Raw genomic sequence first — 63,793 nt, forward strand, 5'->3', positions numbered from 1 at the left:
AACTATGATAGTGCATGGCAAGTAATAAAATGAAACACAGAAAAGAAAAATTAGACCAAGACCTTAATTTGGCCACTTTTGATCTTTGAGAAAGTACCAACATCCAGAACCGGGGTCTTCCCGGTGGTGATCTTTAGTTGGAGGGGCCCCATCTTGGGTCGAGCGAGCCCATATTTCTTTGTATCCCCAAGAATCAGCCATGAGCATAAAAGGAGGAACTCATCAACCAATTTCATAGGAAACCATTTGAGCAGCCGCATTGACAGCCCAAAGGTTGAAATCCCCAGTATTTCCCTTGGCAAGATGTGCAACTGCAAGATTCATGGAGAAAGCAATGCCATGGTTACTGTTGTAAGAAGAATGGTTGTACATAGGCATATAGAAAGTCAAAAACAAAGAGAACTCTTATTTGAAATGAATAAAACGCTGTTAAGAACATGCAGAATGAATTCAGAATACGAAAACCATGTTAAAGAGGTTTTCAAACAAGATAAGGAAAGAAAAATCTTAGGGAAACAAAACACCACATCATTGCATTAGTGCTATATAAAAGAAGAAAATGATAAATGAAACAAAATATAAAAAACATCATGGTAAAAAAGGTAAATTTCTTAAGTGAGAGTGACAGTATATCAGTGATAGAAAATGATAAAAATTATAAGGAGTGGAATGAAAAAGGCAACTGCTCAGATGAATTCAACCTCAATAATAACTAATGATGTGAAAAATCAAAAAAAAAAAAGTTAAGATAAACGTAGAGTAGGATGGGAATGGAGTCAAAGGATAGAGGAGGCCATAAAAAGAAAGGAGAGGGAAAACAACAGAGACAAAAAATAAAAAAATAAACAAAAGAAAAGAACAAATCAGAATCTCACCTTATCTCTAACAACCATGGAGACTTGAACTCCATTGTTACACAGGTCCAAGCAAACCTCCATGCCTGAATTCCCACAACCCACCACCAGAACCTTCTTCCCTTTGAAATCATCTCCATTCTTGTAGAAACTTGTGTGCAGGACCTGTCCTTGAAATTGTGATATTCCGGTGATCTTTGGCAATATGGCCTCAGCATTCTCCCCCGTTGCGACGATAAGCCATCGACATATGAATTCCAAGTCATTGGCCTCCACCCGCCAAAAGCCAATGCTTGGATCATATTCGGCACATCGTACCTTCATTCCGAACAAAGGCTTTACTGAGAAATGCTCAGCATAGGCTTCCAAGTAGCCTATGAACTGCTGTTTTGTCGGGTATGTTGGGAAGGCTGGTGGGAAAGGCATGAGAGGTAGTTCACAAAATTGCTTGGGGAGATGAAGCTTTAGGCGGTCGTAAGTCCTAAGCTTCCATGACGAGGCAATGCAGTTTTCCTTCTCAAGTATCAATGGAGGGATACCTTTCTCTTTGAGGCATGCTGCAGTAGCCAGGCCCGAAGGTCCAGCTCCTACGATTATTGGCCCGGGCACCCATACCTGCTTTGGATTCGATTTCATCAGGGGCCCATACAATTTGATTTCCAGGATGGGAGATGAGTTTTGTTTCGCTGAAGTGACTTTGCACTGTACCTGGGCTCTTCTTAGTATAATGGTCATGAAGAGAGTAGCAGAGCTAGCTTGACGAAGGGGTAGAAAACATGCTGGCAAATATCTCAACCTATATTCTTCAAGTCATTCGGGTATTGTTCGGTATTGCAAAAGGTGGCAAAAGGTCTTCGATATCCATTGCTTTCACTCCATGAATAAGCAAAATAGAGCACAAGATATGGCATAAGAAGTTCCAAACGACAAACTTGAGATCCTGGAGGGAACCTTGACCACTATGAAACTTAGAAACTACAGTGAAGCTTCGAATCTAGTAGTTGGTAATATGGAGATTAGAGCAAAGTAGAGCTGGGAGTATCAGGTTTGGTTGAATAAACACCGGAATCCTTCGAGATAAGAAATGGCTTTTATGTGGTTTATTTAGCTGTGGCAGTAGAGGAGCATCCATATAAATAGCAGAAGTTTGATGCAGAGTTTAAGTGCAACGGGGTTCTTTAAATGTGGTGAAGAAGACTTGTTGAAAAGGACAAGCCGAGCTGTGATAGGAATTTGGCTCTCCATGGGAATACGGAGGGAAAAACAAGCAAGAGGAATGAAAGAAGAGATGGAGAGGATGGAGTTCGGGCAGTTGGATTTTTGTGCAGCGTAGGTGAGATGAGAACAACTGGCTATGAATCAGATAAAGCTCGTGCTATGTTGCTGACGAGGATATATGCTGAATACCTATATGGAGACAACCAAATTAAGAGAAGAATACAAATAGAAACAAGTTGGATGTCACAGTAGCCAATCTGCCACTGGATGGTGAATGGCAGTTCAGAGAAGAAGAGACTGGCTTAAACTTAAACAAGGTTTCTACTTGGAATCTTATGGCTGTTTTCCTTTTTTATGCGCATAACATTTTTTCCCCACCTATTCCTAGGGTACTTTTTGGCCTTGTTTGCTTAGGAGAATAAGTATAGAGCATATGCGATGATGAATAAATATCTAGTATCTAATCATTTGTTTCTCTTTTGGATTAGATAGTTGAATTTTTCTAACATATATCTATATGTCATGGTCCATGTTTGGATGAGAAATGTGGGGTTTCACTTCCCATGCTACTAAAATTCCACGCAGATTAGGTATAAGCTGGAATCTTGCAGGATAATGACATTCTTGTCACTGGGTGGGGTTGGGGGAAAGGGAGGTGGGGTGTGGACAGGTGGGCAATATCACGTCCAAGTGTAGATTCGATCAAAATCAAGAGCTACATTTGATAAACAATTTATTCATAGTAGCTAGTGGGTTCTGGTAGAAATATTGACATTCATCAAATCGCATTCTGCACAAATCTCAAATCACTCCAAACATATCTGTACATATCCCAAAGCAATTATTACACGACCCGGCGGCGGGCTCATGCAAAGGAAAGTGAATCCTTTGCTAAACCGTAAATAATATGTGTAGTAGCTAATTCTTCTTAGTTTAGAAGATCAATCACTTCCAATCCTGATGTATGTTACTTCTCCGAGAATCATGGGAGAGCAGAAAAGTTTCATGGAATAATCCATATTAGATTTCCAATCAAGAAGTGGCATGGAGATAAGGTTAGAGTCCTAGCTTGGTAGAATAGCATGGCCTCTCTGTCCAATACTTTCAATCCAAATATACGCAAGTAGATAAAGTTGCTACCTAGCCATATCACTTTGTGTGCCTGCACGCACCTTGGAAATGTTTCGTCACACTCTCTTGTTTTAAAATGGAAATTTCAAGCCAGGGTCCTACCACCGGGAGCCCAATTCACGTGATTTCGTACTTGTGGCTGCTGAATTCCAAATCTGATAGCTAAGATCCAATATTGAAAAGCCGAAGGACCCTGTACTTGCTTTTGTACTTTGGCAGCTTGCTTGGCTCCATAATTTCTTATCCCTGGCCAAATCTCCATGCCTCATTGCTTCTGGCCATGGAGCTTGAGCACCGCACCATATGGGAGCCCATATGGTATCATTAAAGTTCACCATATGGTTGGACTTCTCTTGCCTTGGACTTACCTTGCGTTGGTGCTAGCTAGGCTGCGCACTTGTGGTCTTATCTTGCCATATCATTAGGTTTCTCTCATGCGTTGTGAATGGTGGGCATCATCTAACATTCAAATATCAGAGGAAATAATTAGACGAAGAAAAAAAAATACCGAATGGTTTCTCTTTTTCCTTTTTTTTTATCATAAGATTTACTTAACTCAATTTTCAAAAAGAGAAACATGAAGAAAGAACTCTCTTTTATCTTATTCTTGTACCAAAAATATTTGAACTGTGGAAAAATATGTTGTTCAACCTATCAGATTCTAGAAGTGTTATGTTTACATCTTTTCGAGATAACTCATAAAATTCAAAATTTTATTTGGTATTCTTTATTTATCCTTGGGAAGCAAAAGTGGGTACTAATATGTTACAAAATCAAGTTTGGAAGTGATGGGCCAAAGTAGTCTAGACTTCCTAACGTCACAAGGCATCTTTGCAAGATTTTGCAGCAGTTATCAGAACCTGTTAGAAGAAAAGGGCCATCTTTTCTTCTACCATGCCATAAGGATATTTCAACTACAGTCTCTTGCCGCGATGTTGAAAATAGCTAGTCAACTCCGTCTTTTATTTGAGCATGGAGAAAAGCGCAGCAGAGCTCAATAACCAATGGTACAAGATATCAAAATGAACCACTAATCGTTCCAAGCTCCGAGCTTCATCCATTTTCCTCCCCATCGTGTGCACTAGACGTGCCGAAAATATCGCCAAACACCATGTACATTCGACCCTGGATCGGGTCCATTTATCCCTGCCAGTGGTACTTGGTTTGGCTAAAAAATCAAATAGGGCATGAATTAACCCAAAGAGGGTTAGGTTGGAGTATCAATCCGCCTGCTGTCTTGGCCATCGTAGCATTCCACAGCATTCCCAGATTTGGAATTCCCAGTCCACCTCACATTCTTGGTAGATGGATTCCAAGGCACAAGATGAAGCCCTCGGTCGGCGCATATCCCGATGGAAAGGATCTAAGAGCTCATTTGGTTAGAGGCAATCTAGCATGTAAATCCCATACCAAATTATCATATTTAGTATGAAGAGAGGATGGAAGAGAGAGTAAAATAAACAAGGGTTCCCATGGTTGTTTTAATGATAGAAAAAACAAAACAAATACTATTGGGAAGGTGGTTTATTTTTTTCTCATGTCAGATTACTGAGCAGAGGTAATCTAAAATTGTCATTGTTTGATAGAAATGCCTCCATTGTTTTTCGTTGAAACCAATAAATGCCCCCCTTGTAATATTGTCAATCTCCTTTTGGTTGTGTCTAAATATATTTACTTAATAAGACATTAAAAATACTAAAATTTATTTATAATAAAAATATATATTTTTAATATATAATTAATTTAAAAATATTTATTAAATTATATAAATATATTTCAATATTTGAAATGGACTGTATTGACAGTCTTCATACAAGTGGGCTAAAAATGGTCAATAAATGGACTAAAAATAAATAAATATCATCAGTTGAATTATTTATTCAAGATCATTGTTAAAAATTTGGCAATATTTCCCTATAATGTTACCTCCAAACAAATGGTCATCTTTTTTAAGTACCATTTTCTAGAATAATTTTTCCACCAACCAAATATGGTAAAATTTAGTTTCCTCCATAATCATTTTTCTAGATAAATTATTTTTAGAATTATTATATTACCTTGTAATATGATGTACCCCAATCAAAGGAACTCTAATAGACTTATTAAGGCATTGAAGAAAATTGCTAGGAATGGCAGACCTTAAATGGATGTGAGAACTGCAAAAATAAATATTATTTAAAGTAACCCTACCAATAAAGGAAAGATATCTCAATTAGAGCGGTGATCCTTAATGATCTTGATGTCCCCATTTCACAATCTGCTATCTCAAAAAGGAATACTCTTATATTTTGTAATATCCTGTGTGTGTTTAGAGCTGACCTCAATCTGATTGATGTGGACTAGGAGACACTGCAGCACGAGCTCTTTTAGAGCTGACCTCAACCAGATCATTGTGTTTGTGATTTGATTTGATTGGATTTGGATACTTAGCCTAAGGAGGGGGCTAAGGCTTAAACGAGAGAGTATGTGAGAGGCCATGATGGTATATATTTAGTATCAAATAAAGTGTGCTTTAGAATAATCTTGGATACTTATACACCACTAAAAAATCCAAATAATATACTTTAGCTATCAAGGTTTGATGCTTTTTTTGATACCAAGGCTCTTCAAGCATAGAATGAAGAGGCAGGAGGAAAAAAGCCAACATTGCCTTAGACTAACATTTGAGGTAAAGAATTGGGTAGGGCTGTTGTTCACCAAGATTGCATGGTTAGGATTTCTTATACGATCATTGATCTAATTAATCCATTGATCAGGAAAGGCAAAGTAGTGAAGAATCCTCCAAGAAATTAATTAATCAACTCGATCGTATGCCTTCTCCATTTCTAGTTTTATAGCCTTCAAGGAGGTATTACCTCTAGCCCTCTAAAAAGAACATGTTATCTCCTGAGCTATTAAGTATTATTGTATCATCAGATGTATTCCTTTCTGCAATGAAAGCCCCTTACTTTAAATAAACTGACCGCCCAATGAACCTATGTAGTGTTAATGCCAAAATTTTAGTAATGATGTTGTACGTTGAATTACATAAGCTTGTTGTATCAAAAAAAAAAAAAAAATTACATAAGCTTATAGGTGAAAACTATGATGGTTCACCGAGATTCCTCGCTTTAGGGATCAGAACTATAAAATTATGCTTCTAAGTTAGACCATATTCTGAATTGCTATTGATAGTGGAGCTTTTATCAGTAAATTTTTTTGAAAGTAGAGCTTTTGCTACTAAAGCTACATTTCTACACATATTTGTTTAGTAACCAACCTAAAAAAATACTTTTATTATGAATAAATAATAATAAAGAATATATAATATAATAATGATAGTAATATAGTATTGTCATAATATTAGTATAACATAATGTAATGTATTATAACATAATATGATATAATATTGTAATAATATAATATAATATAATATAACATTATAAGAATGTATTATATTATTATATTACTATATTATTGTAATATATTATGATAATATCATATATTATTATATTTTTAATATAATATAATGGAACAATATTATTTTATTATAATATTATAATATAATTTTTTATTAATATAATATAATATTAAATATTGTTAATTTATAATTTATATATTCTATTTTTTATCTAAATATTATAATAATATAATAACTATAAAGTTTGAGGATATCTTAATCACACAAATAGCTTTCCGTGGACTTTAAAAAATGTTTTTGAGGAGAAGTTCCAAAATAGAGCTTTTGTCGAGTAAAATTTTGTTAGCTTCTGGAAAGACTAGAAAGTTGTTTTTATCTAGCATTCATATGTCGCCTAGGGGTATTTTTTTGGGCTCCAAAAGGTGCTTTTGGTTGGTCACTCCCAAAAGCAATCCTAAACGACGCCTTAAGCATAGTTGAGGCCTTGCTTTAGCAAAAAAAGTATAGCTGTGGCACAAAAAAAACTCGTATAACACATTAACATTTTTGCTCATATTTGATCAATAAGCTTCCAAAAATCTGGGTGGAAATCTGTCAAGGCCTAATGCTTTGTCGGAATTCAAAGATCTTAAAGCTGCTTCAATCTCATTGTGTCACATGGCACACAAACTTGCTAAACATTGATAGCCAGATGAGCCAGGTGGAGGCAAGTTAGGGAGACGGGGTTGGAATCATCGACTAGTCCTTGCAATGATCGAAAGCTCATTTATGATTTCTGAGTTATGATTTCTGAGTTACTATCTAATGTTTCACCATTAGAATTTTTGAGGAATGAGATTTGGTTTTGACACATCCGATGATTGTAGATTTGTGGAAATATCTTGTATGATGGTCTTCTTTGTGAAGCCACTATAATATTTTTGATTTCTACTTCTAAAATATCTCCTGCTTCTCAAAACTACAACACCATCAGTTTAGATGCAACTCCAAACTGCAACTCCTCTATAGCAGCACCATTGGCTTGACGCTTCAAAGCTGAAACTCCAATCTCAAAGCTGAAACTTCAGCTTGATCCAACTCCTCCAGCTCCACAGCAGTATAATGGGAACACATGAAACTTCAAAAGTTTTTTCACCATGTTTCATAACCAGAATAACAGCCATAACGTTTCATAACATTTGTCTAAAATTGTTTCGGAAACTGTAACTGTTTTCGGTTATGCTCAGCAAGATTAGTTACATTCTATTAGTTTTTAATAGTGCTTAATACTTAGATTAGTTACCCACTAATCTGCCATGGACATGTATAAATACCCCTGGGATCTGTATGAATTGAAGTGAAGAATATAGAATCTCTTCCAACTTTCTCTTCTTCCCCATTTTCTTGTTGTCTTCCTTCATCTTTCTAACATGGTATCAGAGCATAGTTTCCTAAGCTCAAATCATGGGGTTTTTATATGAACAAACCTCTCCTTCTTTTCTTCGTTGAGCCTCTCCTTCTTTCCTTCATTGAAAGTTTGTCAATTGAATCCACTATCTTTTTGATTCGAGGACATTTTTCAATAGTTGATGGTGAATCTTCAGCCCCTGTTTCTCCATCTTACTCATCAACTTACGTACCTTCTCCCTCAGAAGATCCCAACAGTCCTTTCTTCATTCATCATAGTGATAATGCTAACAATGTGGTGGTTACTCCTCCCTTGACTGGTTCTAATTACCTATCATGGAATCGATCATTCACACTAGCCATTTCCATTAAGAATAAGCTGGGATTCCTTGATGGAACCATTCCTACTCCAGATTTAACCAGCTCCCTTTACATACCCTGATTGAGATGCAACAACCTGATTCTTTCCTAGATTCTTAACTCCATTTCAAAGGAGATTGCATCAAATGTTCGCTACATCAGTTCCGCAAAAAAAGTATGGGAGAAGCTCAAGGCTCGGTTTGCTCAACCGGATAATGTTTATCATCTTCAACATCAACTCAGCTCAATTGTGCAAGGAACACAATCTGTAAGTGATTACTTCACTCAACTTAATGATGTTTAGGAAGAACTACGCAATTATAGACCATTGCCCTCCTATTCTTGTGGACATTGCATTTGCAATATGGTGGGAACCATTAGTGAAGCTCAGTAGAAAGATTATGTACTCAAGTTTTTAATGGGATTAAATGACTCGTATGATAGCATTCGAGGACAGATTATTCTCATGAGTCCCATGTCTTCTTTGGATAAAACCTTTTCACTGGTTTTACAAGAGGAAAGATAAAGGCAAACACGCACCTTAATGCTGCCCAATACTGAATCTTCTGCACTTGCTGCAATCCATACTAAAAGAAAAGATAAGGCTGAAATCATATATTATTGTGAAAAATCTGGGCACACTAAAGAAAAATGTTACAGGTTGATAGGATTCTCACCAATTTCAAATTCACCAAGACCAAACCTGGTAATTCTAATGGTGTTTTCCAGAACAAATATTCAGCAAACCAAGTGTTCTCTCAAGGCCAAGAGAAAGAATTGATAAATCCATCTAGGTTGCCTCTCACCCAAGCTCAAGTTCCACAGCTCATTGCTCTCTCAATGTTCAGACGTCTCATCAGCTCAATCCAAGTGACTCACAAACATCCAAGCCACTCACAAACATCCAAGCCACTACTTTCCAACTCGACTACACCCACCAACACAACAAGCATTCAGCATCATTCTAATATGGCAGGTATAAATCTTTCTAAAACCTCTGCTATTCACTCCATCTTTTCTGCCGATCATCAGAATTCTGCATCATCTAACATGCAACTTACTTCATGGATAATAGACACAGGGGCAACTGACTACATGGTCTGCTCCACTTCATTTCTTCCCTCCATAACATGTGAAACTCAAGCACATGTTCAGCTACCTAATGAAACCAAAGCAAGGGTGACTCACATTGGCACTATCAAAATTTTAGAATTCTTAATGCTTACTGATATCTTATGTGTGCCTTCCTTCACTTTTAACCTCCTTTCTATCAGCAAACTCACTCACAGCTCTTTTTCCTGCCTTATATTTTTGGATAAATTTTGTTTCATACAGGACCTCTCTTCATGGATGACGATTGGACTTGCTAGAGTTCATAATGTCTTCTACTTTCTTCTTCCAAGTTCGGCTGACAACCACCCTCTTCCTGCCGAGAATACTTCACCTTCCTGCCTTCCTTTGATCTTTGGCATTTTAGATTAGGACATTTATCCAACCAGAGATTGAATCTGATTCAATCTCATGATCCTGATGTAAGGTGTAACAAACAAATGCAATGCACCGTTTGCCATTTAGCTAAACAAAAAAGGAAGTCATTTCATATGAGCATGTATGTTGCTTCTTCTCCCTTTGTTTTGATATATTGTGATATATGGGGTCCCAATTCTCAAGCATCCATTCAAGGTCATCATTACTTCTTAACCATTGTTGATGATTGTAGCCGGATAACTTGGGTGTACCTCATAAAACATAAATCTGAAATAAAATCTCTCTTGCAATCTTTCATTTGTATGGTCCAAACCCAATTTAATGCCAAAGTAAAACAAGTCAGAATTGATAATAGTGTAGAATTTCAGATATCTGAATTTTATAATTTCAATGGGATTATACACCGAAAAACTTGTGTTTATACTCCACAACAAAATGAAATTATTGAAAGAAAACATCAACACCTCCTCAATGTTGCTAGAGCTCTTCTTTTTCAAGCACCTCCTCCAATCAAGTTTTGGGGAGATGCTGTCCTAACAGGCACTTATTTGATCAATAGAACACCCACTCCCATTCTCAACAAGTCACTTTATAAAGCTCTTTTTTCTTCCACTCCTTCTTACACTCATTTAAGAGTTTTTGAGTGTTTATGCTTTGTTTCCACTCTCAAGCATAATCGAACCAAGTTTGATCCTCGAGCCAGGAAATGCATTTTTCTTGGGTATCCAGCAGAGGTTAAAGGCTACAAAGTTCATGACTTGGAAAATCAGTCATGTTTCATTTCCAGGGATGTCATCTTCCATGGATCCACATTTCATTTTCAGAATTCTAACACAAAAGTCCTTGCATTTTCTCCACCTTCATCAGATCTAGTTCTACCTCCAGCTTTACCAGATACTCATTTATCAACCTATCCCACTCCTCAGACAGAAACCACCAACCCTTTACCTCACTCTCCAGCACCTAGTTCTTCCCCTGCATGTGCAGATTTAGCTGTGCCACCTTCAGCATGTACAACTCAGCTGTGTCACCTTCTGCATGTCCAGACTCAGCCGTGCCAACTGAGTTACCCTTCCTTAATGAGTCCCATAACCCTAATGTTTCTATGATCCCTCTTAGGAGGTCTAACAGGGTCAAACATCCACCAAACTATTTATAGAATTATCACTGCAAATTAGTCACTACTACACCAATTGAACAACCAAATTCTCATTCCACTATCCACCCTCTACATAAGCACTTATCCTATGACCATCTTTCTCCATCTCACAAAGCCTACACACTCTCTCTAACTTTAGCCAAAGAACCTACAACCTATAATGAAGTTGTAGTCTCTCAGCATTGGAGAGATGCAATGAGGGTTGAAATAGATGCTCTAGAGGCCAATGGAATATGGACCATCACTGCTTTACCTCCAGGAAAAACAGCAGTAGGTTGCAAATATGTCTACAAAACTAAGTTAAATTCAGATGGGACAATTGAGAGATATAAAGCAAGATTGGTAGCTAAAGGTTATACACAAAAGGAAGGCTTTGATTACCATGAAACCTTCAGCCCCATAGCCAAACTCACAACCATTAGGGTATTCCTTGCTTTAGCAGCAATATACAAATGGCATTTATGTCAATTGGATGTCCACAATGTATTTCTTTATGGTGATCTAGATGAGGAAATATATATAAAATTACCTTCGGATTTTCAAATTAAGGGGGAGTCATCCAATAGAAAATCAGTATACATATTACATAAATCTATCTATGGCCTCAAGCAAGCCTCTCAGCAATGGTATTCAAAATTCTCCTCTTCTCTCACTACCATTGGTTTTTAACAGTCCAAATCTGATTATTCTTTATTCACAAGAAGTGATGAGCATGGTTTTATAGCTCTTATAGTTTATGTATATGATATCATTGTGGGCAGCAATAACTTGACAGCTATTGACTATATCAAAGCATAGTTAAACTCTCAATTCAAGATCAAGGATTTAGGAGTTCTGAAATATTTTTTGGGACTAGAGATGGCAAGATCAGCTGCGGGTATTCATTTATACCAAAGGAAATACACTCTTGAAATCCTTGAAGAGGCTGGGCTTCTCGGCAACAAACCAGTCACAACTCCAATAGAACCCAATCACAAGTTATCACACTCATCCAAAGATTTACTAGTTGATGTTACAAACTGTTGCCCAAGGTGACAAACCAGGAGGGGGGGTGAATTGGGTTTTCTAAATTTTTAATCCCTTAATCATTTGATAGATGAATGAGTAATTTAGTTAATACTAATTAAGTACGTGTAGTGAAGTTAGTAAGACACTCAAGGCAAACACATAGAAAATATAGTGGTTCGGTACTCTCCTAAGCACCTATATCCACTCCCCAAGCGTCCCCTTGGAAATTCACTATAATTCCGCAGATTACAGTTGGATTGTTTTCCGGGCTCATAATCCAAAAATATTTACACTTTGGTTTTTCGGGATCACCAAAAACCTATGTTGGTTTTGCAGGCTCACCAACAACCTACACCGTTGGTTTTATGGGCTCACCAATCAACCTTACAAGAGATTTAAAAAAGAAAGAAGTTTGAAGCTCCTAAATGAGCAAATATAACAAATATGAACTCAAAGAAGAGATGAGAGATAGTTATCGCTTTGGGATGCTCTTCTCTTCTTTGCTCAGGTTACTTCACTTCACAATGGGTTGGTGGAGCTGTTGAATGCACTTTCAGATTGCTCAACCACCTTCTTTTGGGATTTGAATGAAGCAACTTGATGAAGAATGCTAGGGCTTGCTTTAACTTGAATGCTCTATTGATTTCTTGCAAAAGGATTTTTTTCCTCTGATGAATAGTATCTCTTAAATACCTTCCAACCTCTATTGGTCATTCCACATTCGTTAGATTTGAAATACTAGCCGTTTCTAGCCATTGGAAGCTCAAAAAGTACTTCTGCAGAACTAGCCGTTATGCTCCTTCCCGTGCTGGGGTCGACCCAATCTTTCCTGGGGTCGACTCAAGTTACTGTTCATCAGCCTTGGGGTCGACTCAACCTTCTCAGGGGTCGACTCAACCTTCTCTAGGGTCGACCCCTGCTACAGTGGGGTCGGCCTTCTCAGAAACCACAGAAACCTTATTTTTTCGGCATTTTCACTCGGGTCAACCCGTGCTACAGTGGGGTCGACTCAAGTTCTATTGGGGTCGACCTTCTCAGGGATTCCAGAGATATGGTTTTTGAACACTTATCCTAGGGTCGGCTCAAGTCTTCCTGGGGTCGGCTCCATCGGGGGTCGGCTCAAGGAAACTTGGGGTCGACCTTCTCAATAAAATCCAGAGAGTTGTTTTCTTGGACGCTTCGAGTTGGGGTCGGCTCATGGAAACTTGGGGTCGGCTCCTCTCTTGGGGTCGACTCAAGGAAACTTGGGGTCGGCTCCACTTACTGTTCATCTGAGCCATTTTTCCAAGGATGTGCCAGAGTCGACTCCACTTCTTCTGAGGTCAACTCAACTCGCAATTTCCTGCATCTTAAGGTTAGGCTGATTCATATAATTAATGGAACATATTTCAAGTAATTTTGAGTGTATGCCACGGTAGAACTCCATACCCTTAACAATGAAAATTACTATTTTAACCTTAAGAGTATATTTCATTTGAAACTTTGCTGAATTAGATTTAAAAGCTCTCTAACATTTTTATCTCGTTGTTAATCATTGGGAGTCGTCTTGATCTCATTCTTTCAATGTATCAAGAGTGTGGTATTCATTAGTGGTGTATCAAGTTAAGCTATATTATTAATTTGATATTCCCTCAATTGTTGTGTTAATCATCGAAATAACACTATCATCCTCACAAACTTTAGAAGATTGATTGGGAGACTCATCTATTTGACAATCACCAGACCAGACATAACATATGCTGTCAATATTCTGAGCCAATTCATGAACAAGCCAACACAAATTCATCTACTTGCAGCTCACAGAATTCTGAAATATCTAAAGGAATCCATAGGTCAAGGTATTTTCTTCTCTTCTCAATCTCCTCTGCACCTTAAGGCCTATAGTGATTCAAACTAAACAGCATGTCCAGAAACTAGAAGATCAGTCATTGATTTCTACATTTTTATTGGAGATTCTCTGGTTAGCTGGAAATCCAAGAAACAGGCCACTGTTTCTCGATCTTCTGCAGAAGCAGAGAATAGAGCATTAGCTCATACGAGTTGTGAGATTGTTTGGTTGATTACCTTGTTGAAAGATTTTAAAACAAACCATCCACAGCATGCACTCCTATGTTGTGATAATCTGGCAGTACTACATCTCACTAAAAATCCGATTTTTCATGAGAGGACTAAGCACATAGAGCTGGACTGTCACTTTGTCAGGAAAAAGGTGTTGGCTGGTGTCCTTAAACCAATCTACATTGCTTCAAAATTCCAATTTGCAGATATATTTACCAAAGCTTTATCTGCTACTACATTCTATTTTCTGTTATCCAAGATGGACGCATTAAACATACGTGCCCATCTTAAGGGGGAGTCTCAAATCTACAACACCATCAGTCCGGATGCAACTCCAAGCTGCAACTCCTCTATAGCAGCACCATTGGCTTGACACTTCAAAGCCGAAAATCCAATCTCAAAGCTAAAACTTCATCGACTTGATCCAACTCTTCCAGCTCCACAACATTATAACAGGAACACGTGAAACTTTTAACAGTTTTTTCACCATGTTTCATAACCAGAATAACATCCATAACATTTCATAACAGTTGTCTAAAACTTTTACTGAAACTGCAACTATTTCTGGTTATGCTCAGCAAGATTAGTTACATTCTATTAGTTTTTCATACTGCTTAATACCTAGATTAGTTACCCACTAATCTGCCATGGACATGTATAAATACTCCTGGGATATGTACGAATTGAAATGAAGAAAATAGAATCTCTTCTAACTTTCTCTTCTCCTCTGTTTTCCTACTGTCTTCCTTCATTTTTCTAACACCGATGTATAGTTAAATTATGAAATTCAGAAATTTCGCAGCGAAGACTATAAGTCTTCAGCATCGAGTTCCCCAACCACCGATTTCTTCTCTTGCACTGCAATGATTCATTCTTCAACCTGCTCCATCTTTTCAAATATATTTCTAACCACTTCCTTATTCCAGATTTACAGAGTTTCCTGTAGCATGCAACTTGTAATAGTTTCCAAAGGTAGGAAATGGCGAGACATTGCAATTCCAAGCTTCTTGAACCACTATCTCTCTTGACCCTCTTCACTTCTCCGCTTGGAATCATAACCATTCTCTCGATTCCAGTCTCCAACTTAAACAACCCTTCATTATATTAATGTACAATGAGACCTATTAACCTGTCGCCCACTTCAGAAATCAAAAGTATTTTCATAATTTTTATTAATTTTTAATTTAAATAAATATGATTTTGGATAATTACGTTGTTGAGTCACTGTGTCAAAAATATTCATACAAAAATAATATTTTGTGAGGACATACACATAAATATTAATTTGAAGAACACTCATACAAATTTCAGTATTTAAAAAGGTATTTATGCAAAAATTTAAAATTTTTATATATGAAATTACATAAATGCCCTCCAAAATTGTTATTTGCATACATACATTATAAATATTTCTTTTTGCATGTTTATCTGTTAATAGTATTTTCCATTATTTCAATTTTAAACTGTTAACTTCTTAACGAAGTCAAATGGCATGAATACATATACCAAAAAAAAAATACAAAACAAGTGATGAGGGTATATGTACAAATATCAATTTTAAAAAAAATATTCATACAAATTCTAATATTTAAGAAAAATATATGCATATATATATATATATATATATATATATATATATATATCAGTGACCCATAGCTGCTGCTTGTTTAAAGACACTACTCGCACAAATTTGCATATCACGGATGGAAAATGCCTCCTCTGTGGAGAAGGACCGAGATTAGACGAGACAATCAGTTCCAGCCATCCCACTTCCCCTCGGCATACCATATCCTTTCACATGAGCAAGATTGTTTTAAGGCAACATCTATCTAAAGCTGGTGATGCTGACGAATCTTCCACCAATCCAACATAAATGGTTCTAGGCTCAGGTCGAAATTTTTGATCCCAAACATACATGTTCATGTGCTGATTCAACAGACAGGTTGGCTAAACAAGCCAACAACCTAAATGCAAGCATGGAGATCATATATAAGGGATCTTGTATGATAGATTGTGTAAAGATACATCAAACTGATAAGAGTAATTAATCATTAAATACATTATCCAAGCAATCAAATGGTATAAATTCTTGGCGATCTATCGCATAATGAAACATTAAATCTTGATACCAAAATACATACCATCAACATGCAATATTCCAATATAATCAACTATATTTTGGGGGTCCATGGCGAACGAAAGTGTTTGAAGCAAAACAAATCCGAACCACCTCTGTACAGCTTTGGAAAAAGAAAAATCGAGAAGCAAAGAAAAACAATATTCCTCTAAAAGAGGCCACTGCACATGGATGCCTAAATGTACATATATATCAAGGACATCCATCTATCTAACCCGACAGATCCTTTAACAAAGGCAGACACTCAGATAGGAATTGATATGCCCTTACTTGCCATACCATCAAGAATATCATTCAGTGCTTGACATAGCCCCACAATCTGCAAGTTATGGAAAATTATATAAGGATAAACTTAAAGGATGATTAATTCTAATATATCAATAGCTTGTCCTCAATGACACATCACCAATTCTTTATACAGGTATAGATATGTACCTTAAGAAAGTAGTTTAGGTAGAGTAACAAAAAATCATGGGAGAAAGACAGTTCTTGATGAAAGTAGCCCAATGAGGTTACTATTACAACTAGTTATACTACCATGTGCAAATGAACTTGACCATTACTAATGATTTTAGCTATTCGATTAACTTTAAAAAAGATTTCAACATGGGTTAGCTAATATAATTTATCAAATTGTTTAATATTTATTTGACGCATCATGTTATTAGACTAGAAAAATTTAAATCATGCTATCACCAACAAATCACTATGAATTTGGATTTTGGAGGATGTGGGACTCTTATTAAGCACGGAACATGGAAATCCTTTCCCACTTTACTTCCCTTCTCAAGAGTTCAGCAATGTTAGAATCTTTTTTCAAAGACTCAGGAGAAATCTAATTAGGGATGCTTTGGGAATTGAAAAATTGGGAAATATAGCAGCTTTTATATGCATCATTAGGATAATTGTCCAAAGGTTCTTTTCCCCAACAATCTAAAGTGTGCAAATTTAAGGAATGAAAGAAAGGGTGTGTTCTGTTGAATATGCACCACAATATTGCAAAGGCATGTTACAGTTGGTAGCACCTGCAATTAACCAGACTCACCTGCTGATCCCACTGTTGTAATTCTTCAGTGTCATCTTCAAAATGTATGACAGCTTCAACCTGAAATAAGCAATATGCAACTAAATATTTGCAAGGTAGAAAAAGAAACATGGAATCACAAAATCTTAGGAAAAAAGAAACTATGATAATATACCGGTCCAGTCAAAATCCATATGAAAACAATAAGAGATCTCTTTATTTTAAACCATACCAGATTGTGGTGTAAAACACCATTTTGATATGTAAAGATTCCATCTTTGCACACTCTTGCATCATTTTCAGCCTGGTCCTCTAAACTTCCCTACTCTTTTTACACCACCTGTACCATGACATCATTCACCAGTACCAACCCCCTCAAGATATCTGCCTGATAGCACTTAGTGAAATGATACCTGTTCGATACCTGTTCGATTTGCCCTGAGGCATTTCACAAGTATTCTTCCAAGTTTCTACCACATCCAGCTTAACCTATATTTACATGTACACCTATGAATGCAAATGCAACTAGTTTATTGCTTGGTTGCCCCCCTTTTTTGTTGTTAAAGATAGATAGCCCCTCATAACATTTGTATTATTTGTCAGCAATAATCACAAAACAACTCTAGCTGGTCTTCATTGTCCAATAAAACTCTCCTGAACCAACATATGACCAAGAATTTAAGTTCTGGTCTAAACTGTAGAGTGCCACATTATGCATTACATGCCAAATGGTTGCCAGGCACTGGAAGCACATTTGTGCATCATTTGATTGTTGAAGATAAATAGCTCCCCATAAAACTTATAATGAGTATCATTTGCATGCAATAATCATAGACGATACTAGCAGGTCCTTTTTTCTAATAAAGCTCCTCTGTGCTCTAATTGATGACATATGACCAACAATTTAAGTTCATTTCCAAATTATAGTGCCATACGATGCATACCATGCCCCATGTGATGCATACCATGCCCCATGGCTGCCATACACCATGGTAAGTAAGTGTGCCGTGTGCATGCAAAGGAAAAAAAGAGGCACCATAATAGATAGTCAAAAAAAAGCATCCATAAGATATGGTGTTGCTTGGGATCCCAAAAAAATCATATATTCAAGTAATATGAAACTCAAGATGATCTAACTGATAGTTGACACCACCCCTACTAAAACTAGTTAAGCATCCATCTGCAGAATTGTTTCATCATGCAAATACTACAGGTTTGTATGCGGTTTTCCCCACAATCACCAGAAGTGAATAAACAATTGAATTAGATCACAAATGCGAGAGCACCTAAACCAATAACAAATTGACTTAAGTTCCAGCAATATCGATAAATATTTGATAAACACACTTTTTTTTTACTAAAAGACCTAAACATATCTTACAAGAGCAGCAAACATTAAAATCACGGTAGGTAGAACTATCCCGAACCGACCAGTTTGGGCATCTCGAGCCGTACCGACAGTGGACCAGAACAGTTCCGGCAAAGAAACAAAGATGCCGTCGCCGGAGAGGGAGAAGGAGAAGGAAAGAGAAGAAAAGATAGAGCGAGCGGGGGAGGGAGGGAGGCCGGCAGAGGCCAGCGCTGGTGTAGGAGGTGGAGGTCGCGGTCGGACCCCTGTTTCGGCCTCCGCATCCTGCACCAGCACCGGCTCTCCACGGCCTCCACCTTTCTCCCTCCCTCTCTCCCCCTTCTCTCTCTCTCTCTTCCTCCCTCCCGTGGTTTGCGTTCGCCCTCTCCTGTGTTGGTACAGGCCCGGCACGGCACAGTGCGGGCCCGGACCAACTCGCGCCGCCGAACAACCGGTACAGTGCCCGATACCGGCACAACAGACCATGTTTAAAATAATTGCTTTGAAAAATGATAAAGTTGCATTCATCACTATCAGTAAGTAGATTGTTGTTTAGAGTAACTATTTATAAGTAATAACGAATTTCAAATTGCCTGAAGTTCAAAGAGTATTAAGTAAATATTTGATAAGCAGACCTGAGAATGAAAGACCTAAACACAAATTTTAAGAGAGCTGCAAATTTTAACATGATTACCGTATAAAATGATAAAGTTGCATTCCTCATAATTATCGTTCAAAATGTCTATTTTAACCAATAATTAAGTGAATTAACTGTAAACATCCTAGCATGTAGTTTAGCTTATTTTTGAAGTAATGGCACCTCTCATGGGTGTGCCAGAAATAGCTCCTGGCTGTTCTGTACTGCTTACAGCATGTTGTATGGTTTACCAGTTTGTCATTTGTTTATCATTGCCAGACCAGTACGGGTAGCTACTTCCATTTGTGTCCGTATGACTACCTCTTGTGCTTACTAGTCTATTGTCATCAGGATACTTCTTGTAGTCACTGACACTGTTTTCTTCCTCTATTGCTCTTTTATGCTATTCTATTTTTATATTTGAATAAGGAAGCATCCCCAAAAGTTGATTGAACTCCAGATCTTGGGCACTCAATGGAAAAGTTGCTGCATTTCCTGTCAAATGACAGAAACATGAACGAAGAATTATACCTGATCGATTGATCCCCTCATTCTATCCTCATAGATCATCCGTGAGGCTATTTTTTCAGCCTGCCAAAATCATGAAGCTAAAGTATGTCAGAGATAATTAAAAATATTAATATATGTTCTAAATGGGTCCATAGTACAAGGAGACGATGGCAATAATTGAAACTTCAGAATATACAAAGGATCACAAGAGAAAAGCAGAGAAGCATCAGAATACGAAATTACATATCAAAATGGCATTAAATTGGCTCACTATACGATGCCAAGCAAAAAGATTTAGCATCGAAAAATTAAGCGAAAATTTCTACAGCATTACAAGAAACAATAACAGGCCTTCTTCCAAATAAACAAGCTCAAAAGAAACAATTGGCTTCATAGAAAATGTAAATGAACATCCACTTGTCCGCTCACATGCATGGATGTAAAAAAAGAGACCATATCTATTTGGTCACTCATTTCTAGCTTCCACATGCAAAAGCAAGCACTGGCTTCCTATAGGCTTTTCCAGCTTTTCTTGCTTCTAGCTTAACCATAAGGTGAGGCTGAAATTCACTCTTGGTTCAGCACCTCATTCATAGTTACATCTATAAAAAACAAACAAGGCATCTTGTTACAGGAAACAGCTTCAAATACTAGTTTCTTAACAAAAACTATCTGTGGCTACTGTAGAGGTATAAACTCTGAAATCAACTCATCAACCTAAACTTCCAAGCAGATGGAAGAGTGTGAGCCAACTAAATTTAGCCACAGAAAAACTACTTCATCTATTATGGTTTTCACAGGGCGACAGTTTAATCTGATTGGAAACAACAAAACACATAATCTGGGAACTCAGTAAAGGAGTCAGAGAGATACCTTTCTCCTTAGACTTACATTATGGATTCTTTTGTGCAGATGCATTCTTCCTAGTATATCTAGGGCAGTAGTACCCTTCAAGTACATAACTAGACATATTCAAGAATGTAGATCAGCCATTTTCAGGAATTTACAGTTGTTCTTTTCGTACTTATATAACCACATCCATCTAATAAATAAATAGTTGTTTAACTTTCAATTCAAAAGAAAAAATAGTCAGAGTCATTATTCCCCAATTACTGCATACTCGAACTAAACAGTAATCCGAATAATAATGAGCTTAGTTCCCTGACAACTTCAGAATGATGAGACATTTGAGATGCAAAATTTCCATCACCCTTCAAGGAAGGACATCCAACTATAAAATCTTGGACCTTTCCCTCCGAGTAAACCACCAAAGGAACACCATGTTTAACAATTTTCCTTGGACAAGGAAAACAAAACTATTTGTTTAAGTTATATCTGATTTTTAATTTGAGGAATGCTGTCTAGAACCAGTACCATATCTCTATGCAAAAAGTGAATCTTTCTTAATCTGTCATGGCCTTTAATAAGAAGATCATCATAGATACAAGAGAATCATCTTTTGTTTCCTGAAGACTAGAGGGGCAGACGAAGACCGACATTGTGAGTTCCACATTTGGGGTAAAGTATGTTGTTTGCTTTTTCTTTTGCTGCTTATTGAGTAAATCAGAAATAACATTAGTGGATATACCCCATCCAATCTGTCCTTTGATTGAGAAAGCTTTTCTAGCATTAAACACAGGATTCTGTGCCTATCCATGCTCTAGCCAATTGCTGACTTTCTGATAAACCATAAATCAGATTGAGATAATCATTTCCTCTGGCAGAAGAGTCAGAGAACGAACAGGAAATGTCGTGCATTACTGGCCTAAGATATTGCTTCTACACCTAAAAAAAGGCCAGCATGGTAGGGATAAGACCTCTCTAGGAAGCCCTTGTGAAAACCAAAAAATATCAGACTTGTGGAAGACAATAACAGTACTTTGGTTACCATGGCATGACAGATGAATAAGTAGTAAGGTAGCTGAGGCATTTTAAGAAAACCTACGATTTTCCCCTTTGGGAGCAGAAAAGGCTTTCTTCAAATGCATGATTTGTGCCACTATAAGGGATATGATTTCTCCCAATTTACTTCCTGTGAAAAAGTTGCCCAAAATTTTTAGTTTTTCTTTGAGAAAATAGTGGGTACACCATTAACAAAATAATTCTTCTGGCTGCAAAAAAAATGATGGAGACGATCAACCAGATTCCAACAGCATAAATGTTGGATCAACTATTCCAGGACAAAATGTCAGTCATTCCCAAAGTCAAACTTCTCATGTGGAAGGTACTTTAGGGAAGATAATCAGCCAAATACATTCACAAATACAGTGAACCCAAATGATTCCTTTAATGGTTCAAAATCACATGCTGCTAAGCCATAAGTCATTATGACTAACTCATACCGATCATTTATCAAGTAAACCCAACTTACTAGGCCGATGTCGGCCGAATTCAGTATTTGGGACTAAGAAAAGCTGAATCGAACTGAACCGGCCAGTTCAGCCCGAACCGAGCCGACCCGGTCTCCGACCGAGTCAGAGGCCGGAACCTGCCGGAATCGGACGGACGGTTCGACTCAGTTCGAACCGGTACCGACGGGTCTCGGTACCGGTTCGGCGAACATTGTTTGGGACTGACCCAACTTTAAACAATGAATCACTTGGTCAAATCTAGATTTTGTGCCATTCTTCATTGATAACCTATCTTTGCATATTTTTGCTAATTTGGTGACTTGATACCAACTATGTATTAATATGTTGCTCAATTTCATAAATTGGACAAATTTGTCAGCACACGCCCTTTATATAAGGCAGATTGCTTGGATTTCTAAACAGTTTTCATAGAAAGCTTAGAAGAATGGAGGCATATTTGAGAATTAGGATACTGATAAACTTCCCTTTCTATCACAGAATTCATAATATTTTTTCTTGGTATAAAACATGAAGAAAAAGGTGTGGAGAAACAGCAAGAAGTGATCAAAGGCATGTTTTATTAACAATTCCACATATAGTTGTGAACGGACATTAAAAAATACAAAAGTTCCTCTTATGTGATTTTTTTTTGATTAAAAATGCCAATTTGGAATTTAAATACGTATGCCCATTTCTATTTTGTTCACATAAATAAGCAATGAATCATAACTTGCTCACTATGCATATACATGACTCATAAGTGTCATCAGGATCATCAAGACAAGAACTCCTTCTCAAATCAACACGATGTGAGCTTTAGCACATCCGATCTACCTTTTCTTATTCAATACTTGGTTCCTTCATAGTTGCCACCTACATGGATGATTAAAATCACACAGTGGTTTGTCTTCCTTTTGTGGGAATTGCTTCATCATGTAAACAACATACGACTCGTATCTTGATGATCCTATATCAGCTCCCACTGTATTATGTTTTGTCCACATAACACATATTACTTCAACTCTGAATGAAAGACTGAGGAGCGCTGAATTAGGTTTCAAACCTCAAAGTGAAAAGCACGGAACCTATTTAATTTGTGCCAAAATTATATAAATATGTTTTAAGCAGTATATATGTTACTATTTTTTAATTTTGAATTCATTATTTTCCCTAACAGAAAGTAGGAAGAGAAATATTCTCTGATATCCCCATTCATGCATCACGAATTACATATTGTTATATCATGTATATTATATTTTGTCTACTTTCCATAATTTCATATTAATAAACATTCATGCATAGTCAGGTCAAAAGTTTAACATGTCCAATAAAAAAAAATAGCATTTATCTGGACAAGTATCTCAAGTGCTGGCCAAATGGGGGATAAAAAGGATAAATCTCATCTTAGTTCAATTTATATGTTTTACAAGATGTTTAGGGATTGATAACTTTTCCTTATGTAGGGATCAAAAGGTCAATACTTTATGGTTTATTTTGTTGGCTTCAGAAGGATGAGCTGGGCAAAAGCAAGTTTTTTTTCGAGCAGAAGGGTGGAATAGGCAAGAGAAAGTTGAAAACTACAAATTAGTGGTGACTCATTCAGACAACAAGAAATAGGGAAATTTTTGGAATGAATATAACGACCGAAATAGTTCAGTCAATCACACATTTTTTGGCACAAGTAGTTTTGAAACAGCAACAAAGGTTAGCATGAGATCAATGAGGCCAGTTTATAGAGCCAATTGCCCAAAACATATTATGAATTAAACATGAACTAAATCTCTAAGGGTTTGAAGAGGGCAGCATAAAAATCCATTATTTACAAGACTGTAAATGTGCTGATCAAAGTAGTTAGAGATGTTTCGATCATGAATAATTGCAGAAGGCTAAGAATATGAGTCAAGCTTTCCTCCATATTGAATTAGTCCCTTTAGTGTGATTTTCAGGTGACTCTACAATAGCCTTTAAGCTCATTACACGTCCAGAAAACTGCAAAATTCTTTGCAGTAGACTGAAGTAATTAGCTGACAGACCACAATTCAGTTAAAATTTCTCAAGTTTTCAGGTGCAAAATTTGTCTATTGATTGGTTGTACAACGAGAGAATCTCAGATGGCAACTGATCTGAAAAGCATACAACATCTAAGACCAGTTAGGTTAGACTAGAACCAGAGTACTAATCTTTTGCAGAACCACTTCACCGACTGGAAACCTAGGTGTATGTACTATAAGAATACCTTTTTATATGACTTCAGTCTCTTGGCAACTAAAAGAATATAGGAGACTATGGATTATGCTGTATCATATTTTATATGACTTCAGACCCATCAACCTCTTGGACAACTAAAAAAATATAGAAGACCCACTTGTTATGCTGTATCATATTTAGACATAGGTACAAAACTATTATAACATCAAACAAATACACAGCAATTAAAAGACAAGTTATTTACAGAAGAAGAGTAATAGCAAAAATAGGAAAAAAATGACATGTTTTGCAAAATGCATGAACAATGGCATATAATTATATGCGAAGTGGCTCACATGAAAAACTATCATATAGTCACAGTACAGACAAGAATAATCTAAAATACAAAGATGAGCATATAGTCAATCAACAGCTCTCCAATACCACTACTCTGCATGGAAAGTCATGTAATCAGGATTAAATCAGTCAAGTGTGTACCTTTTGAGGAGGAATACCCAATAAGGTTCCTAGTTCTTCAAAGCTGTTTCAGTGCGAAAAAATATCTAATTAATTATGAATTATAACTGGTTCAGTATAAGGGAAATTGGAAGTAATTTTATGTTTTCCTCCAACCTTATGTTTGTATAGAGCTTGCTTGCACTCAGGAGATTATGCTCAATCATCGCACGATCCAGCACAGTGAAATTATCTGGTAAAAGAGCTTTCTGTTTGAAAAGAAATGGATAAAAGTTAATATGGTTTAGACTTTAGACTATCAAGGATACACCAGAGAGCAAGAAATGAAAAATCAAGAAGGCAGGGCATGGTTACCTGGTGTGGTTTCAATTCCTCAGCAAATGCATCAATCTCTGGTTTTCTCAAAATTCTTTCAAGATAGACCTGAAAGCACTCATATGATCAAACCTCGTCTAAGAAACTGAAGAACTGCAAAAATGTAAGTCATCTTGCCACATGGAAGGCCTCAAATTTGAAAAAAAGGGTTTGAAATGAATACCTTCTGTAATATTGGGTAAATCTTCAACTTTGAGCACCTTTCATCCTAATAATAAAAGATAAAACACAACATCAATTTTCAGCGATCTGAATATTTTGAGAATAGAGAAAGCATATGCATGTCGGAAGCTTGCAAATAATATATGCCAGTTCATGACAACTTTCACAAGGTGAGCAGTTTCAGACACAGCATAAATACATAATACAGATTGGAGTTTAGCGCTTAAAATTCACAGGCAAGCATCGATATAAAAGGCTGCAGAATGACTTCATGTATAAATATTATTTTATGGGTTCCTAACATGCTCCAAACTTCAAAATGCATTTTGCCAGCCGTTATCCAGATGAGGCTATCTTTAATTATCATTTACTATAGTGTTAGAAGATGTAGATTGTATTCTTTTTTTCCAATAAATATTTAATAAATATAATATGCTCATATAAGAGAAGTGAACACCGCTAAAACAGGTGTTTCCTGAGTCCAAATAAGAAAGTTGAAAGTTGAAGGTTGATGACCAGGATTGAAATGTAATACTAATGAAAATGAATCATTAAGGAGGAAAAAAAAACAAAAAGTTAATTGGAAACTTTGCGTCAGTTTCAGCATCAGCAAGACTATACGAGTTTCAGTTTTGGCAGGTGGTTCAGGTTGAAAATTATTCAAAAAAATCAAAAATTTCAATTACAAGTATGAATAAAATTAAAAAAGTGAAGAAAAATAAATCAATCAAGATAGCAAATTACAAATCATGTCAAAAAGTATCATCTTGCTTAAAGTCTGTCAACGTATTTTTTCTTAGTTTTATGTTAAAAAGAGATTTTTTAAAACAAAATAATCAAAGGCCATGTTCATAGTTTGTTACATCATTCGCATTCTAACATGATAATAGAAGCCTCTAACCCTGTTAAGACTCTTTGGAGTGTAACTTTATAGTGCTACCAAATGTACTAAATTTGCAACAAAATATGTATCTAGCTGAAAGAAAGCCATGTTCATTGTATGTTACATCATTAGCATTCTAACATGATAATAGAAGCCTCTAACCCTGTTAAGACTCTCTGGGGTGTAACATTATAGTGCTACCAAATGTACTAAAAATTTGCAACAAAATATGCATTTAGCTGAAAGAAATGCTTCCCGACATTTAAAGAAATGAAGAAATGCAAAAAGATAAAATAATCAACCTACATTACATAATATTTGGCCCATAAGTTACTTTCAGCCTAAATCCCAAAACACCCACCCCAACCTTAGATCGGGTTCCAGCTAACACTCAAACATTTATTTCAGCTTCAAGTTCTGAGAAACCTCAATTCATATTCATAACCTAAATATAAAGAATATAGCATGTCAAATAATATTATAGTCATTCAACATATCAATAACTTATGCAGAATGTCATCAACCCACATACTCAAGACTGCACGGAATGGTAAAGAATAATAACAGATCAGAATTAGTCTTAAGCAAAAGCATCTGATTCCTTGAACTGTGTTACAAACTTGCCAGAGGAAAGTAAATGTCAAACAAAGGCAGTTTCAGTTGCTTAACAAAGAATTAACCCATCTGAATTTTGATATGGAACTCTTGACATGAAATACATTCAAAAAGAAGAAGACTCAAGCCTCCAGAAGAGAATGACATCAGCATTAATCGCCATAATCAAAGCCCCAGACAAAGATCAAAATTAACGATCGTCATTTCTCATGCCCACTGGCACCTTATGTACCCCATATAAAGATCAAAATTAACAACTGCCATTTCAAGTGCTTCATCACATAAAGAACTAGCCCATTTGAAATTTTGGGATCAGCCTTGATATAAAATGTATTCAAAAAGAAGAAGACTCAAGCCACCAAAAGAGAATGACAATAGCATTTATCTCGATAACCAAAACCCTGGACAAAGATCAAAATTAGCAATTGCCAGTTCTCATACCCACTGGCACCTTACAGATCCCATTAGGAAACTTAACCAGTTAACATTCAGTAATTGACCCATGTCCCATTAGTGGAGGATATGCAAACTTAAAAAAGGAAGCTTCCAAATTTTGTTGATATCTGAAGAAACAATGAACAGTGAATTGAGGAAAAAAATTTCATGCTAAAGAGTGGAAGTCTTCCATGCAGTCCAAATTGTCGAGGAATCAAATGAATACCACCCCAAATTCTATCACAAAATTCCTGTCGATGCCCTTCCCTCAACACAACAACAGCAACAACAACAAAAAATGCGAAAAACCAAAAAGAAAGGAGGAAGTGGTGAAACCAAGTCACCATGAGTGCCCATGAAGTCAAGTTCAAACATGGTGGTTCCATGTAGTGAAAAGATCTAAGCAAACTAGAGGGAAAGATGTGTTTTACATGGGTATACAGTAGTCTCTAGGTGGCAGAGACTACATATAGGCATTATGCCTCTGCAAAGATGTTCTTCTGACAGATATTTCAATCAGACATGGGTTCATCTAACTACCTAGAGTTGGTAGCAACAGCGAGCAATTGAGTCAAATGGAAATGGGAAAAGAAATCGAGAGAAGAAAAAAGAACCAGGAAATGAAAAGAGAGAAAGTAAGAAAGAGGAGAAGAGAGATGGAATAAACTAAATAAGCAGGGACAGGAGAACTGCCTAACCTGGCCACTTTCTCTTCTCTTTTTCTATGAAAAAAACCACCATATTCTCCCTACAAGCAGTTATTCCCCTTTAATAACTAAAGAAGGCCAGGTCCTGCTAAAAGTTTGAGTCCTTTGAGGATGGACTTAGTAAAAGGAAAGAAAAAATATGTAATATTTGCAACAAAATCAGTAACTCCAACATTCTGAAAGAAAGAAACAGTATATTCTTGTTTTTGTTCAGCGGTTCTCCTAAAATCTATCAAGTGAAATGAAAAAAGGAAAAAAGCCTCTTTCAATGTTCAGGAAATATGTATGTCATGACAGCATAGAATGGCCCATTATTTATCTTTTGAGGCCTTTTCTTCAGGCCCCACAAGACCAAACTAAAGGCTCCTGTCCAAGGCCAACCTCTTTCACTGCATTCATATGCTTTCCTACAGATATTGCATTGCAATATATCATTATTCTTCCACAAAAAAAATATATATGTCCTATTGGTCTCCCTCGATTTCGTTTGCCCGAAAGCTTTAAAACTTTGGCCGATATGCCGCATAACCATATATAATTGCTGCATATAGAAAATCCAACACGGTCAGGGGACCACATTCGAATACCACATTCGGAAACACCAAAAGTCAATGTGATTTGCTATAGAAAATAAGAATTTGTAGAAGTAATCTTTTAACTTCAAGCAATCGGTTTAGTCACTAAAAGCAGATTAATTTGCCACTGGTAAGATCTTTAAACTGCATGTATAAAGATCATTCTAGTCCCACATGAGGGTAGCATTAATACCTTGTACAAGGTAGCAAGAACACGAGAGCGTTGGGGACCAGCAGCAGCCAATATTGTGCAGGTCACAGCAGCACTGAGAGCTTGTTCCAGTGCATCCTCGTCAATTTCCCTGAGATTCGAAAATTTGTAACATATAAATGCATAAGCATTAATAAAATGATTTCCCTATGAGCTTATAATGCTCAGCTGCTTGAAGAAATACGAACAGAAGCATGGAAGTTACCAACAGTGAACTCTAGTACATGTGAATGAACCAAAAAAATAGGGTTAAAGATATCTACCTAGTACAGCCTTGTTCACAGAACAATTGGCCAAGGCTTAATAAAATTTAAAACATATTGATGCAAGTTCATATCAAGAAATCCATAGATATAATCTCAAACATCCGTGTAAATGTGCATGGTCATAAAGTTTGCATCTAATCTTCACAGCTTATGAAGTTTTCACAAAGTTTTCTGAAGATGATGAGAAGTATCAGAGACCTAAATAACTATAAAAAGTTTAATAGAGCAAGAGAACAGAAGCACACATATAAGATGGTGATGGTAGCTGAAATCGAAATTTTTAGAAAAAAATTGTAACAAATTCTTTTGAAAAAATAAAATAAATAGTCATTAAATTATTACATTTTAGGGAAAGAATTTAAATATTTTAATGATAAAATGAAAAATTTTCAAATTAAAAGCAGTATTTAATGGTATCTACAAGCAACATTTAATAAACTTACTCATCACCAATTTGACGCTTCTCAATCTGAGAAATCTGATAATAACGCAGTGCAGCTTCCAGAAACTTTCTCTTTAAATCTAATATCCTTGCATAACAAACCTTTTAAAAATATGACAAAATATAAACATCAAAAACTGCATGTACAATCTGGCATTTCACATAAATGGACCCTAGCTTCTCTCAGGGTAATTGTTTTCACCTTGTATTGTAAATTTAGGACCTCATGCTTACTACTGCTAACCAAAAAAGAAGCTTTATTGATAAAAGCCTCTGCATTTACGGCATCATCATCCTGACAAATCAAAGAAAATATACTGGTAGTGCAAATTTGTATTGTCCAGCAATATTCATTTAAAATCATGTAGAAGTATGTAACAGACAAACCTCAAGATAAAGACGAGCAATTTGGACACACTTGGACAGCTTGTATGTGTCATCAACCATTCTGAGAGAATAATCTCAATTAAATGAACTTCCTCACAATATATATTCCAAGTCCACATGTTACACAGGCAACAGAACTGAATAAGCAAACTACCCACCTTATTCCTGAATCTAGATCAATTCCGCTAAGCATTTGTGCTGCTTTTGACCATTGTTGTTCAGATTCATACAGTTCGGCTAGTTTCTCTCTGATGACTACCACCTGAGATTATTTCAAGTGCATAAGTTTTTGCAATTTAGGACACATGAGCAAGATTATTATAACGCATGAATTAACTCCATTATTTGCAGTTCTCCGTCACACATTCAAGCTACTTTAATTTCAATGCCATCCAGAAGACTAGAATGTTTTTGGATAGAAAAAGATGCGGGATTTTAGGGTCGATAACTATAAAGATTAACTTTATGCAAGAGAATAGTAATCCAGTGTTTATACAGCCCACTACAACCGTGTTTAAACTAAATGTTGTGGGATATTCTCCATATTTTGGTACTTCATGCAAATGCAAAATGTCATCAGTTTTCCCAAGTAATTATTGACTTATCATTCTATCTAATTTCATGATTGACATATTTCAGAGTTGTTAAATACTTAAAAGATCAAGAATAACAATTAAAGCTAGTATTAAAAAAATTCTAGACAACTCAGAAATTCACACAATGTTACATGAACACATGACATCAGTGTCAAGTGTTAGTATCCCAAATAATCCAACATGTTAACATTTAATCAAGCTGACACATAGACACATACATGTCTTACATATGCACATTTATGTATGTAAGGGTCTCAATATACAATGAATAATCAGCCAAACCAATTGTTCTTAATTTTGTAAAATAGATCACCTTTGTTAAATATTATGTTTGAATTAGTTATTTTGTTGTACAAGTGCAAACTTACACATAATGAAAATAGCATCATGATTCAATAATTTGATGTGTGGAGTATCACATAATGCTCTGAGCAACCATGTGCTCAGAGAACTGATATCACAACTTCTTTCTACATTTATTTATATAAATAAAAAATAACACACTTCTAAATTATTGTTTTCCATCATATCTGCATAACTTCCTTTTAAGAGATGAACCTCTGATCGATCATTGGCCTACTAATGGAAGATGACATCCTGCATATTGGTTCTTCCATTCCAACAAATCATATGTCGATTGGCCTGCACGATTGACAGTACATCTACTAGGCATATATGGTTGTCTTTGGCCCTAGCTAAGCACAAAATTCTAATTGTCAAAGAGTTGTCAGGAGTAGCTAATGCGCATGGTGGTGGAGTGGTCTGATATCCCTTGGAAAGGGGTGGCAACTTCAATTTCTCACCAACTAATTCAATTGACAACTGTAAGATATATAATACATTAGTTCCTCTGCAAGTGAGTTCTTGCACAAGTCATTTCTTGTAGATAGGGGTGGCAATGCTTAACCCGTTTAGCTTAATTCAACATGTTGTAGTTCAGCTAGGATTACCTGTTTAATGAAAGAGTCGGGTTTGAATCAGGATTTTTGACCCGTTTGATAAACAGGGTTCAGATTGAAAGGTTTTTGACTTATCCTCCATCCGAACTGAACCGATTGCTACCCTACTTGTAGAGGCTAGGCAAGAGAATGTGGGATCAAAAGAGAATAAGCATGCGGAGCTTGCGTAGATAACATACTTGATGGAGAGGATTGCAGTAGTTGGGGTGTCCATTTGGATTGGGTTGAGGTTCAAGGTCAGAAATTTTGACAATGTGGGTTTGGTATTTCATGGTATGGAACAGGAAAAGATTGCTATTGAGGTGCATTTGTAACAAATGGCCTAAGTTTTATTCAAGTTAGACTTGACACAAGGGAATGACTCATCACTTGTGCTGGTTCAAATGTCCTAAAAAAAATAAATGTCAACATATAAATTTCAGTCCCACATTGATGGGGACATCAGTGCCCCTCATTCAGATGATGGAGTCAATTAGTTGCTTTTTGGTCGAGTCAATTTGGTTAGTTGCTTTTGTTATTGGTCGAGTCAGTTTGGTTAGTTGCTTTTGTTTTAGTCAAGTCAATTAGGTTAGCTGTGGGGTCAAGTGATTAGATCAATTGATCAATGTAAGACCTAATTATAAAGGTCCAATTTTGGGTGTGATCAATTAGTTTAATGGTCTAATGTTAGTAAGGTTTAATTTGGTATGTAATCAATTAATTGACTTAGTCAATTAATAGAAGGGTCCAAGTTTGGTTAGTTGTTAATTGTTTGACTTGGTCAATTCATGATGTAAGACCTATATAAGGGCCACTCCACTCATGAATTAGGAATTGAATGATTGAATAAGCAAAACCCTAGCCTTCTTCTTCTTCTTCTCTTCTTCCTCCTCTTCTCTTCTTCCTGCGTCTCTATAACCTCTTCTTCCTACTCCTTCCCGTCTTCTTCCTCTTTCTCTCTTTCCCCTGCAGTGGTCCGCCATCACACATCCTAACTTCAGCAGATATTAGCTACATAATTAGCACATTTACTTGGCTATTTTTATTGTATCTCAACACATATTAGCCACATATCACACTTAAAAGAGAAGGAAAGATTCTGCAGCATAGTACAATTTGAAAACTTTGATAGTCAAGAAGTTAAGACATGGAATTCAATTTAATTTACACTTGAAATGCCTTCACGATAACAATTTGCTTCTTTTTTGTTCTTCTTCCGTCTTTATTCTCAATTTTTTGTTACAACCTCGGAAAAAACAATCAGAGCATTGGTCGAATCAAAGCGAGCTTAAATAAGTATTTCTTATTTGTTTTAAGGATTAAGCACTTGATTCTGAATTATTTTTTTATTTTCTTCTTATGACACATTGTCGATATTTGTCAGCGCAGCTCATTTGATTACCCTTTTTCCTCAAGTAGGAGGATTCAAGCTGGATCGAGAGTTCAATATATTGCCAAGAGATTTAGGATGTTCTTATGCACTTATAGACCAATGGGTTTTGCTCAAGCTTGTGCCAATAGCGAACAAGGCAATCCTGACATAAACCCACATTGGCCCAACTCATTGCCACCTCTACCGACAACCATGAAATATTCTTGGCTATGTTGCTTAACTAATTCAAACCTACTGGGGTGACTATCGACCATTTCCCAGATAAGTAAAATAAGCTCAGATATTGAATTAGTATAGTTTCAATTGAAGCAATTGTCGACAGGAACAGAAAAGATGACATGAGAAAACCCAAGAAAAAAGAGGAAAAGGGCATCTTGAAATCCCATTAGACAGCATTAAGTACCTTGAATGCAATATCAACAAATAAGTAATTGGATGAGCTGATAGATAATAATAAGAATTATACTTTGATATGATAGGAATGTGGTGAGCAACAGCCCTCTTAGGCCAAGAGTGAAGAAGAAATAGAAAAATAGAATGAATAATTAAGTCAGAAAAATATGATCAAGAAACATGGGTTCTAAATAAAAGACAAAATATAAATGGATAGAGAGGATAAGTTGCAAGGCAAAAAATCCATGTTTCACGAGAATTTCACCATGATGCCTAATACCGAACACGAGGTTACCAATCTCATTTTAGTCACCAATTTTACCCCTTCCAGAGTGCCCTGGCTTTCTAGAGCACGGAATTAACGAAAAATATCAGGGAAACGAATAATGAGATTAAAAGGAAAGACCTGTTCTTCGAAAGAGACAGCCCTGGGTTGGATCTGAGCTAGGGCATAATGTGCAATCGCCTTCTGGGTGTCGGGCTCCAGATTTCCCAGTTCCTGCGCGAAAGTCTGAAGCAACTGCCTGGATACCACCAGAGGAACGACGTCCGAGATCACTACCACGCAACAAATAAGGAAAGAAATCGATCAGAACCACGGAGAAGAAGAGAATGAGAGCAAAACCCTGATCTAGGAAGACTGAGAGAGAATGATACTGTGATCGATGAAGCGCTTGGCCTGAGAGACGTCGGTGGGAGCGGAGGAGAGGACGGAGGCGAGAATGAGCTTGTACTGTTCGATCTTTTGCTTCTGATCCGCGATGGAGGCGGCGCTCGCGAGGGCGCTATCCATGGCCGCTATCTTCCTCGAAACCCTAGCTCCGGCTGCCTCTCGCTTCTATGGAGAACGGGCGGGGAGCCTGTCGAGACCCGGCTTTGCGGCCTTCGAGTCTCCGGACGAGCGATTTTAGTGACCCAGATATCGGTCATCTCAGCGGGGATCCGAAACCGAGATATCGGCCGACATTGTTCTTTGGCTAGGCCTGCAAATGGGCCATGTCATGAACCAAGTTGGTTAGGTCTGGTCTGACTCGTTTCTTTGGACCCAAGCATCCGATCTAGCTTTGGGAAAAATGACCAGAAATCGCTCGATTTGAGTTGGGTCGGAGCAGAGGCGGCGAAGAGGGCCCTGACTTGGGCCGCCTCCACCCCATTGGGGTGAACCGATGCCCCGGCGGCGGCGACCACCGTGCAATGCAGGAGGTGGGCAGCAGTGCTACAGGAATACCACAATCTTCACAGCCATGCTCTGGTTCCAGTAGATGATAGGATTCCATAGATTGTAAGATTAGATTTCTTATTTTCAGGTTTATTAGTTTTGCTTACGTTTTTTAAATTAGTTTAGTAGTCTGCTACGATATCTATTTTGGCTAGGAGTTATGCTCTTATTCTCGTTGGACAAGTAATTGGTACATATAAATATGTATTGCACTAGGGTCAAGAATGGAAGCAATTAATTAGTAAGGGCTTTTGGAGGTTTTCAGCCTCTTCGGAGTGACCAAACTATCTCTTCTTCATTCCCTATTTCCTATCTTTTATTTTTTTTAATTTAATTATTTTTTTCTAGAATGATTGGCTCATACATATCTAGTATGGATGCATCTAAAAAAGTCAAAAAATAGTAAATTTTGGAGTGCTCTAGACAGCTCCCTTTTTCCAACCCACAAGACCCCCACAGAGTAGTCGGCCACGTATGAAGCCACCCAATCTACGGCCTTATTAACCTCTCTATAAACATACTTGGCCTGAAAAACAACATCGCCACTCACCATACCCTGAATATTCCAGAGTAAGGGGTGGCACCCACCTACACCATCGATGCCTCCTGGATCCAGCCAATCACTGTGGCCGAGTCGCCCTCAAGAAGGACCGCTCTAATCGCCTACACCAACCCATGTTGTCCTCAGCTCCACCCCCGAAATAGAAGTGTCAAAGATCTGGCACCCTCCGGCAGCAACTACCTTGAAAATTTTTTTTATATAAGGGGGGGAGGATGTAATAACTCCAAAAAAATTTTTTTTTTATAAAAAAGGGATAGAATAGTCCTTTAAAATTGATATAAGGGGTAAAATGGGAAGGAATCAAAAGATAATGGCATAATTGCAGATATATCGAAGTGGTAAGGGCAAAATGGGGATTTGGTTTTGTTTGATGTGACTTAATTGGTGGGTTGAGTGTGCTGTCGGTGGAATGAAACCGAGAAGGAGGGGAGGGGGTCTCAGGCGGTAGAAACACAGAGAAGGAAAAGGAGAGAAGAAGAGAAGGAAAAGGAGAGAAAAAAGAGAAGAAAAGAAGAAAAAGAAGAAGAAGAAAAAGAGAAGAAAAGAGAGAAGAAGAGAAGAAGAGGGAGAGTCCAAAAGAAGAAAAAGAAGAGAAGGGAAGGGGGGATCCCGGTTGTGTGCCGGCGGAAACAAAAAAAGGGAAGTGTCGGTTTCCTTTTCCTCTACGCAAGGACCCAAGTTTCACAAGAAGAAAAAGGTAAATACCCGTCCCTACCTAGTATTCTAAAGAATTTATGCTATAGAAAGGGTAGATGATAGTTGTAAAGGGTGTTAAAAGGGGAAGAATCGGATTTCGACAAATTTTTCCGGCACTACGGAAAAATCGTGTCAAAGTCCCAACTTTGGCGAATTATTTAGGAGGTCAAACGGCCTCCGATAGTGATGCATGTTACCTTTTTGGAATCCCCTATGAGTGTAGAATGTTAAGTAAAAATTTCATCAAATTTGGAGTCTGAAAAGTGGATCAAACCCGGAATGAAGTAACCGGCTGTCGGTCCGGGTTACTGTTCATCCGGGTGGAAAATAGGGGATTTCATGCTATAATAGGGTATTAAGCCTAGATCAAGCTAAAAAGGACCTTGTACTCGTGCAAGGGAGTCCCTAATACACATAAATGATGAGTTAATTAATAGAAAAAGAAAAAGAGAAAGAAAAGAAAAGATTTAGGAAACGGGGGAGTTGAATCAATTAAAGTTCCCTATATTATAATTGGCACGTAGATTATAGCCCTTGATACAAAACTAAATGTATTGTAAATGCATGTCACAGTTGGGCAAGAAGCTAGAGAACAAGAGGAAGAAGTCCCCTGCTGCCTACTGTAAAATTTTAGAGGCGTATCGAGGCCGTGCCGGATTGGCAGGTGAGTGGGAGTCATGTACTTTGCACCATGAGCTTCCTTAATTTATTTTCATGAATGTCGCCAAGTGTGAATTGATTCCACTTGAGCATATTGATTGATATTGTAGTAGATTCCTCTATAATCTTGATTCTCCATGCTTGATTATTCTGTACATGCATTTGAGGAAACATTGAGAGGAATTACGAGGGGTTGATGAGTAATCAAATTGGATCTGAATTGTGAAATGATTTCTTTTGTAAATTGATTTCATTTCCTCTATTTCAAAGACTTATAAGTGGTAACCTTGATTATACTCTTTTATGAGTAATTAAATTGGATCTGAATTGTGAAATGACTTCTTTTGTAAATTGATTTCATTTCCTCTATTTCAAAGACTTGTAAGTGGTAATCTTTATTATACTCTTTATGAGTAATTAAATTGGATCTGAATTATGAAATGACTTCTTTTGTAAATTGATTTCATTTCCTCTATTTCAAAGACTTGTAAGTGGTAGCCTTGATTATACTCTTTATGAGTAATTAAATTAGATCTGAATTGTGAAATGACTTCTTTTGTAAATTGATTTCATTTTCTCTATTTCAAAGATTTGTAGAGCCCATTTCAGTGGTATATTGAGTTGCATTGCACACCCTTGACCCCTCACTCCCAAACCTGATGTTAGTTTATGATTGGGTCGGAGTCGAGTGAGTGGTAGTCTTAATTATGCTCCTTTTAGTAGAGTATTGGGAGGGTGCATTATGGCATTCATGCATGGCTTGACAGTATCTGCAGGACACCTATAGTCGATGGGGTTGAACATCGGCCTTTGTGCACATAGTAGCCTTCTGGATGGGCGGAGCCCAGTCCCTTCCTAGGGGGGACACGACCCTAGGCGTAGGATTGGCCAGTCCTACGACTTATATTCTGCTTGCCGCCGGGCATAGTAAGACCCCGCGAGGTGCAGTATGGCTTTCCGCGGATGTAGAATTCCCGCGAGGTGCCGTTTAGTATATAGATGTGAGATGGATTTCTGTTCTGGATACTGGCTTGCATTTATATTATCAGTATGGTGTCTTATTCTGCATATGCATGTGATACTGGGGAGTTGTTGCTGGTTCGCCTGGGGCGTAAAACCCACCTCCCGATAGCTATCTAGTATTTATATTATTGGTATGGTGTTTTATCCTGCATATGCATGTGACAGTAGGGAGTTGTTGCTGGTTCGCCTGGGGCGTAAAACCCACCTCCCAATAGCTGTCTTGTTGATGATTCAGCATATTGACACCTGATTTGTATGTTCCAGCATTATGATCTGTTGAGCATATTCATGAGTAGTATATATGTTTACTCGATTATTCCATATATGCTTCAGATGAGTTGATTGTGATTGTGGTGATATTGATGATTTACTCCATATTCTTTATGTTGAGTTCATGTTCATCTTGTTATTGATCTTGAGATTTCACCTCGAGCCATGATTATATTTTGTCTCATGTGCATAGTACTCTCTACTCCACTCACTGAGTATTTATATACTCACTCCCCAGTTTGGTGTTTTTGATTGCAGGGCAGGTATTGTATAGAGAAGAGCAGGGTTAGAGATTGCCTGCTAGCTGTGCCGCTCCATAGTATAGTATAGTATAATGTAGATAGAGGTCTATACCTTTTGGTGTATTATAAACCTTCTATTGTATATAGTGCATAGTTACAGTCATAGATCCTGTTGTGGATATGGGTTGGACCATGGATGGATTGGGAAGCAGGTATATATATATATGTGTGCAAATCAGTTGTGTGCCTGTGATAATGTATTGCTATATATTGTCCAGGTTTATTATGTGACAAATTATGTAATTAATGCTCTGACAGGTAGTGTGTTGTATGTATTGAGATAATCCTGACAGGTCACTATAGGAAAAGTGATCATTTTGTGCATATATCATGCCAAATTTTTCAAGATCTATTGATGATTGATAGGTAGTAGGGTTCTACGCGGTGGCTGGTGGCCTTATGCCTACCCGCACCCTAGGACCGTCGCGGCGGCCCGCCGGAAACGGGGCGGGGGTCGTGACAAGAAGTGGTATCAGAGCAAAGGTTAAGAAGAGTCCTGTCAGAGCAATAGGGTGAGTCAGGATTAAGTATAGGATTATACTATGAAGCATAGGGTTTTTCTATATGTTATTTTATGAGTCATATACAATTCTGTAAAATATATTTGAGGATGAGACTTAAGAGTTCTTTTTGGCTCTACTTGAGACAAAATTGTATATCATTCAGTTTACAATCAAGATTTATATTTTGACAGAAAGTCAATTAATAAATTCGGAGGATATTGATCAGAGTTGTGTAGCGAAAGTATAGTGGATCGAATCAATTTAAATTGGTCAAAAATATTGACTGTGATGGGAGACTAGATTTTTCAATAATGAATATTTGTGTTAATAAGAGAAGGTGAATATTGTAGATTCTCAGATTTATTATGATATGACTATGTGATCTCTTTGATGGTTTTTGCTATTTTACTATGTTAAGAGATAATTTATGTAAACTCATCATAAATTCTTGACTGCTAGGTAGCCGTAAGCAATATGGAGGATGAAAGAGAAATAAGGGCACCTTCTCCGGACCCTGATAGCCAATCAATTTCACAAACTACTCCACACTCCATAGCAACCCAGGCAGATTTAGCAGGAGTGTACCAGTTAATAGCACAACTGCTTGAGCAACAGCAGCAGATGCAGTTAGCTGCCCAACCTGTACAGCCGATAGAATCCTATTACGAGAGGTTCCGTAGGCTGAATCCACCGATGTTTAATGGTGGGTCCGATCCCATGATAGCTGAGGCCTGGATCCAAAAACTGGAGAAGATGTATGAGTTACTCCAATTTCCCGAGGAGGTAAAAGTCAAATTAGCCATCTCTATGCTAAGGGGGAGTGCTGACTCTTGGTGGACTGCTATGGAGACAGCATATGAGGTCAACGGAACGGCCTGGGGAGACTTTAAGAGAATATTTTATGCTAAGTACTTTTCGGACTCAGTTAGGCAAATGAAGCAGAATGAGTTTTTATCGCTGACTCAGTCCGAGCATATGACTGTTTCGGATTACGTCAATAGGTTCGATGAGCTGGGTCGATTCTGCCCCCAGTTCATGGAGGATGATATGAGTAGAGCCAACCGGTTCGAACAAGGGCTTAGACATGAGATCAGATCCCGAACATCTTCACAGTTAATTACCAGCTATATGGATATTTTGGACAGAGCCTTGAGAGTAGAGGCTGAATTGAAAAGATCTGATAGAGAAAGGGCTGACCTGATGAGATCCAGATCAGACAGAAGTCAGAGTGGCAGGCCATGGGATTTTAGGGGCACTCCAATTCAAGAGAAGCCCAGGGTCCGCAATTACTCTAGCAGATCCCATAGTGGAATCATCAATATCACCATAGCAGATCCCAGAGCCCGCACTTACTCTAGCAGATCCCATAGTGGGCCCTATATGAGGAGAGCGAGGGCATGTTATAGTTGTGGGCGGACTGGACACCTGGCACGTGATTGCCCATACAAGAGGAGGAATGAACTCAGACCTCCTGTACCTGGTGACCAGAGGCCAAGAGGTAATGCTCGAGTTTTACACTGACCTACCAAGATGCTAGTGCCAATGACCGGGTGGTAACAGGTATATTACCAGTCAGCTTGATTGATCCCTCTATTTTGTTCGATTTTGGCACTATGCATTTCTTTATTTCAGTTAGTTTATCTAGATAACTACACTGCATACTTGAGGAACTAGAAGAATCACTGTGTGTTCCTACACCCCTATAGGAAACAGTAATTGTTGACATTAGTGCAAGAATTGCATAATTCAAATAGGGATAGGAGAGTTAGTGACAAATATTATATAACTTGACATGCAAGATTTTGACATCATTTTGGGAATAGCTTGGAGGTCTCAGTACCACACTCATATTGACTGCTACAGTAAAAGAGTGATATTCTAGATACCTGAAGAACCAGGGTTCTTCTTTCAAAGCGATGCACCCGTGTAATGTAATTCATCATAACATTAATTTCTGCCCTGAAAGCTAGGAAGGCATTAGAAAAGGAGTATAAGACTTATTTAGTCTGTGCAATGGATACCTGAAAGGAGACCAAATTAGAGGATATTCCAGTAATGAATGAACACCCTGATGTTTTTTTTTCAGAAGATCTTCCTGGTTTGCCACCAGAGAGAGAGATTGAATTTGCAATTGATTTGATTCCCAATACCATACCAATCTTCAAAAACCCCCTATAGAATGGCTTCAACTGAAATAAAAGAATTAAAGGAAAAGTTGCAAGAATCGCTTGATAAAGGCTTCATTCGACTTAGTGTGTCATCTTAGGGAACTCTAGTATTGTTTGTAAAGAAGGAAGATGGAAGTTTGAGGTTATGTATTGGTTATCAAGGATTGGACAAGGTAACAATACAGAACAAATATCTTCGGCCCTGTATTGATAAATCTTGTAAGGTGTATACTGATCATAAGAGTTTAAAATACCTTCTTACCTAGAAGCTACTCAATATGAGACAGGAAAGATGATTGGAATTGATAAAAATCATGCCTTATCTATACACTACTCTCCGGAAAAAGCTAATGTTGAGGTAGATACACCGAGTTGAAAAACTTCTGGTAGTATTGCTGCTCTACTCACATCCGAGAAAAGCTAATATTGTGGTAGATGCACTGATCAAAAAAAAAAGTGTTAGTGATACAAGAAAGGTTGAGGACAGTGTTTAGTAGGCAGAAGAGCTACGCAGATGTCAGAAGGAGAGATGTGCAGTTTGGCACGGGAAATCATGTGTTCCTAAAGATCTCTCCTATGAAAGGAATAATGAGGTTTGGAAAGAGAGGCAAGCTTAGTCCTAGATACATTGGCCCCTTTGAGATATTAGACAAGGTTGGCACTGTATCTTACAGATTAGCATTGCCTCCAAACCTCAGTCATGTGCATTCAATATTTCATGTATCTATGCTCCGGAAGTATGTGCCAAATCCATCCCATGTGCTGTCAGTGCAGGAAGTTACAGTAGAGGGAGACCTTTCTTATGAAGAGCTTCCTGTAGCTATCCTTGATACTCAGATCAAGAAGCTAAGAAATAAGGAAATATGTATGGTAAAGGTCCAATGGCACCGGCACAATGTTGAAGAATGCACTTGAGAGTCGGAGCAAAGTATGAAGAGCAAATACCCTCACCTCTTTGAGTAATGAGATAATTTACCCTTTTAAATTCGAGGACGAATTTTATATAAGGGGGGGAGGATGTAATAACCCCAAAAATTTTTTTTTTTTATAAAAAAGGGATAGAATAGTCCTTTAAAATTGATATAAGGGATAAAATGGGAAGGAATCAAAAGATAATGGCATAATTGCAGATATATCGAAGTGGCAAGGGCAAAATGGGGATTTGGTTTTGTTTGATGTGACTTAATTGGTGGGTTGAGTGTGCTGTCGGTGGAATGAAACCGAGAAGGAGGGGAGGGGGTCTCAGGCGGTAGAAACACAGAGAAGGAAAAGGAGAGAAGAAGAGAAGGAAAAGGAGAGAAAAAAGAGAAGAAAAGAAGAAAAAGAAGAAGAAGAAAAAGAGAAGAAAAGAGAGAAGAAGAGAAGAAGAGGGAGAGTCCAAAAGAAGAAAAAGAAGAGAAGGGAAGGGGGGATCCCGGTTGTGTGCCGGCGGAAACAAAAAAGGGGAAGTGTCGGTTTCCTTTTCCTCTACGCAAGGACCCAAGTTTCACAAGAAGAAAAAGGTAAATACCCGTCCCTACCTAGTATTCTAAATAATTTATGCTATAGAAAGGGTAGATGATAGTTGTAAAGGGTGTTAAAAGGGGAAGAATCGGATTTCGACAAATTTTTCCGGCACTACGGAAAAATCGTGTCAAAGTCCCAATTTTGGCGAATTATTTAGGGGGTCAAACGGCCTCCGATAGTGATGCATGTTACCTTTTTGGAATTTCCTATGAGTGTAGAATGTTAAGTAAAAATTTCATCAAATTTGGAGTCTGAAAAGTGGATCAAACCCGGGATGAAGTAACCGGCTGTCGGTCCGGGTTACTGTTCATCCGGGTGGAAAATAGGGGATTTCATGCTATAATAGGGTATTAAGCCTAGATCAAGCTAAAAGGGACCTTGTACTCGTGCAAGGGAGTCCCTAATACACATAAATGATGAGTTAATTAATAGAAAAAGAAAAAGAGAAAGAAAAGAAAAGATTTAGGGAACGGGGGAGTTGAATCAATTAAAGTTCCCTATATTATAATTGGCACGTAGATTATAGCCCTTGATACAAAACTAAATGTATTGTAAATGCATGTCATAGTTTGGCAAGAAGCTAGGGAACAAGAGGAATAAGTCCCCTGCTGCCTACTGTAAAATTCTAGAGGCGTATCGAGGCCGTGCCGGATTGGCAGGTGAGTGGGAGTCATGTACTTTGCACCATGAGCTTCCTTAATTCATTTTCATGAATGTCGCCAAGTGTGAATTGATTCCACTTGAGCATATTGATTGATATTGTAGTAGATTCCTCTATAATCTTGATTCTCCATGCTTGATTATTCTGTACATGCATTTGAGGAAACATTGAGAGGAATTACGAGGGGTTGATGAGTAATCAAATTGGATCTGAATTGTGAAATGATTTCTTTTGTAAATTGATTTCATTTCCTCTATTTCAAAGACTTGTAAGTGGTAACCTTGATTATACTCTTTTATGAGTAATTAAATTGGATCTGAATTGTGAAATGACTTCTTTTGTAAATTGATTTCATTTCCTCTATTTCAAAGACTTGTAAGTGGTAACCTTGATTATACTCTTTATGAGTAATTAAATTGGATCTGAATTGTGAAATGACTTCTTTTGTAAATTGATTTCATTTCCTCTATTTCAAAGACTTGTAAGTGGTAGCCTTGATTATACTCTTTATGAGTAATTAAATTGGATCTGAATTGTGAAATGACTTCTTTTGTAAATTGATTTCATTTCCTCTATTTCAAAGATTTGTAGAGCCCATTTCAGTGGTATATTGAGTTGCATTGCACACCCTTGACCCCTCACTCCCAAACCTGATGTTAGTTTATGACTGGGTCGGAGTCGAGTGAGTGGTAGTCTTAATTATGCTCCTTTTAGTAGAGTATTGGGAGGGTGCATTATGGCATTCATGCATGGCTTGACAGTATCTGCAGGACACCTATAGTCGATGGGGTTGAACATCGGCCTTTGTGCACATAGTAGCCTTCTAGGTGGGCGGAGCCCAGTCCCTTCCTAGGGGGGACACGGCCATAGGCGTAGGATTGGCCAGTCCTACGACTTATATTCTGCTTGCCGCCGGGCATAGTAAGACCCCGCGAGGTGCAGTATGGCTTTCCGCGGATGTAGAATTCCCACGAGGTGCCGTTTAGTATATAGATGTGAGATGGATTTCTGTTCTGGATACTGGCTTGTATTTATATTATCAGTATGGTGTCTTATTCTGCATATGCATGTGATACTGGGGAGTTGTTGCTGGTTCGCCTGGGGCGTAAAACCCACCTCCCGATAGCTATCTAGCATTTATATTATTGGTATGGTGTCTTATCCTGCATATGCATGTGACAGTAGGGAGTTGTTGCTGGTTCGCCTGGGGCGTAAAACCCACCTCCCAATAGCTGTCTTGTTGATGATTCAGCATATTGACACCTGATTTATATGTTCCAGCATTATGATCTGTTGAGCATATTCATGAGTAGTATATATGTTTACTCGATTATTCCATATATGCTTCAGATGAGTTGATTGTGATTGTGGTGATTTTGATGATTTACTCCATATTCTTTATGTTGAGTTCATGTTCATCTTGTTATTGATCTTGAGATTTCACCTCGAGCCATGATTATATTTTGTCTCATGTGCATAGTACTCTCTACTCCACTCACTGAGTATTTATATACTCACTTCCCAGTTTGGTGTTTTTGATTGCAGGGCAGGTATTGTATAGAGAAGAGCAGGGTTAGAGATTGCCTGCTAGCTGTGCCGCTCCATAGTATAGTATAGTATAATGTAGATAGAGGCCTATACCTTTTGTTGTATTATAAACCTTCTATTGTATATAGTGCATAGTTACAGTCATAGATCCTGTTGTGGATATGGGTTGGACCATGGATGGATTGGAAAGCAGGTATATATATATATATGTGTGCAAATCAGTTGTGTGCCTGTGATAATGTATTGCTATATATTGTCCAGGTTTATTATGTGACAGATTATGTGATTAATGCTCTGACAGGTAGTGTGTTGTATGTATTGAGATAATCCTGACAGGTCATTATAGGAAAAGTGATCATTTTGTGCATGTATCATGCCAAATTTTTCAAGATCTATTGATGATTGATAGGTAGTAGGGTTCTACGCGGTGGCTGGTGGCCTTATGCCTACCCGCACCCTAGGACCGTCGCGGCGGCCCGCCGGAAACGGGGCGGGGGTCGTGACACTCGAGCTTAGAGGCTCCTAGGTGAAGAACACCAGCCGAGACGCTACACGAGTAGAAGTAGAGGCCCAGGTGCCCCGAGCTATCAAGGACCCATTTGATAGACCTACATGGGTGATCTCCACCGCCAAAAACACGGGTCCGCTCTACAACGAATCTGGGTGTGGGGCTGCTCTCTCCAAAAATTCAGGCATTCCTGGCTAGCCAGATGTAGTAAACAGTGTAAGACGCCACTGGTCACTTGCGAAGTCTGAGGGGTAAAAGCCCATCGTCCAAGTGCCTGCAATAAGGGGCCCAAATGACTTCGACCGTTTGAGGGTGGCGGGATATCAACATGCCCCCAGACCCTCCTAACATGCTCACACTGAAACAAAGAGTGGTCCACAGTCTCATCCAACTGGCACCCAAGGCACTGAGGTTGGATGCCCAGTCTTCACCCACACAATACTACTCTTGTCGGCAACCGGCCCCAAACCACCTTTTAGTGGAATAGTGCAACCCGCAGGTGGAGACCGAATCTCCAGCTCTAAGTGCAGTCCAGCCTCAGGTGCCGCTCACTCCAAAGAAAGCGATAGACGTCTCCCACTCTGACTATAGGGTTGCTAGATGAACTCCGAACCCTAACATCTGGATAAGCACTCCTTAAAATAGGAAGCGATAGAACTCTTTTTGCGAGGTGTTCTGCAAACAGGTAGCTGATCCGGCCGGAATCCCACCCTGGACCCTCAGGGTGGAGAAAATCACAAACCCAAAGTCCGCCCACAACCTCGACATTGATCATAGTCGACTAGAGCCTCACCGAGAGAGAGTCCACTCAAGGGTCTTCCACCACATCGACACTGCACCCATCGCTGATAAGTCATCTATTGTTCACCACGGCTGTGGGCACATACCTACATATCTTCCTCAGAGGTGTTGGGAGTTATATCCTAAATGTCAATCATCAGCATATTGATGATTGAATTTTGTAAATGAATTGATAAATTAATAAAGTGTTATTTGGCATTATTCATCATTTCATCTTCAAATGAACTCTTATATGATGAAGTCCTTAGGACTTATGTTATGATAAAGGAGGATTTATCTTTGAGTCCTTAAACTTGTTCGCGACCAAATGATATGTTGTTACTAGGACGACAACATTATCGAGATTAGGTTGTTGTGTGACATATACGTTGGTTGTCCTCTTAACCAAGGAGTGTGGAGATACTAGTATGCCACACAGGTGAAGTGTAGGAGTATATTTCACCGAACGTGACCAATTTCGGAACGCTCTACTGTCAAGAGATGTTCCGAGTGGATATGGGTATAAGTTTGGCCCTCTGACCTGAGATTGCAACCTGTGACTAGCAAGCAACTCACTATACTTTGGTACCGGACTACCTAAATTTCTAATTCAGTGACGGAAGGTCACTGGGTGCAGTCAAGTACTTGCGTAGTCAGTTGTGAGTCGAGATGGAATTGACCCCTCCTGGAAACAGGAGATAATGTCTTGTGATTAATTTAGCAAAACCTTTGCCAGGGTAATCCCAGTGAGGAGTCACGAGATATCTAAAGTTAATCACATAATGGATGTACTAATTATAGGGTTGACAGTGAGCTCTAAGTCATCCTGGCATTAGGAGTCAAAAGGATTGAATTATACAGTAACCATAGTCCAGGGTTCCAGAATATTTGTTTCGCATATATTCGGCCTATCCGGACGTCGGGGTACCATTGCTAGATGGTCACATCGATTAGTATAGGAAGATGTTCCTATACTACCGGCTTAGGTTCGAACCTATGAGGTCACACGCATAGAAGTTTCTAGGTTGATCAAATGGCTGATTGATGATTAAGAATCATTCAGGGATAATTTGGTCAATTTGATTGACAAATTATCCTAAGCAAAAGTTGCATTAAAATAATTATTGAATTATTGGAGGATTAATTAGCAATTAGATTGCTAATGAACTCAATTTGATTGAGTAATTGGGCTTAGGTTGAGCCAAATTGAATAGGATTCAATTTGGGCTGCATCAGGATTTGACCTAATTGGATTGGGTTCAACCCAAGTAGATTGAGCTTGACCAAATTGATGGAACTTTACCCAATTAGATTGGGCTTGATCCAAATCAATTAGAAGACCTTATTTAATGAGGATTATGAGTCCAAATAATCAGAATTGGATAAGAAGAAGAATTCCTAAATTTTAGGAACCCATCCTTATCTTCTTGGAGAAGAATGATATCTTAATTTATCCCCAATATTTTCTATGCCTATCCTCCTTATTTTTGGCCAAAAATTGGCATGAGAAGAGAGGAGGCGTGAGGCTATATTTTCTATAAAAATGGCACCTTAAATCTTTCTAGAAAGATTTAGATGAATTTTCTAATTTGTAGGGATTGCATCGTGCATGAAATAGGGTGGTCTGTGGCCGAACTTTGGACGTATGAATTTCTATCTTTTAGGGATCCAAAATGCACAAAATTTGGATATATCTATCCTATCTTAGCTGCCAAACCACCAAAATTTTTTGGAGATTTTATCAGCTAAATTAGTTGGCTAAATTAGGTGTGAGGCGTGGGGTGGTCTTTTGGCTATAAAAGACCCCCATGCCTTGGGTTCAATATATACCATATTTAGAGGTTTCAAAAAATTCTGAAAAAATTCTCTGAGGGCCTCCATCCCTTCTTCTCCTTCTTCCTCACGTTCATCCTCCATCTTCTTGAAGAACAATCAAAGGTTGAGTGTTTAGAAGGAGAAAGCTTCAGCCATTGCAACGTTCCTACGCGAGCTAGCACTCCCGCGGAAGACGATCTACTTAGGGCTTCGTGTATACTTCTCATAGAGGCCATTCGTGTGCGTGGCTGTGAAGTCAAGGATCAGATCCACAAATTTCTTTCATCATAAAAGATATTAATTCTATATTAATCTTTTATTTTGGAGTCAGGGTATAGGTCTGATTCCTCGAGGTTTTACCCTCCTTTGTTCACGGAGTTATCTTCAGAATCCATTCGATGGATATTCGGAGATTAATCGAAGTAGAATATTTAACTTTCAGATCTGATAGTTAATCATGCATGAAAGTTTTAGCATAATTGTTTAAACGATTCCGGCACAATCCTATATGTTCTTAAGGTGCTGATTTCTAGATTTGATCTTGTAAGCATGCATGAATTAAATTGTTTGATTCGGTTTTTCCGCTGCGTTTTTGAAACTTAAAAAGAACTACGTATGGCTTGATCCTTCTTATGAAGGGGTACGTAGGCAACTCGATCAGGTTCAGCCATGGTTTTTTTTAAAAAAAAAATCAGCATGCTTAACACCGAAGAACCTAGAATTCATTTTCAAGAGAAAGGAGCACCTCCGACCCCTCTAGGCTGCCCCACTCGCCAACACCAGACCGTACCAGGCAGTCATTATCTGACTCCAAAAGCATTGCGACTCAAGAACCAGTTTTGCCGCATGCTGAGCGAGCAGCATCTCCCTCCTCAGATAGAGAGACTAGACACCCAGCCCTCCCTCATGGATCGGCTGGCAGACCATTTCCCAAGTCAGTAGATGCACTTCGAGATTGCCACCATGTGAACCATCGAGGAAGTCCCGGAGGAGTCGCTCTATCCTTATCATTATAGTCTCCGAAACGACAGTATTGGACATGAGATAAACCGGCAAGGAGCTCAAGACCGACTTGACCAATATCAGTCAACCTATCATGGATAATGAGGACGCCCTCCAGCCTCTTCTGTACGCGCTGCACCATGCAGAGGCATTTCGACACCCACAGTCGTCTCCTCGTAATGGGGATGCCCATGTAGCTCTACGGCCCCTCCTACTCCCTCATTCCAAGGAGCCTCCTGATCTCCTACTTCAGCTGCAACTTAGTCTTTGGGCTGAAGCAAATGATGGACTTGTGGAGGTTCGCCCCTCTGCCTTGATGCCTCGCAGTAGTCCTCCAAGACACCTCTGAGGGCTAGCACATCCCTGATCCTCGCCCTAGCCAGGAGGAGGCAATTGTCTGCAAACAAATAAGTTCGGTTAGGCATTGAGAGCTGGCACACAAGCATCCAGCACCCTCTCCCGACACGCAACCCACATGGTGCGAGAAAACACATCTACAGAAATAATGAACAAGTAAGGGAGCAGGAGGCAACCTTGGCAAAGCCCGATGGTGGAATGGAAGAACGACAACGACGTCTCGTTAATCAGGATGGAGAAGGACGACCTCTGAATATAGCTAAGAAGCTAGGCTTTCTAAGTCCCATGAAAGCCAAAACACTCCAACGCAAATCTAAGGAAGCCCCAACGGACTATGTCATAGGCCCTCTTCACTACCATGTAGCTCTGTCGTCTCGAGGCATGCTGCAAATTCCATGTCTTCTCCTAGGCAATCATGACATTGTCAGCGATGCTCTAGCTCCCCATGAACACCCCTTGTTCTTAGCAAATGAGGTCGGGTAGCAAAGGTTTCATCCTGCCCATCATGATCTTTGTCACTATTTTGTAAAGGGTAGTGCAAAGGTTGATGAGCCTAAAGTGACTAGGCTCCGCCGCATCTAGGCACTTTCAATCATTAGCTAGACTACCTCCACCACCGCTCTCCGGATGATACACCAATACCTCCTGTAGTTAGTATTGGCATATACACCAAACAAAATCTAAGGAGCTTCATTACAACTTGCTGGGGGCAACTATGGAACACGTCCATAATGGCAACACCCTGCTTCCACAGAACCATGATACCCTCCTACAGGCCCTAAGGCTCCACAGCACAGGATTCCCAAGCAGCTAAAAGACGATGTTGAGCTCGGCGGAGGCCATCTCCAAAAAGTTGCGTCTCACGTAAGAAGTAGATGTCCGAGTCGTTCACTAGATGAATCTTCTGAATGAAGTGTTGAAGGAGGCCGCTCCCATGCAATTCCAAACTAGGATCTCCATTCTGCACCGCACTGCAAGTTTGGCCCCTACTTATTGCCACAAACGACTCCATCGACCTTCCCTATGACCGAGCCGGCCCACCACCGCCCCCATCACCCTCAACCAAATCGAAAATCTTTCTCATCACCGCCGATCTCACCACCTTCACCATCAAACGGTGATCCAGGGGGTCCGCAGCAGCACAGGGGATCGGCCGCCCAACCATCAGCTCGCCGCCTTCGGCAGCCTTCCCAATTACCACCCGCCCATCTGGCCCGAATGTCAAGGGTCCCGCATCTACGCCACCCGGAGCAGCCTCGGGAGACCTCGCCATTGACGCCCCCAATGGAGATGGAGGGGAGCCAGGGGTTGTCGAGGTCAAGGCCGCCCTTGCTAGAGAAGACGCCAGAGAAGAGGCGGGATGAGCGACAATCTCCTGCTCCCGCACACCGAGGCCCGACCTTGGGCCTCGGTCGGGCCTGACCAGTCGCTCGGGCTCCACAGGCGTGCCCACCTCGTTTGGACTGCTGGCCCAGCCCGAGCTCCCAGGCCGGCCCCCAACGACCTTGCCCAGACCCACCCCGGCCAGATCAGACGCTGGACTCCTAGGCCACTTGTTAGACAGGCCTTGGCCATCCCTCATATGGACTTTTGGGTCGGCCTGCACCCCAGCCGACCCAACGCCATCCACGTCGACTGCTGAGTCGCCTAGGTCAGTCAACGGGTCAAAGCTCGACTCGGCCACAGCCCTGTGCCGATCTCGACCTAGAGCCCGAGTCGCCATCCCCGTTGGCCAACTGATTTTTAGGGGGGAGCGTTGCCGCGCCACCTTTGCCAGTTTTTGCCATCTGTCCGAGTCCGGCAGCGAGCTTGGGGAGCTTGAGCGGTTGGGCGGAGAGTGCGGCCTGGAGGAAGACGACTCAGGCGTAGACTCGGTTATCTTTCTCGGTCGTGGCGACCCTTCGCACCGCACGGTGGCTGGATCCTAAGGCCGACAGCCACGAGCCAAAGATCGGCCGCTGGATCTCCTAGCCAAAGTTGGAATTCGGCTCTCCGAGGTCATCATTGGTCTTCAACACCATAAGCGTCTGCTCCGACCCCTCCTCCTCCAATGCCGACACCGGAAACCTGCAGGATGCCTCCGTATGCCCAATCCACCCACAACCGTAGTAGAAGTCGGACAGTTCTCATAGACGAAGGGCTGCCATAGCACCCTCATCTTTTTCCTGATAAGAATGTCGGGCAGTAGAGGCATGGTGGTGTCGATGGCCACCTTCACTCTGGCAAATCCCATGACTTTCTGCTGTTCAATGATCTTGTCAACGACGAGCAGCCGACTAGCTACTGCTGCGATCCGAAGGATCGTCTCGCTCGACCAGTATTCCACTCAAGGCAATCGGATCCAGACCACCCCAATTTTCACAGCGTCCAGTCTCTGCACAAAGTCAGAAGCCTGAGGATCTATGGCTAGCAACTAGCTCACCACCACCCATGGCCTGTCGAACAAGACAAGATCCTGATCTGTCGTCGATTTGAACCAGAGAGCGAAGTAGTCATCGGTGAGGGGCACCGGTTCCATCTCGGCCTCCATTTTTTCTCAGAGAGCAACATCCCAGGCCACCCACTCCACCGGCACCCAGCGTCCCAGCCTGCTGACACCACCGCTTGGTCCTCCCTCCGAGAAGCCTCGATCGGCTCCTCCGGCAGCTCGAGGACTGTCGAGAAGAGTCTTTTGAGCTTCTCCACCTTTGCCTCCGAAATCGGGCCTTGCTCAGCCATCGGGCCTTGCTCGACCACCCGTCTCCTCCCTTTGGGCCAGCGAATCTCGGCTCCCACCCACGGCAGTGCTGCTCACCTTGGCCTTTTTCGCCATTGCCGATCACGTACGATTTTCAAAGCTTTTTGTCAGAGAGTGAACTAGCCATCCAAAAATATTATTGGTCGAGAGAATTAGGGACCTACCAACTTAAATATTTGCATTTTTGTATGGGAGATTAACGATGGAATTGTTGGATACTTGGCATGGTTGATCGCCATGAATTTCATAGCCATTTTGAAATAATCGAATAATGGATGCAAGTACGAAGTTTACCCATCTTGATCGATCCAAATTCAAATCCGAGCATGATTTTTCTTACCATGCTTTGATGCCGATACAGTATATATCAATTCTAATCTGAACTCGTTGTGTCCGTGGATTTTCAGTTCCGGCTGACTTGCCGGTTGACCATGAGTTACCGCTTTTCAGTGTGATCGAAGGTCCGGCTTCTGAAACAATCCAAGTTACTAAAATATCCTCCAATTTAATTTTTTTCAACACCCACCCCTTCACTTTCTCATCCGCCCTCGCCTTTGTTCGCGTCCTGTTGAAGTCGGCGAGCTCGCCCACAGTTCCATGCCCTAGAACCCTTTCCGTAAGCGAAACGAAGCAAGGACGGTTGGAGAGATAAATAGGACTCGAGGGGAAGCCTCGCCATAGAACCTGGGAGATCAGGGGGCGGAGAGAAGGGTCCAAGATGCCGGACTACGGGGAAAGATACGAAGGCAACGACGACGGGTACACCGGTTACCGAGGCGCCTCTCCTCCGCCGAAGAGCAGCGGCTTCGACGACTTCGGTGATTCCAGATCGCAGGTCTCTCTCGCCTCCGATCCCTCTATTTCTGAATTTCGCTGCTCTTCTCTTGCCTTCTGTCCATCTCTGTGAATGAAAAAGATTTGATTTGGTAGAAAAATGTGCCTTTTGTTCTAGTTGCTGTCTTGTTCGGTGTTGTACAATGGTTGCTTGAATTGAGTTGCAAACAAGGTTTTGGATGGAATTGCCTTGCGTTTAGGCGTTTTTGGACTCCTCCAGTGGATTTGTTAAAGATTTAAGGTTTTTTTTACACGAAATTCAGCAGTTGCAGTCTTTTTTTGTGTCTATGGAAGTTTTTTTTTTCTTTTTTCTTTGGATGTTTTTTCTCCCTCTGATTGCGTTAATGCTAGAGTTTTGTTTTTTTAATCGTTATGCTATGTTGCTGATTTGCAGAAGAACTAGAACAAGTTTTTTTTTTTTTTTTTTGGGGGGGGGGGGGGGGCGGTGGGGGTGGAAACTGTAGATATTCTGAATTGAAATCGAGAGAATATTGGAGCTTTTATGATTTTATGGAGATTATTTGTTTTGATTTCACCTTCTTTTTCTCGGGAAAAGAAATTGAAGCCAATTTTCTTATGTAGCAACCAGGTTTAAAATATAGGCCAGAGATCATGGTTGTTGCATTCTGTTGTATCTTTTTATTAAAAAAAAGCTGTTTAATCTTAAGTCAGCAATGATTGGTTGGTATTCATCTAGCTCGTGTTTTGATGAAGCTCGGCTAACACCATACCATGTTTGCAGAATGATTCTCATGAACATGAAAGGAGGTCCTCAAAAAGCAGAGAAAGGGACAGAAATAGGATGCACGACAGGGATAGGGATCGGGACAGAGATAGAGATAGGGACAAGGATAGAGGTCGGGAAAGAGATCGTGATCGCAGAGACCACAGAGACAGAAGTGAAAGAAGTGATCGTGGCCGGGATAGATCTGATCGCAACCGAGACTATGATAGGTACACAGCTTTACAGTTTCTCTCTTGCATGCACTGTAAACATAATGTGCCCCTTTCTTCATAAGCATAATGAGAAGAGAAAGCAATGGATTTTTAGATTGCACTGTTATGCATTGTAATGCAGTGGCCACTGTACTTAATAAAATGAAGAGAAAGCAATGGACTTTCCATCATGAGTATCTTGCTTAGGTTTAGCAGTGTATCTTATGTACTTTTTGTCGTTATTCATTTTAGTCATCTGGCTGTTTGCTCCATAAATTAATGGTTATCTTGTTCAGGAATAGATTTAAATATGTGATAATCAATATTTGTAAATGGTTTGATGTATGAGCTTCTTTTTGGGGGTTAGCTGCCATATTTGCAAACGATGCTGAATGTTCATTCTCCATTATGAAATATTTGTGAAAATTATTTGGATTAGTGCTTAGTGTATCCAGGTGTGTTGAATACCATTCATCTATGTAAAATAGCTGCTGATTGTAGTTTGATCAACTCTATATACAGCAGAAATTTACCCCCTATGAAAAATACCCATGCAAGAAGGGGGGCACACAGAGAGAGGGAGAGATCTGCAGATAAATGTGGATTGGTTTGTTTACAGTACTCTTTCCTCTAGCCACAGGAGCAAGACACTCCAATTTCAGTGTCATCATTTCCTTCCTGTAGTCTTTTTTACTCTCTGAGTTCCTTTTATAATTTTGGGACCTATGGGAAGTCATTACCTGGCTATGAAAGCCATTCAATCCTTATAATTTCTGTGAGGAATCTAGGGGGCATGTAATTCTCTGTCTTTCTGATCCTTTGTCTTAATAATCATGTATCCTTATAATGTCTTCTATGAATCTAGGAGGCATTTAATTCTCAATCTTTCTGATTCTTTTGAAATTTTGGGACCTAAAGGAAGTCTTTGCTTGGTTGTGAAAACCATTCAATCGTTATAATTTCTTCGAGGAATCTAGGAAGTGTGTAATTCTCCATCTTTCCAAATCTTTTTCCTTAACAATCATGTATCCTATGATTTTTTGTCACGCCCCTAACCCGAGATCACAAGCTAGGGATCACAATAAATGCTGCATACTCATAGGAAACTCTCTCCACAAGCATGCAAGGCATTTCAACACGATATTATAAATAAGTAGCGGAATAAATTTAGATAATAATGTTCAAACTTAATTCTAAATTACTAATTCAAAATTAAGTATCTCACAAAACCAAATAATATTCTAAAATCTTGCATCAACCCTAACAAAAAAATTTATTCTAAATAAAGGTATCAAAATCTTGTCTCTAGTCGCACTCTCATGATAAATTCCTGAGTCAAGCTAGTTCTTCGAATCTGTAAAAATAGTAGAATATATAATAATGAGCTAGACAATTCAATAAGCAATGAACACTTTAGCTAGATAAATCAAGCAACAAAATAATTAATAATATGTTGAATCGAAAAGTACATCACCAAATCTAAATACTATCCAGTCATTTCAAATTTCAAATCTCGTTCATAAACTATTTTCTTTCAAAACATCAAGTTTCTTTTGATAGCCATGGACTATGACCACATGTATCTCCTATGGCTAGGCCAGAATATGAGCTCAGTAATAATCAAAGTGCCAACGTATAACCCCTACTCGCAGGGTATTGATATGCCAATGTATAACCCCCATTGGCAGGGTATTGATATGCTAACTTATAACCCAATGTATAATCCCCACTGGCAGGGTATTGATGTATCAGCGCATAACTTCCACTCGTAGGGTATCGATGTACCAGCGTGTAATTTTTACTGATGGGGTATCGATGTACCAGCACATAACCCCCACTGACGGGGTATCGATATACCAGCACATAATCTCCATTGGCGGGATATCGATACATAGTCAGGCCGCAAAATCTTCTTGAATCAAATTCTCTTTCCATAAGTTAGTTTCATGCTCCAAATCGAAAAATACGCAAAACCATATGATATCGAATTTAATTAAACATAATCCATAATAAAATCATCACCTTTGATCATGCATCAATTAATATTTTATAAAAGAGATATTCAACAAATAAATTCTATGCTTCAAATTCATAAACCACAAATAATATGACTCAAAACATAGTAATATAAATATTATATAATTTGCTGATAAATCTAGAAAAAGAGTTATATTACTTGCCTTGCGAACGAAACCAAACTACAAGTCCAAATAGTTTTGAAAATCTCTCTCAGAACCTAAGACTCCGACGAGTACTCAACCGAAATTTTCGATGAGCACCACGAGCCAAAACTGTTGGAAGTCAAGAGGAGAATGAGAAAGAAGCAATAGTTGTTTAGCATGGTGACCGGCAAAGCCTGTCGGCTATGAGGCGAAAAGGGGTGTGGAAATTTCTAGATAGCTGTTGGAGGCTAGGTTTTCTAGCTACCGTATGAAATCGGGATGGAGAAGTCCGTCTTCTATTCCTAGTCGAGCAGGGTTCTATCCTTTTTTTCATCTCGTACTCCAACTCTGACACCTGGGCCGGTCAAGTGGACTAGACCCAGTACCTTATTAGTTGGGCTGGGTATTACATTTTTATCAAAAATTGATAAGTTGTTTCAATTTCATTTTTTAAGGTAGTCAGGTTTGACCTATGTAGGTGCCTAATGCCACTAAAACATGTAGCATCGTAATCACCTATGAAGCATGAACAGATGAGGGAAACCAATATGACATGATACGGTATGACATGATATGGATGCATATTGCAAATATTGAAACATAGGATACAATATGTCTAGGATGTGTCAAGGAATATGTATATATATGCATGTATTTTATACATATACACAAATATATTTGGATGTATACAAAAAAAGCATCCATTAAAGCATAGATAGCTACTGTATATTAAACAGATTTAGGTTCTATTTATTTTTAGGCTTAAACTGAGATCCCATGTTCTTGGAAGTTTGTTTATCTAACATGTACTGATTGACTTGATGTGTTACACAAGAAATTGTTGTATTAGCATGCATTCCACCATTAATATCACAAAATGAAGCATTGTTCTAGTCCACACTGATTTTGGTAGATAATTACTATATTTTGATTATTTTATACATTATTCTTTTACCAGCTGATTTTTTCATGATGACTAGATAATCTTCCATTTTGAAAGGTTTTTTCTTTTAATTTTTTGACTTCATATCATCATATTCATTTCAGGCATAGGGACTATGATCGTGATAGAGAAGGGCGTCATAGACATCGTTCTCAATCTCCATCTCGATCAAAGGGTAGATCTGGTCATAGATCAAGATCTCGTTCTCGTTCCCGTTCTGGATCAAAAAGGCAAGAAAAGCAACATCGTATCAATATCTGATATTTCTTTGATTTTTTTTTTCCCTGAGTAAATTCTGATTTTACATAAGTTGATAGCCTTATGAGTAAGAATTGTTTTATGCGTGGCATATGAGAGATTAAATATAAAGATTGAGAATATGCCGGTTGTCTTGCACTTTTGTGATAACCTGGCACCAATTCTAGGTTGTCTTGGAAGATACAAACAATAGCTTATGGGAAAAAGTTATGACTCCTTTGGTGCATTCTAGATGTCATGCTTATAGTAACATGATATAGGATTGGTCTTCTTTAGATGGAAAACCATTAGTAACTTAGGGTGGTTTCGGTATTCTGCCATAATTGGGGGTCATTGGTGGGTCTTATTTGAAACTTTATCTGTCTATTTGCTAATGAAGATGTAAAGGTTGAAACTTGAAATTACTAAAGCGGAAAAATGGAGTGATTAGTATTGATGGACTATAGGAAGAGAATAATAGGTGGCAATTTTAAGTTTTAGCTGTCAGGGTCTTATAGAAATAAATTTAGACGATGAAAAACATTTTTATAGATTTTTTACCGTGAAATTGGACTATTCTATTGAGGCTGATTATTTAATTATATTGTTTTGCTATTATATGAGTTTATATTAGTCAACTTTGTTGTCTCATCTGTCTGTTTCAATCAAGAGGCAAATATTGGTAATAATGTTCTATTTGTGTTTTTTATGGTCCTTAGAAGCACAGACCACAAACTTATGGCATCCAAGATGATTTTGAATGGAATTACCACTCTCGTACTCTTCATGTGTACAACTTTGAAACAGGAAGAAAATAAAATGCCTCTGATCCCCTCTTGTGCACCTTATCCCATTATTTTCTGGCTTGTAAATCTGAGAGGTTAAATTACATGTGGATTGGTCCAAATTGTAGGTTCTCTTGACAGAGATCATGAACATGATCATTCGTATACATTGTTGCTTAAATATCGTGGCCTTTTCTTGCAGAAGTGTAAATTGTCAAGTAAAAGCAATGTAGATTGAAGGTAAGCTCAATGTTTCTGAAAAACATGTGTCAACTAGAATATCACATTACGAACAAGGTGGAACCTCGCCATATAATTCCATTTGTGTTTGAGATTCTTAAAGATGGTGCACTCTTGTTCATATGGATAATTTGTATGTAAAAAAATTGTGAAAGAAGACAAAAATTGTGCCTAGGAAAGAACTGTAATTTTATATAGTTTCTCAGTAGCAATATATATACCTTTATATATACCTTATATATATACCATATGTATATATAGTTCTATATTTGTCATTCGTATTGCATAATTTTACGTATTCTCTCAAGGCATCTGAGCTAAGGCAATGGGCTTAATGCTCATCATGGATCATAAGGCTGCAGATATCTGCATTGGGGAGTTTTCGTTATTTTTGAGGCATCCATTTCCAAATTCCAATATCTATTTCCATCTTGTCTTCCTACTTTTCTACCATGTAGTTTTCTATCTTTTTGGTCACTTTAGTATTAGTTTCTCCTTGCTGTTGTTGGTACTCGCCATTGATGTTGTTGCTTGTGGCCCTGTGCTACCTTGCAATGTCGCCTCCCTTTCCCTCATAAACACCAGCCATGGAAGGTGAACCAACTATGCTCTCGAGTGATCAGGCTGAACCTGGTTGAGCCTAGGCCTGAATTTTAGTTGTCATGCTGAGCTCGAGTCAGCATGCAGAGCCTTGATATCATGCTTAGGTCCATCCTAGTCATTGCACAAGTCTAATGCTCATCTTTTGCTTTTTTGATGTGTAACCTAAGAAGCAACTTTTTGGAATTAAGTAGTGAGAAGAATTATCATTTTATTGTGAGGTCTACTTTGATAAGTAGTAGTTAGAGCTTAAAGGATTACTTTTTCTTTTTCTTTTCCCTTTAATAACCTAGCAGTCAAATTAAGGATATACATTGGCAACATTGCCCTAGGTATATGTTGAATTCACGACGAAGCTTTGACTGTGAGAGACATTTGTTTACTCTGACATTATGCTTAACACCAGAGTCAGTCTTATAGAAATGCTTGGTGAACGAGGATTCAAAATGCTGAACCCAAATAGTTGGGTCAAGGTTTTGTGGTTATGGTTATGGGAGACCAACTTTGTATACCGTGATATATTATTTTTTAACTTTCTGAACCTGCTATTTGGTAAGAGATATTTCTCTGGTGCATGTTAAGTTTTGATAATAATGATGTTCTTAGCCTACCATCTTCTTGCCTTTATTTATTCATATATGCATTGTTTTTTAATCTTCACATGATTAGTCTATTTTTTATTTCCCCTTTTCCCAAAACAGCAAACGAATGAGCGGTTTTGACATGGCTCCACCTGCGTCTGCTCTGATTCCTGGTGCAACTGCTGCAGGTACATTTATTTTTTACCTAGGATTCATCGTCTTTTTGTATGCAGCATTGCTTAGTTTGTTGTTAATGAGGAAATTATATCAAAATTCATTGGTGTTTCTTGGGTAAGTGATTTTCATTTATGTACATAGTTCATTAGATTGCATAAACTAAATTTGCTTTATTTGGATACATTGTTTTCTTTTCTGTATTTTTTACTTGGAGAATTTTTAATTCTGAAACTGAGCACAATTTGGTTGTTTTCTTGTTTTTGGTGGTTGTTTGTTGTTTTGTGTATATTTGTTGTTGTAAGAAGGCAATTTTGGGCCACTTGTCCCACTGTGCTGCCAATGGGCGTGAGCCGACTACTGTAGCTTTTATGTACAAGGAGGAATCAATGCACCGGTTTGATATCTTGTTCGTCTTCAACCGGCAACTATTTCCTTTTTGGTAGTCTTACAAATATTATCTCCAATACTTAAAAAAATCATATAATCAATTTTTTAATTTATGGTGTATTCTGTTGCGGAGGCCAGATCAAGTCTTCTGTCTGTGAGGGCATAAAATGCTGGTGCTGCGTACTTTTTTTGTTGTTATTATACAAGTTTAGTATTGCATGTTGTGATTTAACTTTGCTTGTTCAGGTCAGCTACCTGGAGCCACACCAGCCATTCCAGGAATGTTTCCAAATATGTTTCCTCTAGGAGCTGGACAGGTGCTTGCTTTTTGTACTTTTATCTGAAACTTACTTTTATTACTTTTGGTGCACATTAGTTTATATTTTTGTTCTGCCCCAATGTTTATATATTTTTGTATTTGCATTCATGATAGTTCCCAACTCTTCCTGTTATGCCAGTGCAAGCAATGACTCAGCAGGTACGGTTGTTTGCTGATTTATATGTAATGTTACATAGAATTTTCATGTTGTATATTTAATCTATAGTTTGGTTTCTCTAGGCTACTCGACATGCTCGACGTGTGTACGTTGGTGGCCTTCCCCCTACTGCAAATGAACAGGTTATTTACCCTCGGCATTTTCTATTGTTTAGAGTTATTCTGTTTGAGTGCAAGTTAGCTTTACATTTGCATGTGCTTAACATACATACATACATACATACACACAGGAGCGGCCCAATGTATTTGGGGGCCTAAGGCCGTTTTGTCTTTGAGGCCTTCCCTACAGTGGGCCGCCCTAAGACGAATTCACAGGGGGCCTTTTTTTTCCATTTTGTCTTTGAGGCATTTCCTACGGTGGACCTTCTTTGGGCCGGGGCCTTAGGCGACCGCCTCAGTTGCCTAAGGGTTGGGCCGGCCCTGCATACACAGAGACATACATATACATATAAATATAAATATATATGGCAAATTTATTCTTTTTTTTTGGGAATATCCATAGATTTTTTTTTTTCAGTTTTGGGGGAAACTATATTGTCCATATCCATTAAATAAGACTTGTGTCTTCTGGAACCGAAATTGTATATATGGTTATTCTTTTACTTGTTTAAAATTTTTTAATCGATAGGCCTTTTCATAATTCATACTTCTTTATTGTAAATATTCATCGTTACTCATCATAAGTTAAAGTGGTCAAATTATTTGTTTCACATGTTGCTAAATGAAATGCCGAGTTAAAGAAGTGCTGGAAACTTCTTCATTAAGGAGAATATATTATGGTTAATTAGTGAATCTATTTCTGTATTAAGTACTCAAATCTGTGAAATCAGCTGTTTAGGTTGTTGGCTAGGAATGCAAGTATATCATAAAATTGTTGTGACTTGGATGTTTATATTGGAAATCCTTATGGTAATCTCTAAGTTAGCAAGCAGTTCTATTTTTATATTTAGAAATCAAATCATCCAAGTAGCTGTTTCGTGTATTGGTTGAAAAGGCAAGAACAACATTATATTGTTGTAACCTCGATGTTTATCTTGGAAACCCTTTGGGTGATCTTAAGATAGATTTTTTGTCTTGGAAATCCTGATGGACTGGGAACTTTGAATTTGAATCAGAATCCTTAGCTTTTTAAATATGAGAAGGATTTGGATGTTGTATTTACGTGTAGGTTATGTTTGAAACTGTCATTGGGTTTTGTCTCTGTATAGGATTGTTACTATTTGTAGTGAGGTGGATGGTAAGGTACATGTTATTTACAACTTTTAAATTTTAAATATATGCACTATTGTGCACAGATTCTCTATGTTACCCTCTTTCATTTTCTGCAGTATTTCCTAGTTAACAAAAATACATTTGAACATAATTATTTATCACATTTTTGTGCATTCTATTTGTTTTTCCTGTTTGCTAAGGAACTTATGTACACAATTCTTATGAATGGAGCATGTCCCACTTCAATTTTTCCCTTGCTTCCTAGATCTATCATTATTCTTGCAAATATGGTTTCTCTTTCTGTTGCAATTCTGCAATGCACAAGCATCCCAAAGACAGTAATCTGCTTCTCTTTCCGATAGCACATGTGAGGTATCACTATTTCTTTCTGTTGCTGCTAACCTGATTTCTAGACCTCAAAGTGAGTCATTAAGTTAAGATAACACAAGTTCGAAGATATAGTTTTCATCTTTGATAGTGTTAGTCATGGTAATCTTTGTGTAGAATTGCCTATTATCAAAATAAGGCTGTCCCAATGCACAAGGTTCCTGCCACTGCAGTGTTTGGGGAGATTCATATGTATGCAGCCCTACCCCCGCATATGTAGAGGCCAATTCCATGGTTCGAACGTATGAACCCACGTCACAATGGAGCAACATTACTGTTGCACCAAGGCCTTCTTTCCGATTATCACAATACTAAAAAATTAAAATCATGTCTTAATTTTAAAATCTAGATCATTATAAATGTGTTAGTAGGTGACTTTGTGTGTGTGTGTGTGTGTGTGTTAAGCCATATATTTAATGCAATTCTATAACAATGGATATAATTAGAGGCACAAAGGGCCAGATCATGTCTTTTGTAGAATAAGCTTTGATGAATGTTGTACAAGGTGTACAACTAACATGTCATGCTTGAATAAGGAAAAATTGCTGAAGAAATTATCTTACCAATTAAAAGGAAGTTTGCGAGAATTGGGTGGAAGCAAACTAAGAGCTACTTGATCACACTTGTGTTCATGGATTGCAGGAAGTTATTATGGGTTCTATTAGAGCACATTTAGTCGCAAATTGTTTTAGTAACAATTAGTGCACCCCAGGGGGTTGCAATACTTTGTAATTAGGCTCCTAATTTGGAATTAGGTCCAAAAGCAGCTCATACAGCATATACTCTTGACGTTTTAGTTTGAATTATCTTGTGCCGGAAGTTGAACGTACCTGATTTTTTGTATGGGAGTGAAGGATAGACAGTTGAATTCACTGGCAGGTTCAACTTGGTGAACAATGAGAAATCTTTTGCTTTTCTAATCTTGGACTAACCTTATCTGATAGAAGTGTCATTCAGGCTGTCGTTTTAAGAGGTCAAATGTTATGCAACATGCAGATATTGGTATCTGAATTCAGAGGATGATCATGTTCTAAAAATCCAGAAGAACAAATAATTTGGATTATTTATTTTACTTTTTTGGAGGTGGGAGGAGGGGAGGTGCAGATGTAGTGATTAGGTTACTTTGACTTTTCTGATCTATATTCTCTCTAGTAGGCGATGGTGTTGTTTTCATATCATTTGTAAATGCTTTTGATTCATAGGAGGATTTATGGTTTAAGAGAAGTATCATTTCGTGGATTCGAGCAAGTTGCCATTCTAAATGGGTGTCTAAGAATGAAGATTATATTATGCGCGACTCTACCTTCTTGGGTAGTGATGTGGAAACCTGCTAGTGTCTAGTAATTTGGGTTTTGCAGCACAGAGGCCATTTGGCATTGGGTGGGAGGGTGTCATTTATGTGCAGGTGCATTGAAAGGGAATTGGATATAAAATAGCGAATGGCAATAGAGTTCAAAATTTTCTATTGATACTTTGGTTAGTGAAAATCCTTGGCCAAATAATTTTTATGGTTTTAGGGATGCCATTGTGTCCACTGTATTATATACGTTTGCGTTTGGGAAGTAAACAAATCAACATGTTAAAATAGTTATGTAGTTGCATTCGTGAAACAAGGGTCTGATTTCATGAAGTCTTTGATGACTCAACATGCCTTTTATGTGGTGATGATCATGTCCCTTGTCATTTACAAAGAGGCAATTTTGTTTTGAAAATTTTGCAAACCAGTTTGGAGTTGTTTCAATACCTTTGCAGAGCACATATTCCAAGAGCTCGTTGAGAGTAACGTTGTATGGTTATCTATGGCAAAAGGTCCAACTAGATAACACTAGAAAAAGGAAAAAAACACCCTCTGTTTTTTTAGTGGAGCACGAGGGTGAATTAGTGGCAAGTGCATGGCAGAAGGCAAGACTGAATAGCATCAAAAAAGGAGCACACCTTTCAACTTTTAGATTAACTTATAAAGATGAGGGAAAATGGGACTGGTGGGGTTAGCTGAGGGTTAAAGGCAAGAGTAACAAAATTTAAGATAAGTTCATACTTTGGGCTTTTATACAAAGTTATATATTTCATATATCATAAAAATTTACTAGCATGTATGCTTGCTCAATATTATTTCTTTAATTTGTCAATGCACTGCTCAAGTAAGAAAATGTCTAAAGTGTTAAAAAGAAGGTCTGCTAGATTGATATCGGGGCTCGTAGTTGCCCGTGATTGGCTTGGTACGGTACGGGTCTGTGCCATACTGTATCGGGCATATCGAACGGGGGAGAGGAGGGGAGAGGGGGAAGGAGAGAGAGGAAGAGAGATAGGAGGAGGGGAGAGAGGGAGGGAGTGAGAGAGGGCTACTGTCCCTTGCATCGATCGGCATCGGTTGGCATCTATCAACAT

The 63,793-nt window shown here is 38.6% G+C and overlaps 4 protein-coding genes across 4 annotated transcripts in view; 2 read left to right on the forward strand and 2 right to left on the reverse strand.

Annotated features, from left to right (window-relative positions):
* The window catches only part of LOC120107433 (indole-3-pyruvate monooxygenase YUCCA2-like), a 5,027-nt gene extending 3,537 nt beyond the window's left edge, over positions 1 to 1,490 (reverse strand). The window contains exons 1-2 of the mRNA XM_039120710.1: positions 876 to 1,490; positions 63 to 311 (exon numbers count right to left, since the gene is read on the reverse strand). Coding sequence (XP_038976638.1) covers positions 63 to 311; positions 876 to 1,490 — 864 coding nt within the window. The remainder of the gene's footprint in view (positions 1 to 62; positions 312 to 875) is intronic.
* A 14,654-nt stretch (positions 1,491 to 16,144) lies between these two features.
* LOC103697672 (COP9 signalosome complex subunit 4) lies at positions 16,145 to 34,015 on the reverse strand. Its single transcript, XM_008779578.4, has 14 exons — positions 33,769 to 34,015; positions 33,518 to 33,669; positions 29,950 to 30,053; positions 29,792 to 29,852; positions 29,607 to 29,699; positions 29,406 to 29,506; positions 28,679 to 28,787; positions 25,272 to 25,316; positions 25,088 to 25,156; positions 24,890 to 24,981; positions 24,755 to 24,797; positions 19,740 to 19,799; positions 17,245 to 17,304; positions 16,145 to 16,518 (listed from the first exon to the last, which is right to left on the reverse strand). The coding sequence occupies exons 1-14, from the start codon at positions 33,902 to 33,904 to the stop codon at positions 16,444 to 16,446; spliced, it is 1,200 nt and encodes a 399-aa protein (XP_008777800.1). The 5' UTR covers positions 33,905 to 34,015; the 3' UTR covers positions 16,145 to 16,443.
* Positions 34,016 to 38,820: 4,805 nt separating this feature from the next.
* LOC120107434 lies at positions 38,821 to 39,867 on the forward strand. Its single transcript, XM_039120711.1, has one exon. It carries the CDS (start codon positions 38,821 to 38,823, stop codon positions 39,865 to 39,867), a length of 1,047 nt encoding a protein of 348 aa, XP_038976639.1.
* Positions 39,868 to 51,938: 12,071 nt separating this feature from the next.
* On the forward strand, positions 51,939 to 60,079 carry LOC120107432 (splicing factor U2af large subunit B-like). Its single transcript, XM_039120709.1, has 7 exons — positions 51,939 to 52,263; positions 53,005 to 53,216; positions 56,408 to 56,533; positions 58,867 to 58,934; positions 59,557 to 59,627; positions 59,744 to 59,788; positions 59,870 to 60,079. The coding sequence occupies exons 1-7, from the start codon at positions 52,147 to 52,149 to the stop codon at positions 60,062 to 60,064; spliced, it is 834 nt and encodes a 277-aa protein (XP_038976637.1). The 5' UTR covers positions 51,939 to 52,146; the 3' UTR covers positions 60,065 to 60,079.
* Positions 60,080 to 63,793: the final 3,714 nt, after the last annotated feature.

The sequence above is a fragment of the Phoenix dactylifera genome, unplaced genomic scaffold, assembly GCF_009389715.1.
Source record: "Phoenix dactylifera cultivar Barhee BC4 unplaced genomic scaffold, palm_55x_up_171113_PBpolish2nd_filt_p 000862F, whole genome shotgun sequence".
Taxonomy (NCBI): domain Eukaryota; kingdom Viridiplantae; phylum Streptophyta; class Magnoliopsida; order Arecales; family Arecaceae; genus Phoenix; species Phoenix dactylifera.

Coding starts and splice junctions, on each gene's coding strand:
- LOC103697672 (XM_008779578.4), bottom strand. CDS start 33,904: ATGGATAGCGCCCTCGCGAGCGCCGCCTCCATCGCGGATCAGAAGCAA. Junction 30,054..33,517: donor CTGTCTCTTTCGAAGAACAG/GTCTTTCCTTTT, acceptor AAATAATCTCAG/GTGGTAGTCATCAGAGAGAA. Junction 28,788..29,405: donor AAGCGTCAAATTGGTGATGA/GTAAGTTTATTA, acceptor TTCGAATCTCAG/GGAAATTGACGAGGATGCAC.
- LOC120107432 (XM_039120709.1), top strand. CDS start 52,147: ATGCCGGACTACGGGGAAAGATACGAAGGCAACGACGACGGGTACACC. Junction 52,264..53,004: donor TCGGTGATTCCAGATCGCAG/GTCTCTCTCGCC, acceptor CCATGTTTGCAG/AATGATTCTCATGAACATGA. Junction 53,217..56,407: donor CGCAACCGAGACTATGATAG/GTACACAGCTTT, acceptor TATTCATTTCAG/GCATAGGGACTATGATCGTG.
- LOC120107434 (XM_039120711.1), top strand. CDS start 38,821: ATGGAGGATGAAAGAGAAATAAGGGCACCTTCTCCGGACCCTGATAGC.